This window comes from Ammodytes marinus (genome assembly GCF_949987685.1).
Source record: "Ammodytes marinus genome assembly, chromosome: 2".
NCBI classification, from domain to species: Eukaryota; Metazoa; Chordata; class Actinopteri; order Uranoscopiformes; family Ammodytidae; genus Ammodytes; species Ammodytes marinus.
In genome coordinates this window covers 15,467,109-15,537,996 of record NC_137231.1, presented here as the reverse complement: position 1 = coordinate 15,537,996, position 70,888 = coordinate 15,467,109, and the positions used below count along the sequence as shown (strand labels likewise).

Here is a 70,888-nt window from a genome sequence, read left to right as displayed (position 1 = left end):
AAGGAGGCACTGACTTGGTGTTTCCAGCCCTCTTGCCAACTGTCCTGGGCAGCGTAGTGTGAAGGTAAATTGGCATCATATGCATCCACGCTCAGAAAGATCAGAAAGATCAGAGCCGGCCCGAGACATAAGCGAACTAAGCGGTCGCTTAGGGCCCCCCGACCGCCAGGGGGGCCCTCTAAAAAAAAAATAAATAAAAAAAAATTTTTTTTTTTTTTTTTAGTTTGTGTGTTTGATATTAACATCATATTGTGCAAATGTAAGTTATCATACAAAAAAAGGAATAAAATGTTTTGGTCTAGATAATCAATAGCCTAAAAATTTAATCAGTTCATCTGGGAGGTAATCCGAAATTATCTGATCATGTCACGTTCACATCCATGCACAGTGTGTATTGAGTTTATTTAAAAACAAATGGAAATGGGGCTGCCCTCAGTTGCCCATGCACTGTCTATAGCCTATTTCAGCCTTGTCTGTGGAAAAAAAGATACAGTAGCTGGACAACAGAGTTCTTCTGCTGCGTTCCTCTCACTGCATTTAAAATGCATTTATTATATTACAGAGAAATATGTCCCGTAAAAGAAAAAGAGCTCCAATCCCAACCCAGAGGACCCTCCATAATATCTTATTTTATATTAATATTTTTATGGAAAATCCATGTGTCCTTCTTCAATAGCTTCTAATTCATCTGACCCAGTGTCTCCAAATTATTTGTTCACACAAAATTTCTCAGATTCAGCCTCTTAATTTTCCTCTGAAAGTGCACCAGATTCATGCATTTCACTTTAAAAAAGTTAAAAAAAATCTCCTTGGGGGGCATACCCACGGACCCCCCTAGGAGGGTCTGAATCTCGGCTGTCTAATATTTTCGCACAGCTGCACAGTGGAGGCACTAGCGGAAAACACTGGGTGTGTGAATGATATTTAACAAAGATCTATAGTTTCAGCAGCGCTAACATTGGAGAGGGGGCCCCTAATCATATTTCGCTTAGGGCCCCCTGAAGGCTTGGGCCGACTCTGAGAAAGATTATAAGGCTACAACCTGATTGACCTAGATTAAATGTGATCATTTAGAATGAATGATCTTGTGCATGTTAGAAAGAAGTCCAGGGATTTCGACAGAGACTTTTGCTTGATATTTGAGTGATTATTAGTGATTATGAGTTGAGTAGCAGGATATTGTGAGTCAGGATACTGCTGAACCAGGAAGTGATGTGCCCCTAGAGTCCTACATATTACTCATACATAGGACACGTCCTTTATATGATCTTCAGTATTGAAAATAAATAAACAATGGTAATTCCCCTAAACTCAACTATACTCTCTTTACCTGCTGTAGTAGGCTACCTATAGCTTGGTGCCATGCATTATTAGGCTTTTATTAGAGTTGTTTCTGCTTTGTCTTCTGAGCCACATTTTCTCTATAGTTTCTTCATATGTTACATGATTGTATTTACAACATGTTGGCATTTTCAATTGCATCTGAGCTTGCCGTTGCCCACCGAAATAAGGCTGATCTCTATGGGCCAGAACCAACATGTCTCAAACAGATGCTATTTGACCTCTGATCATGATCCCATCGGGTTCATTTTGGCCACTTTTTCCAATTTGTGCTTATCTGGTCCATGCACATTTGTACACCTTTGAGAAAGCCAGGATTTGTGTGATTCGCTGTGACGACTGAGGGGCCAGGTGTCACTTCGTTGTCATTGTGGACAGAGATCAGAGAGACAATGACAATAACCACGACAACAAATTCATCCCCTCGGTCTCTCCCTGCATCCGCCTCAGCTCTCTCCATCAAGGGGTCAAGATACTGGGTTGAAGGGGTGGTGCCATCATTAAGTCCTGGGACAGCATCCACCCTACTTGGGCCACACGTTGAGCCGTCCTCCGAGTGTCCGGAGCGGCGTCACTTGGTGGCTATGAATAGACACTGGCGTATGCTCCGCGCTGTCAGCTGGGCATTGGCACGTGTGTGGCTCATGTCAGCACGGCTGCAGCGTAATGCTCCCGATTGCCGTCACTGCACATTTGGGTCGCCATGGAAACAGGGAACGAGCTACACACAGAGCTATACCTCTGCCCTGACATCCATTGGTTGGTTGTGTGTTTTTCAAGACAAACTCTGATCTCTTCCCATCTCTCTGTATTTTCCCCCTGTCTCTATATCTTGCACTTTTTTTCTTTCTTTCTTTCTTTTCCCCCCTTTTTTCTCTCAGTCTCTCTTTTCTTTCTTTGGTTCTCTTTCTCTTGTTTACGTGACTTATGATGCTGATTGGGGGAACTGGAGGTTTGTATTCAGGAGCTGTTATCAGTTTTTGTCATTGTCATTCATGTTGCTCTAATGAAAAAACAACAGGTATAAATCCATGAACTGGTTATATGTAGGCTATATCCATGTAGCGTCTGAGCATTCACTTCTCCTTTCGGACACTGTGTGCTTTTCTTGTGGTGTCTTCGATGGTTTCCTCTCCGGTGAGTCAGAGGCCAAAACAGGAGCATCTTAAGTACATGGGGACTGTCACGTATCTCTTCTCCCAGAGCCAAACTTCTCCCTCGTTTCCTCTCCTTCCAGCCACACACTGGCATGCGGCGTGGGAGAGACTGGCCTTAATGGATGGGGTGTTTGGGTCACCGAGGTTTTGAAAGAGGTTTTTGACCATTTTCCCAGGGAAAAATAAATGAGCAGATTGCAGTGTTTGCACTTCTGCTCCATTTACCACTTTGCGTTAAATCACATATCATTGACTGTGTCCTGCTGGCAAGCAGGCGGAAGACCAGATGGACAAAAGGGGACAGGTAATAAGTTAATACAACAAAACTGGAAAGACAGGAGATACTATGCAGCTGCACCCTCTGCCCAGTATCGTGGTTTGTACAATTTTAATCTCCCCAAAGAGTGTGTATAACACGGATCCCTGCTTTCAGAGTTCAGCTGGTTTGTATCAAAACACTGTTAATCCTCTTGTTCTTACATCGTTCTCCTGTTTTTCCTGAGCATGTTCCTCGTGATTTAATTAATATTTCATGATTTGAGTGTACCATCTCAAGCACACTCAAGCATAATAAAGGGTTGTATTATCGGGCCAAATAGAAGCGTTAGCTTTATCTCTTTAAACTATATTGTTGTTTACTGTAATAGATGAAGCATAGTACAAATGTTCAATATAACAATCTGAACCAGAGGCAAGCTTACACTTGGACTCCCTTTCAGCCTTGCTTTCTCACAGAAAATGTGTAAGTACTGATACATGATACTATTATGACTCACACTTTTCAAAGGGGTCCTTTTGCATATACTGTGTTGTACACGTGTAATGTTGTGTGTGTATTTGTGTTACAAGTCGTTAATGTTGAATGACAGAACAGCTGGAGAATGTGTTGGGTAAAGGCGGTCAGTAGGGCACTACTAGCTCAACCTTTCCTGAAGATTTGCGGGTTTGAACTTTCTAAGAACAACATTTATCTTATCTTACCATTTGGATCCCATTGAATATATAGAATAAAAGTGAATCTTTATTTGAGTTTGTTGGCAGTTTACAGCTCCGCATTTGTAGTGGTAGACAAGAAAGCATGACGAGCCAGGAACAAATGTAGAGTATTATAAATCATGTACAAAATAGACTGGCAATGTCTGGGACACTGCCAGGTGTGATAAATTAGTAAGTGTGTGGTAAGTGACATCACCCCTGGGCATTGGCACGTGTCACTTACACAATGATATATGAAAAGCATTGCACTTTAACGAGAGCTTCCCTGACCAGGAAAAAGTTCAAAGTGTCTCTGAAGAATGTACTGGATATATAACAGCGGATACATTTCAATTCACTGAAATGCCTTGTCCTTGCACTGTACAGTCATAGGCTATAGACTTTGCTGAACATGTCAGAACAAACGCTGCTTTGATTAATGAACACCGTTGAAACTACCCCCCCCCCCCCCCCCCCCACGCCCCCTGCCTCTACTACTGACACACACGTGCACACACACGCGACACATGCATGCCAGGGCTGAACTGAAGACCCTCTGTTGATACACGGCAGGTGCTACATGAGACGGTCCTTTTCTTTGGTGGTGCTGTAAGGCTAACGTTAAAACAATGGACCTTCCTTTAACCTGCATTAACGTAAAAGAAATACATAGAAGTGAAATGCTGTTATTAACCACGTACAATTGTATCTCTTAGTCTCTGAGAAGTTTTTTCACATGGCTGGTGAACATTGTGCCTCTGAATGCTGAGATATTTTGAAATGACAATTTGTTTTGCATCTGGTTTCCATTGGTGCCCCAGATAACCTCTGTCTGACGTCTGCAGCCTTCGTTAACCTGGTCTTACTCCACGGCTGCCAATTAGGAAGGGTGTGTGTGTGTGTGTGTGTGTGTGTGTGTGTGTGTGTGTGCGTGCAGTGAGCCAAATGCCAAGTTGGTCTGCTCATAAAGCCTTCAAAATCTCTCTCTTGCTTCATCTGTCTGACATCCATAAAGGAACAAAGAACACACATTACCCCGTGTTTGATGGAAATGTTTATGTGTTTTGAATTCATGTTGTGCCCTGAAGACAACCATTCATCTATTTCATATTACGTAACCCTATTAGCGATCTCACTGACAGAGCAAAATGATATGAGTTGCCGGGATAATTCTGTTATTATTGCTGTTACTCTATTCTGAGAATCAATAACTCTCTCACCCACACTAGAGGTAATGAGAGTGGTGTTTATGTGTGAGGAAAAAGAATAGTTGCGAATTAAAAGCAATCATCGATTAGTTTAAAACCACTGAATTGTGTTATATCGGGCATATTTGATAATTATATATTAAATATACTGTATATCACATTTTATTTTCCTAAGTGTAATAAGCAATTCAAAGCATGCTGGTCTAGTTTTGTCTAACAATAAAACATATTATTTCTCCTTCGCTGAAAAAAATGGTCTGAGATGTTATCCCAGGTCCTTGTTACAGTCATTATCACTGGTCAAAGTAAATGTTTGACAAAACTTAACCAAGCCTTAACACAGATAAACATTAAAAGTATGCACAAACTGACAGGACTGACTTTGTTTGGAAGACTGTCTGGGAAATGAATCCATCATCATCAGATTGGTGCCATCTGCACTTATGGCCACACACACACACACACACACACACAGAGGCATCAACACACACACACACACACACACACACACACACACACACACACACACACACACACACACACACACACACACACACACACACACACACACACACACACACACACTCTCCAACGTCAGCACATCAACGTCAGACAATCCAAACAGTGCCCAGTGCTAGGCAACCATGCCATCCCACCATCCCAGTGCAGATGGCAGGATCTGATCATGTTTATTTTACTCTAATTTAATGCACTTAAGTCCCATTGCCTACCCATGCCTTCTAAATGACGTTGGGGTTATGCAAGGTATGTGCGTGTGTGTGTGTGTGTGTGTATGTGTGTGTGTGTGTGTGTGTGTGTGTGTGTGTGTGTGTGTGTGTGTGTGTGTGTGTTGTGTGTGTGTGTGTGTGTGTGTGTGTTTGCAGAGGTCAGGACAGACCTATTAATCGTTGTTGTACAATGGACTAGAGGCCTAAATGGACAGTGTCCACTTAACTCTGTATTGACATGGCTGCACTCTGAGGTACCTTTTGTGATTTGTGTCTGTTGCTGTGGTTTAAGCGCCTGCTATAGGGCTCGATTTGTGCTCGCAGAACAAACGTTATAGTATACCCGTAAGTGTCTAAGGCAACCGGAACGCAGTCACTGGGAATGTGTCAGCATCAACAATAGTTGTTTATCAGCCTAAACACACAATCTAAAGAGAATGTGTGGTGTATTTCCCTAGAGAACAAGGCTCATTAAGCTATTTCATAACTTTTCATTTAGAGACAAACAGTTATTATCTAATCAGTGTCAACATGGTGGATGGTAGACACTTTCAACTTGTTGTCCTAGTGGTTTCCAGTGTAGATTTGGAACACAGTGAGTCAGTCAGCACTGTATGTTGTTGAGACATTTTTCCCCTAATCAGAGGCCCACGTATGGCAGGAAGGGTGGACTGTCCTGACATGACATGACATCTGTGGATGTGGCTTCCCATGGTACAGACTAAAGGTGTACAAATATGTGGCTGTGTGGAGGTGGAGGGTTGGCATCATGGCTTAACTTTAATCTAGTTTGAGGCAATACTTGAAACAGATCTATCCATCCCTGTTACAATTATATTCCCCCACTGTTGTCATTGGTGCATGTTTGCAGACTGGATCAGCTGTCCAAGTTTCCAGGACACTTCAGTCACTCCACATTCCAATTATCATAATCACCTCCATAACCAAATCCCATGTACTTACACACCCTTTCTCTCTTCCACTTAACCTGTTTCACCTGTCACCATACCTGGAGTATTTGTGCATGTTCTGTGAGGCAAACCACTTGGCAATGTCAGTCAAATACACTAATTACAGTGCATAAGAACAAAATAATTAATTTACTCATCAGTAACACCTCAAAATGCTACACAAATGCAACATATATGAATTCACAATGGCAAAATAATAAATGTATTGTGTAAGCTTTACAATGACAATTTTCTATTTCACTATCAACTAAATAAAAATGATAGTATGAAAACAATAACACAACACAGTGAATCGTTTAGCAGCCAACAAACAAGATCTTTTGCTAAGGAGTTGCTAAAAAAAAATAAGATAACTTGTGGATTATGTTGGTCCATAGCTTCTGGGTAATGTTGTTACATAGCTTCTGAATATCTAAGAAGCATCTTTTTGCTTTCAAGGTGATGATATGTCAATGTTGTGCTCACACCATTTTAAAAATCAGTTATTGCTGGTTTAAATCAGAAAATATCTCGCACAGAATCTCAACTTTTGGTTTCTTTTTTTTACCAATGCCAATATATTATACAGAAACAAACCAGCAAATGCTATCCACTGATCTATTGCAGGTGTTATCTGACCTTCGGTTTACCTCCATACTTACATGTGTGCATCTGTCAGTCAGCAGTAGAGCAGTTTTTCAGGTCTGTCAGTTTCTGTCTGTTTAAGATGGAAGATCTATTTATACAACACTTCTGTGAGAGCTGGTTTCCTAGTTACTTCGTCAAAGAGCCGGTCTGTCTATGGCAGGAGGCTTGGAGGGGCTTTGGGCTCTCCACCTCCCCTGATGAGCCTCTATCCCAGCAGGCTTAGCGACACAGGCCCAGGCAGCTGCCACTTGGCTGGATGGGCACGGGATAAATGGCTTTTTCTCCACCAGTAAAATGAGGAAACACACAAACAAACAAACAAGCCTGCAAAATATTCAAGCTGTGGTAGGATACTCACACAAACACACATACAGGAAGGTAGGGATGCAATCCACACCCAGTAGCACAAAGGGTCAAATCTGGTCCTGATGGAGAAACTTGTTGTGTGTTCTTTGAAAATCTGGGCTTGGTTGATACCTACGTACAGTTTGGGTTGCATGTGCACTGAACAAACTTGTCTTGTTGGCTATTCACTTTGATTAATGAGAATGTGACACTTTGACACATGCCTTCAGTAATTGGACAGCTGAATACAAAGCCGATGCCACCTTATTCATTTTATGGTCTTTGTTTTGTCTCTGTGGTTGCTTTGCCTCCGTGCCTGCGATAGCCGAAGAACGGAGGCATTATGTTTTCGGGTTGTCCACCGGGGCTCTTTTTGTGGGCGCAATATCTCATGAACGCTTTGAGGGATTTTATTCAAACTTTGCTCAAATGTCCACTCTGACTTAAGGATGAACTGATTAGATTTTGGATGTCATAGGTCAAAGGTCACTGTGACCTCATCATTCATGAACGCAATATCTCTAGAATGCTTTAAGGGCTTTTCGTCAAATTTGAAACAAACTCACAGTTTGATGGAGGATAAACTTTTTTTTTTTTTTTTTTTTTAAGATATTTTTTCGGCATTTTTATGCTTTATTGATAGTGCAGAGAGACAGAGGTGAAATGGGGCAGAGAGGGGAGTGACATGCAGAGAACGACCGCGGGTGGGAATCGAACCCGGGTCTGCTGCTGGGCCCGGCCCGGGAGGGGGACGCCTTACCAACTGAGCTAAAGGCACCCCCCTGATGGAGGATAAACTTAATACATTTTGAAAGTCAAAGGTCAACGTTATTATGATCTTGCGTATTGTTAACGCAATATCTCATGAACGCATTGAGGGATTTTCAAAAATGTCGACTCAAAGATGAACTGATTAGATTTTGGAGGTTAAGGTTACTGTTACCTTACATATTGTGAGGTTGCAGTGACCACCATAATGTATCTTCTTAGGAGCTTGACCTTCTTGAAAGCATTGCCTATACCACCACCGTACTTTCACCGTTCAGCAATTGTATGCCTTGTGGACGCATATAACCCCTCAGGCGGTTGTTCTAGTTGTTAAAGTGACATACAGTATCAGACCACTGGGGGCCTTTTTCTATGAAAGGTTTTTGTCTTGTCACTTTTATTAATAAAAGAAGCATCTACCGGGTAATATGAGTAGGAGAATGGCACTCTGATACCATTATTACTTGACACATATGCATTACAGACCACATAGATTCACATTCATATCTGACAACAGTTAAATTTGAGGTCTGATCCCACGACACTGTTTGCTCAGCTGTGTCTAACGCCTAAGAGCTGACTATTGACAAGTATTGTAGCAGTACACAGTGTGAGTGGCCCTGGGGCTGTGTATGAGATTAGAGCCTGGAACGGAACTATTGACTTAGTTTTAACAAGGAGTAAATGACTGGTTGTTTGTCTGTTTTTTGGAGAAATAGTGATAGCATATATTCTCAATTTTTCTTCTCAGCTCTGTAGCTCCTCTACTCGTTCAATCCTTTGCTTTTTTAATGTTTGACTTTTGACCAACCTTTCCCTCCCTCCACACTGTTACAGTTTATTATGTAATCTTTGTGCCCATGTCATTTCCGTCCTCATATTGACAGCATAGGCCTCCACTGACCCTCTCCAGTCAGTGAAGTAAGCCACCCCAACTGGGAAGCATGACACAACTTGACTTACATTAGACTTTGACAAGTATTGATTGCATAAAGACTGTGTGCTTTCATGTCAATGTTGTGCATGTTGCATCACATTTTACCCAGCCATCAGCTGTCATTTGGTAACTACCTAACTTAAGTTACATAACCTGTCATGTGTGGGTTCAAAAACAGTCTTGTCAGTTGATGTTATGTGGTCAGTGTTGACTGCAAACCAGAAAAGAGTAGAACTCTGGGATTAAATACACGCTTAGCCCCTGACTGACAAACAGCACACAATTCCCTGCTGACCTGATTCTTCTTAACTTGTCACGATAAGGTGGGCGGTGTTTAAAATGATACCTTGTTGTATATAATGAACAAAAAAATAAAAAATCATGTGACACGTGATTTAAAAAAAGACAAAATTATCTAACAATATAGCTGAAAATGCAAGATTTGTTTTCAGTCAAGCCATTTTGTCTTGATTCAGTTTCACATAGTAATTCAGTTACTATGGGTAACTGTTTAATAGCATGAAGTGGGTTGTTTTCATTTTCGATAAGGCCTTTCTAGTTATTTGGGTAATTCTCTCGGAAAAAGAAAGACCTTCTGTTCCTACTGTTACTTACAGTACAAGAGCCACTCTGTTAACAAATATTGAAATGCCTGTTGACTATTGAAAAATAAAATGTCACCAGAAAGGAAGGGTAACAAATACATCATGGACAATAGAGCTTATAAAAGGAAATTATCATTTTAAAAATAAATGCAAAAAAAAGTAGAACATTTGATTATACAAAGTCTGTCAGATGGTACAAATGAGAAATTAGCTGATACAAATGAAAACAAAAAATGTTATGACCACCCTCTGTGTCCAAGTTGAGTGAGTGGCCTGTGTCCTGAGGTCTGCACACAGTTTCGTATCTCAATGTGGCACTATAAACTGTAACTCCACTCTGCCCTCTAGTGAACTCTGTTTGTAAACACAGTCATTGCCCTGCTCAAAAATTATTAACCCACAGCCCCATCTATTGGTGCCTTTGTGAAGTGCAACATTTAAAACCGAAACCACAGCAGTTTTCTTAAAAAGTTTACTTATGCAATCTTTAAAACAATAATACATTTTTATATAATATTGATTTACTTTTTAAAGCTAAATTCACATACATGTAAACAGTTGTACATAAAATATTTGAATAATCTTTTAACATTATTTCTGTCTTTTTTGTTATAAACTATTCACTTTCTGACCTTTGTAGATAAGAGACAACATTCCAATGAAACTTCCACTTCTCCCAAAAAACACAATTCAAAATTCCTAGCAGAATCTCAACCTGACCCTAACCTCATTCATTTGAGTTTAGGTCATCATATGTTTCCAGAAACACTCGCAATATATATATATATTCCAAATTCACATTCATTAACATGCCTCATTGAAAGCAAAGTCTTATGTCTGTGAGTAGCGGATAATCTCGCTGAGGTCATAGCCTGTCACTGCAAAGGCATACCCATCCCCGTCACAGAACTTGGCGCCACAGATTTGTGTGTCCGTCACACACTCGTTATGCAAATGAGCAACCTGAGCGGAAATGAGGAAAAAGGCACAGTCAGGGAGTGTAGGGAAAAAATGCTCCAATATCAGTTAAAGATTGAGGGGGGAAACCAGCAATAATTCTGGACTTAAAAAACATTTGTTTTGTGTTTTTAAGAGCAGTTACCTCTACACTGTTGGACTCTGGGGTCATTGACATGAGCCACACCCTGACTAGGGAGTCCTCAGCAGCAGACAGAAGCTAAAGGACACAACAAAAAAATGCATAGGTATAAGATAAGGCCAAGAAACACCTGAACATGCTTTGCTTAATAATATTACCAACTTTTTTTTTTTTTTTGTATACAAACTCACCAGGCCAGAAAAGGGAGCAATATCAAGTGAGTATATCCAGCGGGCGTGGGCGTTGACCTCGGCGTGCAGAATTCCCGTCACCGCTTCGTAGAAACGGATCTGGCCTGTGCCGTAACCTGCCACCACTGTTCCTTTCCACAACTTGACAGATGAACAGGTCATACTGAGAGCAGGAAGGAGGAGGGGGGAGGATCATTGCCGTCCAAGGGAATTAAAATGGAAAACACAATGGACATTAGATTAGAGCGAGAAGGGGGAAATGGAAGGGGGTAGAAAGGATCATACAAGAAGGCTAGACAAGCACAACAATGTATGAAGAGAGGACAGGTAAGAGAAGCAGACGGGTTTAAGGTTAGTGAAGGGGATTCTACCATAGGCCACTCTGTCACTTTTAGTTGGATGCTCAATTTCACCTTGTGTAACCTAACCAAACATGTCAAAACTATAATACAATCAACCTCTTACTCAAAGCCGGGGACCTTGTTGAGCAGCTGAAATTCCTCCCCAGACTTCCACACACACAGAGTGCCCCCATCGTCTGCAGTGACCAGATCAGCGATGCACTCCTGAGAGAAGGAGGAGGTTAAACAGCGACAGAGTGGAAGGGATTATGTAAAATAATAGAACAGCTGGAAAAGTATTTTGGTAGTCTGTCATTCATGGAAACATTGGAGCTTTTCGGTATCATCGAAGGTACAAGTGGACAGAAAATAGACGGGCATACACACACACACACACACACACACACACACACACACACACACACACAAGCCACACCTGGCTGCCAGAGCACTCCGAGGCCATGTCAGTGATGGACTCCTGGTGCTCCTCCAGGACCTCTGACAGGGTAATATTACTGCCTTTACTAGGGACATCAAATACCAGAACTGCACCGGTAGAAACACCTAGAGAGAGAGAGAGAGAGAGAGAGAGAGAGAGAGAGAGAGATACAGTACACAGTAAAGTACAGAGTTTTTCCCCAGTTCTTTGAAAATAAGCATGAATACAGCATATTTTTACTCAGAACTTACCCACACATATGAAATTCTCCGGTACTGCCGATATCCCTCGAGCAAACACGGCCTGAGCTGGGACAAATTGAAAATACATTGTGTAAGTGCATTTGATTTTGTAATGTCTTTAGAGGATAGGTCCCCTGCATTAACACATTTGAAGGAACACCAAAGTACATTTGTATCATTATTAAGTTATATCATATCACAAGTTTTTGTTCAAATAGATTAAACAGGTAATTATTTGAGTGCCTACATGCGTAACGGATAGATAGATAATGTATTCATTCCCTTGGCAAAATGTAGGTATCCAGTTGCTCACATAGTCAAACGGAAAGTACCATCGGCAGACAAATCAACAGTTTATATGCAAGCTTACCTGTAGGTGTTTCCGGAGTTTCCAGTGCATGCCAGTACACCATGATGGAGCCATCAGATTCATAGATCTAAAACAATGGATTTAAGTGAGAGTAAATGGCATCAAAAACACTAACCAATACTTCTGTTTTGGTTCATATGTCAAAAAAAATACTCTCATCTCACACTCTAGACTGGACCCCTGCACCATTGATATATACCGCCACAATAGGTATAAGTACAGTAATAGTAGTAACAGTTGTGTAAGTAACAGAAATAGCACTGAATTCTCCAAATGTGATGAATGCCAATGACGGCAGAGAAGAGCAGACACTCACCTGGATGCCTTTCTGGGAGGTCACCACCAGCAGATCACGAGACGGCAGAACACAAAACGCAGCCTGTTAAAATACAAACACAGGATTTCTTTATTTGTATTACAGCTAAATGCATACAGCAGGCAAATGAAAAAGCAAGACACCATTTACCTAAGCTACCGAGTGTAGAATGTAGGTGACCATTTTTTTAAGTAAACTTTCTTAACTGTTGGTATTAACTGGTATTTTTGTATTTATTGTTTTAGCATTGCAGTCCAGCACAATTCGACTGATAATTAGACAATGACAATGACTTTGTGCTTACTTTCAACTGTGTTCCAATAACCATACTACAATGCCATTTAGTTTGGCGGAAAAATTATTTAGGATTTCTCAGTACATGATGGGAAATTCAGTATGCCAAAAAATACCAGGGTGTCCTTCTACATTCGTTCATATTTTGCAGAATGCAAAATGCAAACCAGCATGCTTTGTTGGCTGTTCTGGCCCACAATCCTAATACTGCATGTATTTTGCATTCAAAAATTATGTTTAATACAACTTGTTCAATCTTGCTGGAGACATGTGAAAGTTTCCCAAGGACCACACCTTATTGATATCCTGTCCCAGCTGCTTTCACAGTCATACTACACACACACTACAGAGGTTGTTGCACCATGGCCTGACCTGCATGATGAGCGACGTGCTGGTGGCGACATTTGGCTCCTTGGACTGCAGCTGGCGGTGGGAATAGTTGAGGCCGTCCCATGATGCGCTGACCATGTTGACCACGTTAGCATGGACCACGGTGAAGTAGGTGAGGCGCCGCGGGGCGATGCGCTGCACGCTCAGGTTGTTGTACAGCGCCGAAGCGCTGTTTTTGATCTGGATGCTCTTATCTTTGTGATACATTGTCAAGAGGGCTTCTTTTACCAGCACAGTTTGTTAAAACTGCAGTGTTGTCAGGAGAAGAGACTGAAACGTCATCACATTGAGAGGGTAGTTAGTTTGAAGTGCAAAGTTATGTTAGCTATTTTATTAACCCTTAAACAGGCAACAGTGGAAAATGAGTTTCTAAAAATATTTTCATGTTATCACTCATCTCTTCAAGACCAAAGAAAAATATTTCCACATCAAATTTTTTTATACTTTGTATATTTTGGGTTTTACGAGTTGTATCTCCCAGGATACGTTGCCCTATTAAGGTATAAAAAAAGCCGAAATGGTAAAAATATAAATTTTTAATTTGATGAACAGAAATGATAAATTGTTGTTTATCTTGTCCATTTAAATTACAAATACTACTTTTTAAGTACATTTTATTCAGTTTTACCAATCTAGTTTCATCAAATTGGATCAGCCACATCCAGATGGGCAGGCTTGAGACGGTCCATAGTGACCCGCTGTAGCTTATCCCCCATGTGCACCACAAAGTTCTTGGTCCCCGCCTCCAGGACACAGAAGGGCCCATCGTAGGGGAGTCTTCAGGGGGACCTGAGTGAAGGGGCTGGAGTTGCCCAGGGCAAAAGTCCAATGTGACGCGCCCATCCACAGAACCGCAGCGTCCTGAAGGAACTTTCCTGGGACCACCAGTGGCTGTCTGTAAACCAATTCAGCAGATGAAAACTGCAGGTCCTCCTTAGGGGCAGAGAGCCAAACAAGCCAACAACCACAGGAGGCAGTCAACCCAGTTGCGACCCTTTAGCCATGCAGCTCGGATGTGAACTGTGGGCCTCTGTACAAGGTGAGGTCAGCCGGCATACCAAAACGGGCTACCTATGACCTGAGGAACGCCCAGTCCACCTCAGTGAATGCAGAGGAATGGCTTCCGGCTACCTGGTGGTGCTGTCCACCAAGGTGAGGAGGTCAGTGAACCTACGGGAGGAAGGCAGGGGGCCCACCAGGTCCTTTTTGACCTGGTCGAAATGCCTCTCGGGGACCAGAATCGGCGCCAAGGGGACTTTGGTATCATGTGTACCTTGAACACGCTGACAGGCCAAACTGAAGCTAGCCCAGGTCTTTACATCACTCCTGAGGCGGGGCCAGACAAATGTAACACCCACCAGCTTAGTATACGGCTTGTGGTCCACGAAGGCAGTGAAATGGAGGCCGTCCAACAGGAACGTAGGGACTTTATGGTGCCGTGTGCATGAACCTGGCACGGTGTCCTACTTGTGTACCAGTTTAATGGCTCCCTTTGTGGAAAGCAGTGCCCAAGGAAAGCAATGGATGACAGGCCAAACTGTAGCAGGATTGACTATTAGTCACTGCACCCTGATCCTTTCAAACAGCTGCCACAGGTGCGTCAGAGGCTCCTCTGAAGCCGATGCAGGCATGATGCTACACTGTGCGCCTACAACGACCAGCAGCCACCAGCTGGAAATTATATATTTAATTAACAGCAGCTTACTTTCCCTGCCAGTGGCTTTGGCCATCCCTGGGCAGTTAAGTTTGTGGTTTGTGCCTGGAAGGCACTCCCCGCCCCCAACGGTTAGGGATAGGGCCTTCCAGGCAGCACTGCCCTAAGTATACATAAATATAGAAAGATCATTTTAAAAGTGAAATACAGTAATAATGTTGTAATGGGCACAACTGTTCATGATAATATATGGTTCTGCAGTCATTATCAACATGCTTTCAAGTTTTAAATAAAATTCAGAATAATGAACATTGACCAAATTTCTACCCCCTAAGCAGGCAACGTATCTCTGGGGATACATACATTTCAAATTCTGCTAAAAAACCCACAAACACAGATGGATTATTTTTTTCTTCATCAGCATGTTAAGACAAATGTCCTAATTCAATATATGAATTTAGATTGTTATTTTAACAAAAATAAGTATGTCTAATATATGATTACTTACACCCTGGGAAGCTGGCGCTTCACCACTGGCGTCCATGTTGATTTCTGATCAGGCTGACTAAACAATGAAAGATAACTTGAACCAAATCATGTCACCTAGATGGTAATAACAGACAAGTCTTTTGATAAATGCTAACTAGATTAGTGAAAACCTTCCAGCAAGCCCCCTACAGGATGTTAAAGAGTATGTATCTCCCAGTGCACGTTGCCTGTTTTAGGGTTAAACACACATCCCGTTATCTGGCAGCAAATGTCAACGCTGAATACGTACCGTTAGCAGCAAGCTAGGTTAGCAAGAGAAGCCTGGAAGCGTAAAAGAAAACAGGACACCGTTGCTTCTGTTCGACAAACTGCTCACGCGTTTGCTTAACAATTCATAACATTAGCTTCAGCCGCCGTTTGTGCTGTTGTGGTCGATCATTACACATACAGTCAACTTGAATGAAGCACTTTTCTAGCCTTCATTAGCAACAGGATTACCTCCGCGTCCTCCGCAGCCATAGAGACAACGCAATATTTGCGTACTGCGTCATCCTTGCGTGCTCGGTTGCCGAGCAACCATAGACTCTAGGAGGCAGGGGATACAAAGAAGAGTGCAAGGTAAGGTTGTAAACAGATTTGACTTTCCTCCGCAACAACAGCTATTATTCCTGAGAAGTAACCTACACACGGCGAAGTTGTGGACGACTATTGATATGAATAGCCATTTTAACCGTGTATAATTACCTGAAATTGAACAATATCCCTATGATTGCCCTTTGGTTTCAAAACAGTTAGGCTTTAACAAAACACTGGCTGACCTAGCTCCAGTGTGTCCCTCAAAAAACACTAAAGTTACGGTCTTGTAATAATTAAGGGCATTACGGTGTTACACTGGTACTTCCCATGGAGAAATAAAAAAAAGTGTCAAGATTAATTTCATCCACTAATATTTAGCACATGTCCATTCGGACTGATGTTTGGTTTGTTTTCCCCCATGTGTATCTATTATTTGTGTAACATATTTGAATACAGTGTCTGAGCCAAGATGCCTCGCTCTGCACCCAAGTCTCAAGCTGACAAGCGTGGACACAGGTCATCTGTCCAGGTGTCCCCACCTCCCACGAATGAGCTAGAAGCGGAAGACATTATCCCTGGTCGTCTCACCAAGGCCCAATGGACGCAGATGTTGATCCAGGAGGAGGGGGAGGACACCGTGGGGGAGATCATGGAGGAACTGTTGAGCAAGGTCATGGAAGGCTGTTTCAAGGTGTACATTGAAAGACAGGTAAAAACTGATGAGTATTATACTGAGTGACACTTATTTATTTGTCTTACTTTCATCCATTTAAACCAGTGGTGTCAAACATACGGCCCGCGGGCCGGATGCGGCCCGCGAGATGATTTAATCCGGCCCGCGACTTGTAGAGCACACATTTATGAGCATTTCAAAAAAAAAAGTAAGTCTCTAGCCCATTCCTGTGAGGAGATATGAATTTTTAAAGAAATAACCAAAATGCTCACTCCAGCCGCTAGGGGGCAGCCTAAATAAAAAAAAAGCACATTTTAGCAACGTGGGAAATGGTAAATGGCAATCTTGCTTCACCGCTATTAATGTTTCCTCCAGTGCTTTATGGCAAAGTAAAAACCAAAAAAATAAAAAATAAATAAAACAATTTTTATTTTTAGTGCTGAACAATTAATGTACTAGCAAGCGCGATGTGTCCGCGGCTCTGCACGTGCGAAACGAGCAGGAGCATGCTAGTGTAGGCCTACAAGATTTATTTCCTAATTTTCCATGCTGCTTTATTTTTATGTTTTAAATTGGGAAAAACGAATTCCAAAACAACCAATAACCTCTGTATTTAAAAATAAATCAAAACAGTAGAAGTTGCACTTTTATTAAATTTTATTTTGTACTGTCTGCATGTTTGCACAAAATGTGTCCCTGTACATATAGTAAACAAAATTGGACAACTGTAACGTCAGTGCCTGTTGTATTTGTGTATTCAAATAAACAGTTGTTTATTTCATTAGTGCGTATTGGCATCTTTGAGCAAAATACCCCCCAAATTTTTGCTGCGGCGCTGCGCGCCGCACCTCCTATTCCCATGGCCAGCAGCAACCTTTACTAAGACATTTCCTGGGGGGTACAGAGATCCCTTGTGATCCGTGATAATGTAGGTTACAAATGTAGACTGAGTGATAAAGCATATTACTGAAAAACAAAGCTAGAGATTTGGAGTTGATGTACGTTATTTTGCCATTATTGTACTGGTCCGGCCCACTTGAGATCAGAGAGGCTGTATGTGGCCCTCGAACCAAAATGAGTTTGACACCCCTGATTTAAACCATACATAATACATGCATATTTAACATGATGTTGCCTGGCTTTGCCCTGAAGCTAGCACCTTTCTCCGCATTCTGGGCCAAGAGTTACATCACAAAGATTCTAGAGCAGCAAATCCTGTGTCCGGATGAAGGGGAAGGACCAGCAGAAGCGTCAAGAACAGAAGACACGGAGCCTATGCCAGCGACTTTAGATACCTGGGCTCAAGGATGCGTGCCTGTTGTTATTGGTACCCCTCGAGCTCACTCCACATCACCCCAGGTACTCTCCATACGTCTCCTATACACATCAAATGTAATTTTCAACCGAATGGCAATGTGTGATCAAGGTTTACAGTATATCTGAATCTCTATACTTTTTTCTAACAGAGCCGCTCCCCAAAGCGATCTGAAAAGGAAAGAGGTGCGAGGAGGCCTGTCAGTGAGGAGCCCTACAAAGGGCTTAGTCCTCGGCCACCGCCCAAAGTTGATCGCAAGAAGAAGCAGCAGCAGCGTGTTAATTTACCTCTCAAGCCCGTTCCAGGAATATTACTACCTCCCATGTCCTTTTCATTGGAGAAAAAGGATGTTGACGGTAAATATAGGACACATTCTGATTCGAACCATTCGACCGGATCATCATATCAGCGTAAGGACCGCCAACCCATACCCAAGATTGATCCCTCCCGCCTGCCTCGACACTGCATTGTTCCACAGTATGAGATTGTGGATGACGACTGCACAAAACACAACTCCAAGAAACCAAGTAGTAGAGTATCCAAACTAGAGCCAAAGCATAACAAGCAGCAAAGTGAGTGGATATCAACCTCCCTCAAGCCACTACGCAGCTCGGAGGAACAGAATACTCCAGGGAAGTTTCAGAATAGGAATGAAGCAGATATTTGGCTGAAGAAATTGTCTCCTTCTAGACCAATGCAGGAAAGGCTGGTGTTCTCTGGGCCCCTGAGGCTGGACACAATGGATTTGGCCAAGGGTGTTTCTCTCCGCGATCCGCAGGCTGTGGATATTAGTCTTTTCAAATGTAATAACCCTCCTCCTGCCCAGTCTACCAAGCTGCGGCTGATACGAAGTGATGCAGCAGTGCCTCTGCTATCAGTTGATCAAGTTACCGCTGGTCCACCACCTAAGGTAACCCCATTGGTGCAGTCCAAAAACTGTTGACAGCTGATAATAAAATTGCACTGTACAACTATCTTGATGTAGTTTCCGCTGTGGGCCTTATAGCTTTAAAAGGTGATTATACATGTTTTGAAAAGATTCTGACTCAAGCCAATTTTCTCTCCCTGTATGTGTTAGCTCCTCCCTTAGTGGTGAGATACACTTTATGTTTATATGGTACCAATGTATGCATCATTGTGTTTTGTTTAATATTAATATGTATTTACTTTAAAAAAAATGTTTTCTATTAATGCCTCTCACAATATGTCAAAGATAGAGTTATAGAGGTACACCTCGTAAATAAAATACGTAAAAAATAGTAAATTAGATTATTGGATAAGATAGGGTGGTTTTTTTTTCAGGTGTTTTTTTTTGTTTATTTTTTTTTAGTTTCATGGCCAAACATTTCATATGCTGAGATCAACTGTAAGACTGTGAGACTGTTATATTTTCATCACTCAGGAACTGTTATCTCAAGCACTCAAAACGATCAATTCAATAACCGGTCATATGGGATCCGTATTTAGCCTACACTATATTTGTCTGCACATATAACTATGTCGAAGTGTTTCCATGTATCATTTACCAATCATTCATTTAAACGTTGCCTCTATTTATACCCAGTACAGTTCATTAGGCACACCTTTAGCAGAAACTAATTAGTATATTGCAACAGTCCACCTGTTTTAGAAAGGCGTTGTTGTTTGAGGCTGTATTTTGTGTGGCTGTTGATTTGTATAGTAATATGAAGGTTATAGGGACAGCTATTTTTTTATTTTATTCTCATGTCCAACCAATTGCTAGACTAAATCACAGCAATGCTTTTCTGTGTAATGCAAACCATTTGATTTGAGCAGCATCACCGACCACAACCCTCCATGGCCATAACATTCATGCAACTCTTCTCTCAAACACTTACCTTTGCAAAGATGGGATTCAAGTGCAAATACTTTACTGGCAACTGAGTGTGTGCACATACTGGTCCTGATATGCACATCGTTCATCTGCAGCTGCTTCAAACATATGCCATACATATTTATTGTTTGGAAAGGAAATCCAAAAAAATAAAACCGTTAAATACAATCATATGACTTTTTCTTGATTTTTTAAACGTGTGTTTATTTCATGTTTTGTTTTTTTACTTTTTTTTTATAACCAATGAATGCATATGTCATTGGCTCTGGAGCCGATAGGAGTCGCGCGCACCATACGGGAGAGTGCTTGTGCAACCACTCTTGTTGAAACCGACGTGACGCGACGCGTGGCAAGCAGCGAGCCAATCACAATTCAGCGTCGCAGCTCCTCCACCAATCACGGACATATTTTGCTTGGTAGCACGTTTGTCTGACCCTTGCACATGTGAGATTGCGATGATGGGAAAGTGGTGTTGAACATAAACTTATCACCACCTTGTAAAGCAGACCAAACATGAAGATGGAGACAGTTGCGGAGGATCCAGCAGAGGTAAGTCTGGCCACATGTACTTTGATTTTAGCTGCTTGGTGGTTTACTATCAAGGGACAGTTTTTCCACTGGTGCTCGGGTTGTTGGTTGCATGCTATGCATACAATTTTCCAGTTAACTCGGTAATACTTCTTTAGAGGTGTCTTTATTGTTGCCGACAACATTTAGAATCACAGCTTAACTGTCATTAGAAACTGAATGTGTGTTCTAGCAATGACTTAGATCATCAACAACACATGAAATAATGGGCCATTTGGTGCCAACTAGGAAGATGCTGGTGTTGGATGTAGCATAGGCTCTTTGGCTTGAAAGAAAACCAAATAATCCCAAACACTGGCCACTACTCAAACTCAATCTATAATTATATTAAAATATATAATATATATATGTTTTATATTTGTAAATCTTCTGATAGAATCATTTGACCGACGCTGTAATAACACCAGTCTTTAGTCTGCCGAGCTTTTTATATAATATCCTTATCCTTCTCATGTCATTCTATTCTATTTAAATATAAAATACACGAGCTGCTGTTGCTGCTAGCTACTTCATGTTGTGTTGTTATTTTGCAGAGGATTCCTGATATGGAAAATGACGCTCCTGTTAAAGCCAAGAGGAGCAAACCAGAGGAGCCTGGGGAGGATGATGATGATGAGATGGTCTATCACCCGGTCAAGCTGTCCCGAAGTGATCTGTACAGACCTCCCTCAGCACAGGAGCTGAACCAGCTGAAAGAGGCAGAGAGCCTGTTTCACTGCAGCCTGCTCAAAATGCAGGTAGGACCTCCGACTTACTGACACGAGAAGAAGAGTAGAAAGAAGTTGGGAATGGGGTTTTGTCTTCATTCAAACAAACAATGTTATCCCATATAAACAATGACTACACACTGCTTTCACACACTCCTAGTAAAATGTCTATAATCTGTGTCACCAAACACAGATGGAGGAGCTGCTCAAAGAGGTCGCTCTGAGTGAGCGCAGGAAAAAGCAGATAGACCCTTTCGTTCAGACGGTCACCGAGCTGCTCCAGTCCGTGCCAGATTCACCAGAGGTTGAGGTACGTGGTGCTTGTAACTGTAGGAAAAAGCTCCATGACTTCAATCAATCAGTCAGTCAATGCATTTATATAGCACTTTTCACACAAGTCAAATGTGGTTCAAAGTGCTTTACATTGATTGCACCGAGAAAGAAAGCAAAAATGTATGTGGAGACCAATGCACACTAGGCAATACAATATGAATAGTTAAAATGGTAAAATAATAATAAACTTGATATAAATAAAATATCAACCACAAAAAACTAGACATCTTGGTCATTTGAGTCATGCAGAGAAGCATGTAACCACATTTTACCCGGGCTATGTGTTTTCAGGTAAATGACCTGTCATGGCTTCCTAGTGGAGTGAAGGTCCCTTTCCTCCTGGTGCCCAAAACGACAAAGGGCAAGTTCCACATGGCACCTCCCGCTTCCATCGATCTGATCGGCAGCTACCCGCTGGGCACCTGCAGCAAACCACGCATCATGGTGGACCTGGCTGTCACCATCCCAGCCGTAAGTTACCTGCACATGCCCCCCACCACCGCCCCCATTTTGAATTTCATCTCATCAATTCCGCTGTTGCCATTAAATGAATGAGAAGAGACATTAGATGTTAGGCGACACTGCAACTAATCTCTCTGTTATTAGGACATCCTCCACCCAAAGGATGTGGTGAACCAGAGGTATCCCAGGAAAAGGGCTCTCTACCTGGCAGGTCTGGCCCACCATCTCATGTCCTCCTCTGACATTGTAACACAGCGCTATTCTTGTCTCCATGGGAATCGACTCCGGCCTGTCCTGCTGCTGACCCCTTCAGGTATTTGACTTTTCCAAATCCATATATTGTACAAAAATTTTACTTCACTTTTCATTGTATGGATTCTACCAGCAATTCCTTTTCTTTGCATGTGCATGTTAAACTGTGTAAGATGTTTTTTGGGGGGTTTGCTATGATTGTGAAAAAACAAAATGTGCTTTTTTTTTTTTTTTTAGGTAAAGACTCTTCCAGCTTCACCCTACGTGTCCATGTCTGCCCTCCTCCTGGATTCTTCAAGCCAAGCCGTTTCCACCCCCAGAGGAATAACATCCGGACGGATTGGTACACCGAGTTGCAGAGCCCGCTGTCTGGTAGGATTTGCTTTATTTTTACGGCTTGTTCCTCTCATTTTATCCATCGCAATTACCTTGTCACTTTCCATCACAGCTTCTTCCTCAGACAACGATCTGTTCGGCGCCACATTGTTTCTAAGCAGCAGTTGGAATCTAAATATTTCTTTCATCAATACCAATTTTATTTTCGTGTTTGTTTGTTTTTGTTACAGAGACCAGCGAACCTCCCACTCCACATTACAATAGCTCTCTCCTGGGGGATTTGCTCCCCAGGGCTCACCTCCAGTTTCTCTCCGCTGTCAGTTCCCAGTGCTCGGCTTTTGCTGACGGCACGGCTTTGCTCAAAGTCTGGCTTCGTCAAAGAGAGCTCGACCAGGTAGGATGCTTGCAGCGGTGTTTTTAAAATGTGTTGCACAGAGCAGTCTTCTTCTGGCAATTTGTTTTATTTTGTATTGCTTTCTCAATCTCTTATAGGGCACCGGCTGTTTTAATGGCTTCTTGGCTTCAATGCTGTTGGCGTACCTGCTGGCCACTCACAGAATCAGCAACACCATGACAGCCTATCAGCTGCTTCGAAACAGCTTGAACTTCCTGGGTAAGAAAAAAATAAAGTTTTGAGGGTAACATGTAATACGGCAGTTGTACTTAGTTATTGACTTATCACTGTTTTTGAATATGCATCTCGTTCTCATCCACAGCAACTACTGACCTGACAATGAATGGCATTAGCCTGGCCAAAGATCCTGACTCTACAGCTGTGAGTGTTCTAGCACAGATTTGAAACAAAAACCTTTGCATGATGTACCTCCCTAAATGGATCATTATTGTCCTTTTTTCTTTTTTCTTCTCCAGCCAGCTCTGGCGGATTTCCACAACGCTTTCCAGGTTGTGTTTGTCGACCCCTCAGGACATCTCAACATGTGTGCCGACATGACCGCTTGTACCTACAAACAGGTAACTAATTACTCCAAATAACAAATTGGTATTTTAAACAAGATCAGTTTTTCACTGGTGGCATAAAGCAACAAGTTTCTGATCACTTTCAAATGTTATTCTCAGCTGCAGCACGAGGCATCTGTGTCCATGCAGTTCTGGGACGACCCCACAGTGGACGGGTTCCGCAGCCTCCTCATGACACCCAAGCCCATGATAAGGACCAGCGACCACGTCTTCCAGTATGGCTTTGATGATAGCAGGAATTCTCCCAACATTCTATTTGATCCACCGTCAACTTTCTTTTTCTAAATTTTTGCTTTTTCCATCTCCCACTCCATAGGTTATGTGAGCTGGTGAAGCTCCAGTCCAGCTGTAAGAAACTGAATCTGCTCAGTGAGCTGATGGACCACAGTGGGAACTATGTCCACACTGCACTGCCGTTCATTCTGACACTGCTTGAGCGAGGACTGGGCCAAAGACTCCAACTCCTCACCCACTCCCTCTCTCCTGACCCTGAGGTGGGAAAGATTCACATTTTGGGGGGGTTACAGTCATCTGTGTCTGTCTTACCTAACTTCTGCAGAACATAACCACTGTTGTTCTATTGCATTTTTTTAAATAATTAGTCTAAGCTTCTATTATCAGAGACTTTGTTGAATCAGAGCTATTACTATGACTAAAGCGGTACTTGTTTGACTCTAAACTGTTTAAAAGTGTCTTCCAAAGGAGTCAGAAACAAACTCTTGTAAATCCCATTTACAATGTTTAGTTCATTGTAGTCGCTTAACCTACATTTTTGTTTGGTTACAGTGGTCTGTGGAGAGCGACGCCCCAAAACACAAAGCCCAACCTCCTCTCTCCTTCGGTTTGCTGTTAAAGCCGGAGCTGGCAGATTCTGTCCTGGAAAGAGGCCCAGCTGCAGACAGCCCCAAGGTAACCACGCCTGACTGAGTGCACTTCTATATAATCAATGTAACAATCAACTTAACGTATATTGCATTTTTGATTAAGGAAGAATAATGGGTTTTACAAGTGCACATTTTCAGAGGCTCACTAATTATTTTCTCATATAAAAAGGAAAATAACTGTTTGGTATACTAATTTGACTACAATTGTGGTTGTAAAAAAATTTCAGGAATGTAAGGCAATTTAAATATCTTACCATATATAGCATTTCTGAACATAGCTTTCATTACTTTAATGGCTTGCACTACTTTTTATGAAGCCTCTTTGTCTCTCGCGCTTGTTAAGAGACAAACCCATCGCACGGCATTGTAGGATTAATTCGATTTTTTCTGTTGCTTCTATTGAGGACAATGTTTCTTTATCATGTATTTGTTACCATGCAGGATTCACTATTAATAAGAATTGCGTTGTTCTACTAGGCGAATGACTTCCGTCAGCTGTGGGGATCTCGCTCCGAGCTGCGCCGCTTCCAAGACGGTGCCATAACTGAGGCTGTGCTCTGGGATGGAACGAGCACGTGCCAAAAACGACTGGTTCCCAAACAGATCATCACACATCTGCTACAGCTGTATGTATTTAATCTTGGCATGGCATACAGAGTGACACAACATCTTACATCACATTAATACTGGAGATAATACAGAATATTTAGTATGCTATCAAGACAAAAGGAACACATTTTCTTCATTGTTTTTTTTCCCTGCATGATTTTTATCCATCTCAATTTGTAGACCATTGTAAATAGATCTATTCAAACTAGACATGATTTGAAATAATAATGAACAAAAAATAATAATAACCTGTTAAGGTTAATCTGCAGCTCAGCTCACAGCAACTTGAGGCCAAAATAATAACTTTTTGTTGACAGAAAAAGTTGTTTAGTTTCTAGCATTAACAGCAGCATATACAAAATGTAAACAGTGTGAGAGTACACTGACCTACAGTAACATCATTTAGGGAATCACAAAGGGCCATGCAAAGTTATGTATTTCTGTTGACAAAGATCATCATGTCATCATGCTCTGGGCTCAGTCTGGTACGCATTGTGGCGAACGTTTGTCCAGCTTCTGATAATAACGACGGGAGTGACACCCCGGGGACACACAAATAGCGTCTCGCCAGTGTGGCCAGTTTGGGGAACCTGGGTCCATTCAACCTCCACCAGTCAAGAGGGTTTATGTCCAACGAGGTCGCAATGTCCCTCAAGTAGTAATCTACCTGCGCCTCGGAGTCGGTGGCGTAGCAGGAGCTGTAGTTGTCTCCTAGAAGCAACATCATGGTGTTTTTGGTGTCACTTCTCACCTGGGAGGGCACAGCTGCCTGGCTCACTTCAGGTGTGACCAGGATATCCTGCGGTTCATCCTTTGTGCCTGCAGTATTGGTCCTCTCGTCTAATTTTGAAACCAGCTCGTGCAGTTTAACCTTGGCAGCCAGTCTCCCCGACGGCGTCATGAAGCTGAGGTGTTTGTGACGAGGGTCCAGCATGGAGGCGATCAGAGCTGGTTTGGACGCCAAGTCATTGGAGTCGACCTGCAGTAAAGAGAAATATAACATTAAAAAAGAATTATATTAAGAGGATAGATTGTTTTTTTTTACCACGTTAATGATATCTTGTCAAAATCATCACCAAATATATTTTAAAGCACAGGCCATTAGTTTATGCCTACCTCCATGTGGTCTCTGAGGGACTTCTGAACCTTCAGTTTGAACTCTGACACTTGTTCAACATCATTCTCCTTTGGCACGAGGTGGGTCTGGATGAGGCTGAACGTGATTGGGTAGATGTTTGAAATGGAGACCTCGGTTTCAGCGGATATGACTGTTGTTGCCCATTTCAGCGTTGCCAGCACAGGTGTGAAATTTTCAATTATTTGCCAGCAATCATCTTCCATCTCAAGGCTCTGCGCTTCCTTTCTGTTGGTGATTGTGCGATCAGAGAGCACGGCTTTAATCGCCCACCGTTGCTCCAGTAACAGTTCAAACATATCGCAGATGGTGTCCCATCGAGCTTTGCTGGACTGGATCAGCTTGCTCTGTGGCAGGCACATCGTAACCTGCTTCTGCTCCAAGGCCTCTCCTGCCAGCGCGTCACAATTGAAGTGCTTGACTAGTTTGCCTGCAGCAGCAATGATGCGGACAAGATCTTCACTCAGCCCATCTATGACAGCGAGTTGCAGTGTAGTGGCAAAACAAGTGGCGTAGTCCCAGGTGACATGGGCACAGGCAGGAGTGGACAACATGTCCTCTGTGTTGTTATGCACACATGCAGTCACTTTCCTAGCAATACACCAGGTCTGCACAGTGTTAAGAAGCTTCTCCGTGACGCTGTCTGTAGTAGTGTGGCTGTCCGATGGTAGCTTGTGTGTCTGCAGGACAGCTGACCTGCTATGCCAGTCCTCTGTAATGAATGAACAGAACACCGTAATGTACCTCTGAAATGGCAGAGCCGTCCAGAAGTCAGCAGTGAGAGCCACATAGGCCACTCTGTTCAGCTGCGCTGCAAGCTCCTCCGACTTCTCATGGTAATGGCCTTCAATAATGCGTGTAACATCACCAGCGGAGGGCATTTTAAAATTCTGCACAGTGTATGCAAGTAGCTCACGAAAACCATCACCCTTGACCATACTGATGGGCAGCATGTCTTTCTCTATCATTCTGGCGATAAGGTCCGTCACCTCTGCATTTGTTGCCGGTGACAGACCTTCATTGGGCATACTGTCCTGATGCTTGGTTTTAATATGGTACATCATGCTGGTTGTGCTACTCCGGTATTTCAGCTTTGTGTGGCACAGCGTGCATTGAACGTCGTCGTCCACTCTGATGAAAATGTCCCAAACAGAGCTCCGCTTCAGGCGCTTCCTCTCTCCATACTCACGCTCGGGAGGGATTGTGCTGGCGTTGTGTGTCATGACGGCAACCGGTATGATCTCCACGTTTGCGGCAATCTCCTCCTCGAGGGGCTGAATGTTGGTAATAACCGGTTTCTCGTCCTCTTCCACCGTGGTAGGATGCGTCTTCATGTGGTTCATCATGGAGCTAGTGGCTCCGCTGCAGTACTTGAGCCTGGCGTTACATTTCATGCAGCGGACGTAGTTCCCAATCTGCTCGAAGCAGTCCCACACAGAGCTCCTTCTCCTCCCCGTGCGCTTCATGTCGCGTGCAAATTGCTGGTTGTCTGAACCGATTGTTTCTAATCTTGTTTTCGTTAGCAAGCTAGCTATTGTTAGCACCGAGGGGCTTCGCTTGAAATGGTTCTCTTTAGGGGTAATGAAAGACCAATCTTTGTCCCGTTTCACTTCGGCATGTGAGCAAACAGTAAATTACAGTTAGGTGGGTGTGATGCTGTTGAATCCTCGTGTCCAAAAACAGAAAAAAACAAACATGTGTTCACGGTCCTCCACCAGGCATGCTGATGTCCCCGAAACTTGTGTGCGATATGTGGGGGCGACTGTGGATGACGTCATCAAAACGGGAAGTGAGGTAATGTGTTTTTTTTTTTGTGTTTTTTTACAATTACAGACTATCAAAGCATTGAAAACATATCTGTTACACTTCAACATACCAGGTACCCTGGATATAAAGGATAACTTATTTTGTGTAAAATTAAAATATGTAACCAATGAAAGCAAATAGAAAATGGTATTTAGAAAAATAATAATATTAACAAATACAAAATGTAAATGATTGATAGCAAAGTCTGTTTTTTAAGGGTTGTGTGATTCTTGTTGTATGGAAACCTTAAACACTATTTATGTAATCTTATACATAAATATGTTTGTAATGCTTTTTCCTATCCATTGAATACACTTTTGAATTTATGAGAAAAATGTATCTATATTGTGTTGTGTATTGCCTGCATTTTTGTCATGTTTATATTATTGCTTATATTCATCACTATATAAGTACCCAGAATAATGTGTGTGTGCACAGCATGTGTTTGACTTGTGTTGTGCTTTTTACAGGTGCCAAGTACAGGAGAGGAGGAGAGTTTACTGGTGGTTCAGTCCTATGATGACCTGAGTAGGAAACTGTGGAGGCTGGAAGGTCTGCCTCTCTCCATCACAGCAGTGCAAGGAGCCCACCCTGCACTCAGATACACACAGGTAAAGCCTCTTGTTTCTTAACAGAACACCGTTCTCATTAAAGCAGAAGTGGTAAAATGGAAGTCATTGTGCATCATTTTAAACAACACTGTAATGCAACACTGAGCCTTCATTTACAATATTAATTGCTTTGGTGGTTGTTGTTAATTTGGATTTATGAACATTTTAACATTTTCCGCTGTGTTTTGCAGGTCTTTCCCCCTGTGCCACTGAAGCTGGACTACGCCTTCTTTGAGCGAGAAAAGACTGCCAAAGCATTGGTGCCAAAGGAAGGCAAAGCCTGCCCTCCTTATGTCACTCCTATTGCAGGTTAGTGTTTCACCCTCCAGCAACTAATCAAGAAGCTGTTAACTCTGGTTAAATAAGTTGAAAACTGCATCTGGACATGAGTCTGCCGTAGAAATGGTTTTAATGCGTTTTCCCTGTATTTTCACATTGCTAAAACTAAGAATTACTGTTACAATCCACATATTCAAAGCAGGAAAGTCACGGCCACTTAGCCACAGATACATAGCTATAACACCAATGTATTGCTAACCATGTTCTTGCAGTGATCTGTCACATGGAGGGGAGTGGAAAGTGGCCTCATGACCGCCTTGCTATTCGCCATATCCGCGCTGCCTTCCACATCCGCCTGGGAGAATTACTCAAGAAGAACCATTACTATACGTGCAGGCCCTGCCCCACACACCTCGATGTCTGGAAGGTATATTCATTTTCACTTTTGTGTACATGTTCCACACTTAACTTTGAACTTTAAAGTCATCTTTTTTACAATCTAATTGTAAGTTTGTGGTATAACCAGGCCACGTTGTTGGCACAGTTAAACATTTTGTTAATCGCAGATGATCATTATTCTGTTAATTCCTGCTGATTGATGTCCCTCTGTGTCATGTATCCAGGACGGCCTGCTGTTCCGCATCCAGGTGGCGTACCATCGTGAGCCCCAGGTGCTGCGGGAGAGTGTGAATGCAGAGGGTCTGCTGATTATGAGGGACAACGAGGAGGCTCAAGCTATGGAGTTGGCCACCATTCACAAGCCTCTACTCACCAGCACACTGCATGGGTAAACTTGAAACAGAAACATAAAGTAGTATACGTCGGTTTTGTGTGAAAGCAGGGTTGAATGGTTCCTTTTTGTTCCCTCAGTCTTTTAAACCCTATACATTTGCCAAATTAAATGTTAAAGACATTTTATTTTTGGACAATATGTTTCCACTTTCTTCAGCTTTTGTCCTACTTTACTGTTCTTCCTGTTACCTTTTTTTTCTCTTTCCTGTTTCTGCATACTCTTGCCCTGCAAAACACCATTCCTTCAACTTGTGTATTATTATTATTTGGATCCATCAATTCGTGTAATGTTGTCGTTGGCAGGCTCCAGCAGCAGCACCCGTGTTTCGGTGCAGTGTGTCGCCTGGCCAAACGCTGGCTTGGGGCTCAGCTCTTCAGTGAAGACTTAACGGAGGACACTGCGGACCTCCTGGTGGCATCGCTTTTCTTGCAGCCCGCACCTTTCACTCCTCCCGGGTAACTACCGCTTCTACTTTTTAATAATCTGTCTCATTTGATGTATGTATTTTTGTTTTGTTTTGATCGTTTTTTTCCCACTTCCCTTTGTTCGTTCAGTAGGTCATGTGAATGATTTTCTTCTTTGTTTTTCTTCAGTTCTCCCCAGGTCGGCTTCCTTCGTTTCCTTCATCTGCTCAGCTCCTTTGACTGGAGGAACAGCCCGCTGGTAGTCAACCTCAACAACCAGCTCACAGGCGAGCACTCTCGGACACACGCATACACAACTTGTCCCTTTTCTGTCCCACTGACCCCCTTTCTTTCTTTTTACACACCAGCCGTACTTAAACATCCTGCTCGTATGAATGGCTATTTCACTGGCAGGTTTAACATTTGCTTTCCTCTCTGTCACATGCAGCCACCGAATACACAGAGATCAAGAATGACTTCATGGCCTCCAGGGAATCTCTGCCCGTCATGTTTATAGCTACGCCTAAAGACAAAAAGGTGTCTATGTGGACCAAAAGAGCACCTAGTGTACAGGTCAGTGGACACACAATTACGCAAATCACACAATGATACATGTTAATAAATGAGCACTCAACACCGTATTTAAAAATATATAATATTTTCTTGGTCAGCAAAAGTACAAAGTGGATTATTATATAAATATGTTATTGAATACATAATAAGTGTACATATTTTTTGGTTAGAATTGTAACAGACAGTGAAAATCACAAACAGCGGTGTAGGAAAGAGTTGCACGTTCTTGGTAGGGAGCAGTCACATAGTTTCCCGATCCTGGAGCCTTTCCTTAGTGCACACTGTTCTCCTGGATCACACTGAAAAGATGTGAAACCACATTAAAGTTAGGTATTGATTCATTGATTCCTAGAGTAATAGTAAATGTATCTGAAAACATAACAAACATATGCTGTGGCTATACAAATATGAATTTGATTGATTTTTGAAATTGATTTAAATCCAGATAGACTGAGCTGTTACCTACCATAGGCAGATAGCCATGTTTTTTTCTTAGAGCTGGAAATTGATTGTTCTGAAGTCTTTCCAAAACTCCATGTAAATCATTGATCTGAAAATGCAGAATTGTTATGTATTAACCATTAATAAAAAAAATAATACCACCAGAACTTAAACGATAGACAACTTTCTTAAGAATTTCCACCCGACTGGAATGTTTTTTGATTTACATCAATACTTATATCAACAACCCTTCAAAACGTCCCAATAGCACTGCTAATCATTACGAGGGAGATATCAAGTGTAGCTCACCAGTTGCTTTTCATTGCTGTCCTCTGGCATGGCAAAATGAGTTAAATACTTAGTTTTGTAGTCCTCTGTTTGGATGAGACCGTGGCTGTTAAAGAGTCCAGTGGCACACAGTAGCGTACACAAGAGGTGCACACACCAGTCTCCCATGGTGCGTAGCTGACCCAGATTAGCTTCCTGTGCTCACTCCCCCTACGAGCCCGACATGAACACTGAGGCTCTCCCAGCCTCCTGCTTTATAACGCTAGCAGTGAGCTGGAACTTTGTGCACTGTGATGTCCTCACAGAGACGTCATTGTGTGCTCAATTTTCACCATCCCTAAATCACAAGGTTTAGAATATATTCCATTTTACCATGTATGATAGCACAGGTTGCATAATTTATTTCATCAATTAAAAAAATAAGCCTCACTTGGACATATTTCCAGAATTGAAAGTGTTTTTTAATGATGCACTATGTAACTTTGGGTGTGTCAGAGAAGTGAACATTTGCTAAGGTATATTCTCATAACTGGATAAAGAAACTTTCCTCACAGGAAAATTGGATCCCTAGAACACTGTTTGAAGTTAGAAAGGTTCCTGAAAAGTTATTGTTTCACTGTTGTTGTTTTTGTTTACAGCAGAAGGGCCCACAGTTTGGTTTACAATCATAATCTAGGCATCGTTTTGGTTGCAGGTCCTCAAAATATTTTTTTTATGTTGCTAGAATAATTCAATACCAAATAATACATGTTGAGTAAATCAAGTACATGCTCTGCAAATGTAGAACAAAACACCCTCCCTTGAAATTGCATAGTGCACCTTTTTAAAACACACAAACAATAGCTGAGGTGAGTCAATAAACGATCCTGGTTCAATGGCTTGTTTTTTAGATGCCTCTGAATGACCACTAGGGGGCAGATGGTGACAGCTTGAAGAGTTAATGTTTGAGTTTCTGTTTGACTTAGGTAATTCTATTAACAAAATACCTATGTGACCACAACCGCAGGTCAATTAGCTGTGCTTGTGTAATGATTTATAGCTAACCGCTTCATCTGTCCTATAAACAAAAACAGAACTACTTCAACTACTTTGCTTGGAGAATCGTAATCCATCATAAGGTCAAAAACACCAAAATAAATGGGTTTGTGTTGGAAGAAAGTCACTTCAACTATTTAATTTCCTTTTTAAAAAAAATCCCAAAATACTTAAAATTTGCACTTAATAATAGTGCAACTGGGAAGTTAATGTGGTGGACTCTCATAAATGGTATTTATGGGATGGGATAACTTATAATTACAAAACAGCTGTGTGTGGTTGCAAGTATTGAGTTTAGTTTAGGAAACTTCAAGTCAATCTCAAGTAATTTCTATCATTACTCCATGTGTTTGGATGCAGTTGTATAGCTAAGTGAACCTTAGCCCTAATGCAAAAAACACAAGGGTCTGCTGTGTTCATCACACAGATCATGTTAATGCTCTTTAAACAATTGCTGGATATTGCCCTCTACAATCAGTGTTCATATATTTTTATTGCCTTTTCGTGTCAGCAATTGTTCTTATTTTATGAGGTCTGGGATAGCTATACAAAACAAAAACAATGGTCTGTATGTTATGTGACGTCTCCAAATGTTGTCAGCCTCAGAATGTCCGAAGCTAGCGTGTTTCTTAACCATCAAATGTTATAACATGGCTGTGTTTGTCAACAGATGCTGCAGCGCGTGGTGATGGTGGCTGCAGAGAGCCTGAAGGTACTGGAACATCAGCTAATGGACGGTGGCCAGATACAAGATGTCAGGGTTGGTATAAGTGCTTAAAAAGCTCTGGTTTACTCACCTCTTTATAAAGTTAAGTTAAGTAGTTAGGTTAAGTTTATTTATCAATTTACACAAGGTAACGAAACCCATCCTTTGCATATCCCCTCCCAAGTTACAACCCCAAAAATGGTGATGATATGACATTTCAACCTTACTCCTCCTGTGTTTGTTGCAGGTGGTCATGCGCCCTCCTCTGGATGCCTACGATGTGTTGATCCACCTCAACCCCAAACAGGTGCCCCTGCTCAGCCAGGCGGTAGACCCTCCGGCTGTCACCTTCGTCAGGGGAGTCCGGACCGGCAGCGCACACCCATCTGGAGGGGCCATGCCCGTTGTGGACTACAACCCCGTGGCCCTCTACCTGACAGAGCTCAGGGTGAGTCTTTGTCTGTCAGGATTTGCAAAAAAGAAAAGGAAGGTGTGGTGTTAATAACGCCTTGTTGACACAAGATTTTTAGGAAAGTGGTGTAGCAGGATTTGCACATGCAAGCTTCAGCTAGGCTGTTAAGGCCATAGTAATATACCAATGCAATATTCAGCAGCTTCCTGACAATAAAAAACAAATTACAAAGAAGAGAGATACCTAGTGAAGCTGTACTCACATTATCGCAAAACGACGACATCCAGACCGGAGGGGTCTACTACAAAGTGAGATTGACGGGTTAGCCAGGTATATGGAGCCTAAGACCAGAGTTGTCAATGTCACATAGGTGGCTCTCTGGCTAGATCACCATGGTAACTCATTCTGCCCTTACCCTAACATTTGGAAGTACAGTGGAGCCAACCATTTTCATAATAAGCTAAATAGAGGATCATCTTAGAGGACATGTTACACTTGCATATCTGTTCAGCCTTACGTTGGAAATGAACCAAACAAAGCTGTCCAAATACACAGGGCAAACTGTAGCATTGTGTTTTTTTTTTTTTTTTGCCATGGGAACATACTCATATTCAGTTGATGCAGAAATTATAAAACTGAATCCAGCAGAATCCATTTGCTAAGTTGTTGTTGCTCCTTGTAGTATTCCCTGGCCAATTTCACTCACTGGCTGTATAAAGAAGCATTCTATAAAATCACAGGTTGAATAGATAGTTTACAAACTGTATTATGGGGTGTAAAACCATTGCATTAGATTGACCCACATACTGGCGTCTCAGGGGAACAATATGGTGATGTTAATAGAAAGCCTGCCACAGCATCATTGTTTAAACTAAATATGCTGCTTCAATTTCAAATGCTCTGTGGGTGTTGGGTTTGATATGTCTACACACTTACTGCATCACCTAACATAATTTATTTTCAGGATGCTTTCGGGGACCTAGCCCTCTTCTTCTGTGATCCCTATGGTGGAACCGTGGTCGCAGTCGTATGGAAGCCGAAAGCCTTCAGCCCCATATCCTTTAAGGTAAGACTCATGCCCTCTATCTAAAGCTATTTTATAACAGAATTTTATTTTTTGCTGTATCATGCCTCTGAATCCACCCTCCTCATTTCACTAACATGTCAACATGCACCACTCTGACCTGACGTTTTCCTTTGTCCTTCATTGCACTTCACAGACGTCGCAGGTGTCTGCTCGCATTGTGGAGGTGACCGGGGAGGAAGCAAATACTGTTCCAAATGTCGAAGCAATACTGGAAGACTTCCGGATCATGGGAAAGGGCTTGGTCAAATCAGTGGAAGCCAGGACAGAAAAATGGTCTTTGTAGACAATGCACATGTACACATATTCAACAGGTGTTACATTTGAGCATTGGACATTTGTAACCATAGAAAAAGTATATTGACACCTGTATTGTTTTGTTTTTATGGCTGACTTATCAAAACAGAACAATGGAAACATGAAAGGAATATGAGACATCTTGTTAACAATAATACATGTTAGAAATGTTGCTGTTAAAAAAAACCTGCTGCATGTTTGTATTGGTGAAGCTGTATCATGTCCAATAAATGCACATCTACTCTTTTGATTTACTTTTTATTATTTTGCCTGACTGCTTTTTTAGTATGAGATGAATGAATGTTAATAGGGACTTTAAGCAGCGGTGTTTTAGGGACGGCTACGGCGCCAGGGAAAGATTCCAACGGGCTCCACTATCACCTAGCAACACTTAGACCGGCTACTTGCTGCAGTTGGTGTAGCGCTCACAATGTCAAAAACCCATTCTGCCGTTGTAAACAGACGGACTACGGCTTTGACTCGATCTGACTACAGCGATAGGAGGTGATGACTTAAATTCTCGAATGCTCAAAATTCTACTCGACCGCCGTAGCCGTCCTCTCAACCGTCGTTGCTTAAAGTCCCTATTGATCCCTCGTGGGGGAATTCAGTTTACTGAAATTAGTACAAAGAAAGAAAATGATAGAGGTTTATAAAACTAAAATAAGAATAGAAGTAAACATACAAGCTATTTAACAGCAACTATGGTCAAAATTGCAAGGCCACATGCAGGGACAGTGCTGTGATGTCATTATTAGCAGGAAAGTCAGCTTGCTGGTGTTAACAACATACACCCATAATATAATGTATGATATGAAGTTATGGGACAGATCAAAAATATAATGAAAAATACAGTATAACATTTACATAAAATAATACAGTATTGGATATAGGTAGCCTATAAAGTACATGGTGACATGTTAACATAGTGTATCAGAACCAAATCTAGTATGAATCAAGTCAATTATAGTATAATATATACAATAAGTATAGTATACAACGGAATAAATATGTCATTTATCAAATAATGTCATAGGCTGTGGTCTCCACTGTTGTTGGAAAGTCTGATGACAGTTAATACCAACGGAATAACCATCTGCAAAAGCTAATTTTCATCTCTGCCACTTCCTTTGAGCTGTCCAGTCCCAAGCCTGACCACAGAGCTGGCCTTCCCTACCAGCTTGTTAAAGGCCTACTTCACCGGTTTGAATATGAAGGTGTATTGAATTCTGAGATCCTATGTAGTATAAATGTGCGAATTTTTTTTAAATCGGTTCATCCTAGCCTGAGAAAAGGCAGAAAGAGTGTTTTTTTAACCCTATATTTCTCTTTCTCGTGACATCACAGAAAGAGAAATATAGGGTTAAAAAAACACGTACTTTGTAAATATTACTGTGATGTCACAGTAAAAGACATCACAGTAATATTTACAAAGTAAGGTTTTTTTTAACCCTATATTTCTCTTTCTGTGATGTCACGAGAAAGAGAAATATAGGGTTAAAAAAACACTCTTTCTGCCTTTTCTCAGGCTAGGATGAACCGATTTAAAAAAAATTCGCACATTTATACTACATAGGATCTCAGAATTCAATACACCTTCACATTCAAACCGGTGAAGTAGGCCTTTAAGTCTGCTGGCCTGGCCACTGGCTACTACACACTGGTAAAAGATCTGCAGCAGCCTGCCTCATTTATTCAGAACCTGCTAGTAGTGAGGGTGAAAACCCCACTGCATATACAGTGGAGGAAATAAGTATTTGATCCCTCACCGATGTTGTAAGTTTGCCCACTTACAAAGAAGTACATTATTTTGCATTTCATTGAGTGAAATAAGTATTTGATCCAGTACCAACCATAAATAATTCTGGCTCCCACAGAGTCCTTGTGCTTTAAAAAAGTACTCCTAATCTCAACTAGTTTCCTGTATAAAACAAAACACACCTGTCTCAACTTGCTACCTGTATAAAATACACCTGGCCACAGAGTCAATAAATCAAACTCCAACATCTCCATCATGGGCAAGACCAAAGAGCTGTCCAAGGACATCAGGGACAAGATTGTAAACCTGCACAAGGCCGGAATGGGCTACAAGACCATTGGCGAGAAGCTGGGTGAGAAGGAGACAACTGTTGGTGCGATTATTCGAAAATGAAAGAAACAAAAAACTACCATCAATCTCCCTTGGTTTGGGGCTCCATGCAAGATCTCACCTTGTGGGGTATCAATGATCATGAGAAAGGTGAAGGATCAGCCCAGATCTACACAGGAGGAGCTTGTTTATGATCCCAAGGCAGCTGGGACCACAGTCACAAAGAAAACCATTGGTAACACACTATGCCGTAATGTATTGAAATCCTGTAGTGACCGTATGGTCCCTCTGCTCAAGAAGGGACATGTACAGAACTGTCTGAAGTTTGCCAATGAACACCTCAACGACTCAGAGAATGCTTGGGAGAAGGTGATGTGGTCAGATTAGAACAAAATCAAGTTCTTTGGTATCATATTAGCTAAGACTCGCCATGCTTGTAGGAAGAAGAATTCTGACTAGGACCCCAAGAACACCATCCCCACAGTCAAGCATGGAGGTTGAAGCATTATGCTTTGGGGGTGTTTCTCTTCTAAGGGGACAGGTGGACTTCACTGCATCAAAGGAAATATGGATGGGGCCATGTACCATGAAATACTAGGTGACAACCTCTTTCTCTCAGCCAGGTCACTCAATGAAATGCAAAATAATTTATATATTTTTTAATGTGATTTTCTGGATTTTCTTTTTGATGTTCTGTATATCACTGTTGAAATAAACCTAGCATTAAAATGATAGACCGTTCATTTCATTGTAAGTGGGCACACTTACAAAATGAGGGATCAAATACTAATTTCCTCCACTGTAGAGGGCTATACTGTATTCACACCACTGCTAGAGAAAGCTATCACAATGGCAGATCAAGTTCAACATATGATTCACCACCAGCTTAAGCCGGAAAAAAGGAGCATGCCCTGATGGTAAGAGCCCAGGCATGTTCGAGAGGTGAATGATTAATATTTGTATTCACATTTGTAAAACCCATCTTTGTGGCCAGCTATTCAATGAGCTGGGCCCCTGCTAAATTGACCATGTTATTCCAGAAAGGTAACCCGCATTAATTGTGATAATTACTGGGGGATAAGTGTGATCAACAGTGCAGTAAAGTTAGATGCCCATGTGCTGAACAATAGAGTGGTGGCCTGGTATAAGCCATTTGAGCAGGCAGGAGCCGCCCAACCCTAAAGAGGATGCATTTAACACGTGGGAATTAAGCTCATGATGGAATATTGTGTAAAGGAAGAAGGTTCAACTGTACATTGCCTTTATAGACTTATAGACAACAGCCTAAAAGACAGCATCCCAAAACAAATAATGCTCAACATGTGTCAAAAAGATTGGGGTGTGGAGTTACTATGATTTTGGCCTTGATGTCAATGTTAAGTGTGACAACAGGTATCATGGGCTCTGCCACAATAACATCCTCCATAGGGGTGAGGCAATCGTCCCCCACATCCTGCTTCCTGTTTGTGGTGTGTGTTGACATGCCTATCAGAAAGATTTAAGAACCATGTGGAGATGATGGATTCCTGAACTAAGTCCATGTTTTGAGGATAATTTATGGCACTGAGAAAGAATCTAAATTATTTGGAGAAATCCATCAAATCCAATAACTATGGTGCCTCATTTTGTGTCAAACCAAAAGTGTATGAGGCCGCTTTCTCATCAGATATTTTGTATGGGTGTGTATGTGTGTGGCTTGGTTAAAATTGCTCTTTAAGTCAGTTGAATATGTTTTCCTTCAGTGCAAGCCTTAGTGAGAGAAAAAGTAAGCTAGGTGTTTTACCAAGATGAAACAGTGTCATGGCATGTTGTTGAGCATGATGATCCCTTGTGGCATGCTCTTGAAAAAAGGAAGACAGAGAACCAACTGAACTTGGTCATGTATTCACATGTTTTTGAGATAATGGGGAAACAAGGCCATATTGAGAGTGACTGAAGGGAGATGACTGAGAAAATACGGTCTAAAGATTCCAGAGTATTTAAGGCAAGGCAAGGCAAGGCAAGGCAAGTTTATTTATATAGCACAATTCAGACACAAGGCCACTCAAAGTGCTTTACAGGGGCAAGATTAGTAATGATATTTACATGCAGGAGGTCATTAAACATGTCAGATCTGTGTGGTTGTTTTGGGGTCAACTATAGGGGACATGATAGCCTTAACTGGATTATATATAGATGGACAAAGGTCATGAACATAAACTGGGGGACACCACACGTTTTGAGTAATGTACCCATCGTCAAATTAACATAGATATTAGAATATGGTAATGTAAACTGTTTTCAGCCAATTCGAATGGACCAGGTCTTGATTATTGGACTTTAAGAAGGGATGCACAGGGAGGGTCTTTCCTGGTGGGGTCTTGTGTATATTTCATAATCGAATGCTCATTAAGATTTCTTGTCAGGGAATTTGGAAAGTGGACGATGGCCATGTCCGGACTGATGCAAGGCTTGAGAAAAATGCTGTTTCAATAAAGAATCCTCTAAAACCCACCTGCCTTGTCTCAGCGGATTCATTGTATCAACCAGACTTCACTTTTGATGGAAGAAGCCCACAAAGATACTTCACCTACCAAGCCAACAACCCAGATAAACTCATCCATCCACTGTATAGTCAGCAATACACTGTACATTGAAGACCATTGAAGAATAAGCTAAAAGAATTGTAGAGACGTAATTTGCTTGTCTTGCGCTTTTGGAGCACCAGCCGGTTTCCATGAACTGACTGATGGGATTGTGTGTTATTAAAGGTGCAGTGTGTAATATGACATCATCAAGAAAGTTCTAGAAAATTCTAGAAAGTTCTAGAATGCAACGCTCCCTGGGTAACCCCACCCCTTTTGAATAATAACAGAAGCTACAGTGGCCTTCAAGGACAAGAACAATTCTAAATTATAAACAATGCACCTGATGACATTCCAACTATGACGCTTCCAACATGGCGGCGCCAAGGCCTTGGTCCAAGGTATGGAGAAATATGGACATATATGAGACCCTTTCTAAGGGAAACAATAATAATTCTAAAAACATTTTTCAGCTATTATGCACTAAATTAAACGTACTTATGGATATTATAATTATTAAAGTCTACAAGGAAATAAAACCCAAAATTCTACACACTGCATTTTTTTGGTTGAAAAAGTACATCCCTTTCTTTGTGGTGATGGGATCCTAAGAACCTAAAGGACAAGTTAATGTCAGTCCCCTTTTTTCTATAGGCTGACATCTATTTGAATTTTTTTTTATTATGCAAGTTTGCCACAGAGCTGTTGTACAGACAAACTTTGGTGACACAACTGTGTGTTTCACTGTGCGGATGATGTTGTCTTTGTTGCATTAATTTCGAGGGGAGTAATTTATGATCTTCCATCAGTTGTTTTCGTGATAAGAGATGATTATCTCGCTTATCGTAGCAATGATTTAAGGCTGTGGTTGTGAGTCCCTGTCACAGTGTTCCTACAAATGAGAAACAGTGTAACAATTTCAGAAGCAGTCAACAAGAATGGCGGCCTGGAGGGTTTAGTTTAATTTAGTTTATTTTGTCATTTTCCAATTTAAAGAACATACATGTGGTCAAAACACATTAACAATTCTGAAAACACAAGGGTATGGAAAAAGGTTGGATAACACATCTTGTTTGAAGTGGGACAGATCCCAAGTCTCTGGCCACAGTACAATGTAATGTTCTATTTTTATTGTGTACTACTCTTAGCACTGTCCCTGCGATGCCTTTTTTACCTCTTCAATGACTTTTTACATTTACCATCCATTTAAACTTTGAGCAGATGAAAGAGGAGATTGAAATCATCAAACAATTATACAAGGAACAGAACAAAGAATAAACCAAAAGAATTAGAACAATGTGGTCGACTGTTGTCTATGTGGTCAATCCATTGTAATCCTAATTCTTTCAAGCTTGCTATTAGGGGTTCCATGGGATCATGATAGGTTGCGAGCGAATGGGGAATTATATGAATGTACTGTTCAAATATTCCCTTACGATTTTGATTTTCTCTTATATCATTTCAAACTCAATACACAATAAAAACAGAAATTGAGATTCTACAAGAAGTGTTGTCACTAACTTTTCTGTGATCTGAAATGTTGCTTTGTGTCCACGAATATCTTATTTTCTTTTCTTTCAAATGCTGTTTTGAGAAGTGTTGTTTGTGTTTTGACACTGTCCTATATGCCAGGTAATTATGTCTTAAATATTGATCAATCTGCAGGTCAGGTGCAGGTCATGGTACCATAAGTAATATTGTACTTTAAGAAGCCTACACGTGACAGTCTGGTGTTTCTCCTATGAAAAGTTACACAGCACCTTACACAAATTGCATTGCTTTTCTGCATCAATCGCAATTGATTAAGATCAGTCACAGAAATAGAGTTTGTAGTGTGTTAACTTCAGTTCGAGATGAATTGTTACAAATATTTACACAAAACTGTAGCATAGACCTGCAAATAAGCAATTTTTGTATTCATATTTTGCTCAATACAGTAGAAGAAAAATATTTACCATTCATTTTGATCAACCATTATTTTAAATACTAATAAAAAACAAAAAATAAAAGGGAATTACACCTGACATTAACTTGTCCTTTAGGTTCCTATGGTTCCCATCACCACAAAGAAAGGGATGTACTTTTTCAAACAAAAAATGTCAACTAAAAATCATGATTTTTAGAATGAGAATAAACAGTAAGATATTTTAAATGTGTCCTTCCACCTTATGTACAGTACAAAAGCCTTCAACTCATACTGACTGACCGAACAGAACCTTCACTTATTTAGCAGAAACATACAACATATTCATTTCAAAATCATGTCTGTCTGTCTGTGTGTGTGTGTGTGTGTGTGTGTGTGTGTGTGTGTGTGTGTGTGTGTAAAAGTAGTGTCTCAATACCAAAACTAAATTTGATATAAAGTGTGTGGGGGGAGGGGATCTTTGTTACATGTAAATTCAAAAAAAACTTCAGTTCCAAGTAAACCCATGTGGGCAGTAGAAATCTGTACCAATCTTAGTTTTTCCACTTTATTTCAAATGTTGTTTTTGTATTGAGACACTATGTTTGCTTAAGTATTATGACTGACGTTTTGATTTCACAATCTCCAGTCTATGTCTGTGCTTGCCCTTTCAGTTGATGGGTATTATGTTATGGAAATACAAATGACCTGTGTGGTAATCGTTTTGGTAGTTGAAGGTGTACTGGGTTATGTTGCGTGAAAATGTCTCCCTCATTCTCTGTAAGGTTTAGCTAAGATTTCAGCTGAGCAGCTTCTAACCTGATACTGAATGGACAATAGAATGTGAGCTGCAGGCGAGGGTTTTCACTGTTACAATATTCCTGCTATCCTATAAGTAAAAATTATGTATACAAAAAGTGGGTAACACTTTACAATAAGGGTACATTAATTAACTGTAAGTTAATGTTTATTTAATGCTATTTATGGTTAGTTAATGCTTATAAACCATAAGCTTTGTGAACTAATTCTTGGATAAGCATTAACTAAGCATAACTGTTAATTAATGCTGAATGCGTATTAAACATTTACAAAATAGTTAACAGTTAGTTGATACTTGGTTTATATTTTGAATGCATCGGTTTTTTTTTATACCATATGTCATGCAGCATTCAATTTAACCCTCCTGTTATGTTCATTTGTCAGGAACAGCAATGGTGTTCCGGGTCAATTTGACCCGGTGCATGTTTAAATCTCCAAAAGATGTCCTGAACCAAAAAAAATCCTAACAAGCAGTGTGCACATGTCATTACCAACTCCATTACTAACTATTCTATCAATATTTAGTGCAAGTGGTGTTCCTTACCTCTAACAGGTAATGGTTCAATAAGGATAATTCACTCGTTTTTCATTAAAAAAATACATGTTCAAACTTTTTTTGTAATGTTTCACCACTTTGTTACTTTTGAAACACTGGAGAAAATGTGAAAAGTCTCCAGAGACATTGTGGCTTGAAATATAGCCCTGCCTGTCTCTGCATCCCACATACTGGCTGTAGATTCATCCTCCGACCCCAGCCAGGATGAGGAGCCCCAAATACGCATCTAAATGTGTTTTGTCCAGCTCCTTCCACTTTTCCCCAAAAGCACACCTCCCTTCTAGATTAGTCATTTCCAGAATGATTTTCTGTATTGAATCTGGCATGACCAGCTCAAAAGCTGACTTGATGTCAGTCACACGAGTCAGTGCCATCCTAGTGGGCCCTGGCACTGTCTCTAAGGTGAAACTCGAAAAATTAGAATATGCAAAAGTTCATTTATTTCAGTAATTTGACACAAAAGGTGAAACTAATATAGTATATAGAACCATTACATGAAAGGTGAGATATTCAAAGCCTTTATTTGTTATAATTTAGATTATTATGGTTTACACAGCTTATGAAAACCCCAAATTTAAAATCTCAGAAAATGTTAATATTACATGAAATCAATAAAAAAAAGGATTTTTAATACAGAAATATCAGCCCTCTATAAATTAGAATCATTCATGTGTACTCAGTACTTGGTTTGGGTCCATTTTGCATGACTTCTTGCCTCAATTCCAATTAATTGTCCATGATATTCTAATTATATGAGTTTCACCTGTATGCTTTCTGCAGACAGGTTTGCCTGACGCATATTTGGGGATGAATTTCACAATTTGTTGACATGAATGTCTTGCTTGGAGGAATAGGAATAGCAATTCCCTCATCTGGTTCAAAATCATTAGAATCAGAATTTAGCTCAAGATACATCCTCCTCTATTTCACTAGCATGATCAATGATGACTTCCAGAGCCTCCTGGACTGTCATCCTTTTGCTTCTGCTGCTCATTTTGTAAAGGTCTGCCTGACAGAGTGTAATGTTGGTAAGACTCCCATGCAGATAATCTTTTTTATGTTTTGCCCGTCCCCTGTTGAGTTTCCACTGAATGTGGGTGGAGTTTTCCCAAGGGAGCATAAATGGTTCCCGTCTATCTATGGTCAAAAGTCATAACACTTGCAACTGTGTGTGTGTGTGTTTGTGTGTGTGTGTGTGTGTGTGTGTGTGTGTGTGTGTGTGTGTGTGTGTGTGTGTGTGTGTGTGTGTGCGCCTGCATGGGCGTGTGTATGTGTATGTGTGTGTGTGTGTGTGTGTGTGAGATTTGGGTGAAATATGTCTCACAGTTGTAAAGAAAGAAATAGTCTTACATTTCTGACACCCTTTTACCTCCAGTTTTACTGCCGGGTCAAATTGACCCGAACAGTATCTATGTGATATGAACATGCAGGGGGTGGTTGCAAATGTGTGAGATGAAATATTTTCATATTATGTGTTGATTACACTAATTAAGGCAAGCAGAAGAGGTTTCATACTGAAAAAATAATTTTGACTATTTTTCCTAGCTCTTCAAACTTTGAAACGGGTCAATTTGACTCGGAACATAACAGGAGGGTTAAACAAGTAATACATTACAAATAGCAACAATAAAGGATGAGATGATCCACAGCACAGCATAGATCTGCAGAATATATATCACATCGTCACTGACATACAGTAGTTAGAATAATGGCATGTGCTGGGCTGATGATGAATCGCTCTACATGGTTAACAAGACAACCTATAAAGAATGGAGATGCCAAGCTAGCTGACACATCCAGCTGTGTCATAGGAAGTGTATGTTGTTTGTCTGTCTGCAGCTGTTGACAGAGAAAGCATTCACTTTTGATTACCGCCCAGCGTAATTATAGAGAAAGTGGAAATTCACTAGAGAATGAGCTTCATGCACCGGGCGCAGTATAGGAACACACACATGTTGCGCTATAAATCAAATCATCCGATCTTGACAAGGTGATGATCCATGACATACTTGTCGCACGTATCCCTCCATCACAGCCAGATCCCTGTCTGGATTAAACCAATGATGCTATGTCTCAATGAACTTACACAACCATTGCTGGTGATTCACAAGAATTTACCGGGAACCTCACAATCTGACGGGAAATCATTATACCACATGAAACAAGATGCCACGCTCTGATGTCAGCACTTTGAGTATTAGTCAGTGAGAGTGATCAAGAAAACTCTTAAGCAACACTACTACCTCAGGGTTTGCGTAACTCTTGACCCACAGTGAAGTTTATGAATCCTTTACTTTCAGTGTATAGCATAACATCATGTACATATGTCTGGCCTGAGGCAGTGTGCCGACCTTTTCTGTCTGACAGATATCAATCTCCCTTAACCTGTCTGCCCCTGTTGTTTCCTCCAAAAACTGATGGAAAGCAACCGCCACACTGGCACTCCTACAAGAGACCAGCACATCTGGCAGACACATGTTACATATGTCCACAGACATTAAAAAACGATGATCAGTGCAATTTCCTAAGGACCTCAGGCTTACGGGGGAAATAAACTGTTTGTGTCAAACAGCAAAGCCTCATGGTTAGGACGTGTTATTGCACAAAATGGACAGAGATTTATGTTGGTTTTATAGCTTTCTCCTTAATGTTTGTGGCTTCCACCACTCTTTTCCCTTTCTCATTTACTCTCCTGCTTTGGAGCCAAACTGTCCCAGGGAAAGTTGTTTTAAACCATATGGCTCAAAAAATGCATCTTGTCTGGCCTTTTAAATGGGATTCCTTCTGGAGCCAGGAAGTAGTAATATGTGCAAACAACACAACTGCATGTTTACTTTTTAGAAGATGACATCCATGTGTACAAGAGATACAGGGGTTTAGGCCCTGAGGTGTATAAGAGCCACAACACAGTCAATACAATCCAGTACAACTGTACACAAATAATGCTTTTATAAAGTACCAAACAAATGGACAAGGACAGGGCTCAAACCAAAGAACAAGATTCATACAGGTAGGAAATTATTCTACACGTACATGTTTATTCAACTCTTCTGGCCTTCCCTTTTTTATGGCGTCTGCATTATAACAGTTTGCAATTAACAGTTGCAAAACATTCGTCATAGAGTTGACGCCAGCGCTGTGACAGACATGACTCAGATTGCCTCGGGGTCCCTTCAGTGACGAAATGTGTCACTGACACATTATTTTCTGAACCATTATTTCAGCTGTGTTCTCAGTGAGAAGCATTCCGCATGCCAGTGAAGTGGAATATTTTAACAACAGGGATACATTTATGTATCCTAGTATAGGCAAAGCCTGTTCTAGATTTCTTCAGCAGGCAATCTGTTCAGATATGTGCACACAAATTGTTTTGCGGATTAATGGCAAGGTGATCCATGTTGATAATGTACTCTGATGTTACAGCAAAACAGGCACAGGCCTCAGAGAACAAAAGAACTCCAAACAGCGAAGAAATGGTACACTGATTCCTACCGATAGAGGCATGTCTGTGGGCTTTTATAACCTGGGAATGTTCTCACACCTCCATTGAAACTTGACAAAGAAGGTACATTTAGTTTCAGACAGGGGACAAAAGAACAGGTCAGAGAAAATAGGTGAAGAGGACAGAAAGGGGAAACAAAATAGATGTGTGCAAGCGGATGGGATTGAGCCAGTGTGTGTGTGTGTATGCGTGTGTGCTTGAGTGTGTGTGTGTGTGTGTGTGTGTGTGTGTGTGTGTGTGTGTTTTATATCGACAGTTATGAGGACCAAGCACAACAATGGGGGAAAATCCATAATGGGGAGTTTTTTTGTTAAATTACGTAAAATCCTCTAAACATGCAAAGCATATTTTAATTCAAACTTATAGTGTAACGGCTGGTTAAGGGAGGACACAGGCGCAGAGACAGTACCAGTTTAAGAGGGTTTATTTAGAAGGAATCTGGGGTTTTGGGCCGGGCTCTGGAGTGGCTGACAAGCATGGGGGTCCAGGGGAAGTGCCAATGGGAGAATCCGGGGAGACGAGTAGAGGCAGGCAAGAGCAGGCAGGCAGAGGGATCCAGGGAGGGAGAGCTGGCTGACGAGGGCTGGAGCTGGTGGCAGGAGTCAGGCTGGGAGACTGTGACAAAAAAGAACAGAATTTAGCAACAAGCTAAATGCAGGCAGAACTACAAAAGGTCTAGGTGGCTGGAGAGTTACTGACTGGGTAACAGAGTTTACAATCTGGCAGTGTCTGGAAGGTAGGGCCGGGTATATGAAGAGCAGTTGATTGTTGATTGATGGCAGCTGTGAATGCTAGTAACTGACTCCAGCACACCTGACTCCAACCCTGCAATTACACCAGAACACACCCTGCATTCCAATAGTAGTTGCACTTCCCCTTGTTCATTTACCCTCAGCCCTTGGCATGACGTAACAGCATACGTTGCACGGAGGGAACTTGGAGAGCGGAGGGAGACTGGGCGGGGGAGGAGCGGAGGATTTAAATGGAACCCACTTGCCCACTTGCCCTTGTAGTCGCAATGGACCGTCAGTTACATAGGTAAATCTGAATGCAAATAATACAGAATTATAACATTCTGCTAAGGTAGCCTATGTTGCAGAAAGCCATTTCCATAGCATAACAAACATTGAATTTCGACACGGTAACTCAGATTATCAAGATATTGTTACTTACACATGTAAATAGTTTGCTCCGACATATTTTCTTATTTATGTTACTTTCAACCAAAAACATTTGTTTTAAATAGTCCTCTAATTGGCAGCCATCGGTGTTATAGCAGCAATGTGTAAACTGCAATACATTCACTGGATTGTTCGTATGGAAATAGGATAGCCTAATTGAGGCGTTTTGGAATATATTTATATATATAGCCTATATTTGTCCTGCGGGTGGCCGCGATGTCCCTAAAAGCATACAGTCTACCGGAAAATAAAAGGAGAAGAAGAAGAAGACGAACTGCAATGCACTGTGGGTGATATCCACCTCGGAGTGACCATCCATGTTGACTTGATCACTCAGCCCTCCGAGGGTCTATCTCACGAAGTTCACTTCAGTTTCCAGACTATTGGAACGACACTTAAGATGGCAGCGGGGATTCCCCCGAGGGCAAGTGCCTAGGGCAAGTGAACGAGGGCCTGTTGAACGGGTATTGGAACGTACCCACAGACAAGGGTAAAGGGGAAAAAACAACACAAGGGCCTGAGGCCCAAGCAGGATCATGACATTTAGGAACGTAAAGAAAAGTTTAAACTTTTAAATTAAACAAAAGTGAAAATTGGACTATGCTTAGGTAAGCTGTACGCTAAAATATCAAGTTGCAGGTTTTTAATAGAGTGTGTGTGTGTGTGTGTGTGTGTGTGTGTGTGTGTGTGTGCGCGTGTGTGTGTGTGTGTGTGTGTGTGTGTGTGTCTCAGTCTCTCACCTTGAATGAGCCCACAGGTACAGCAATACAGCAACGTACAGTGTGTGTGTGTGTGTGTGTGTGTGTGTGTGTGTGTGTGTGTGCGCACGTGTGTGTATTTGTGTGTTTAAGAGAGAGTGAGAGGAAGGACAAGTGAGAAAACCAGAATGTGAATCACACACACACAATGTGACGGGCAGGGAGGCGTGGTGGTGGCAGAGGGTGGGGCCCAACTCAGGCTTGGCTTGGTTTCAGTCAAGGCCAAACCCATCATGGCTCTATAAGAGGAGCTGGTCCTCAGAGCTCTAAAGCCACTCAGAAAAAACCTTACCTTCCTACAGTACCTTTTATTTTCCCAGTCTCATCAGCCTCCAGCAAGAAAACATGGGCAGACATAAGTTCTATTTGGACAAACTGTCCCGGTTCTTCCAGATCCGCAACCTGCTGCTTCGCCAGGCCCTGGCAGAGTGTCTTGGCACCCTCATCCTTGTGGTAAGTTTGTGTGTGTGATCTGTAACTAACTGTTTGTGTAACTGTGTGTGCATGTGCATGGGACTTACATGGAATCATCTCATGCTGAAGTAGCTAATTTGTTTTAAAGATGATGCCCAGCTTTAAATTTAAATTCCACAACATTCATACTTTGAAGTAAGTATACCATATGCTTATGAGCGTTTAACTCTGTCCCCTATCAGAGGGTTTTCTTTCCTTTAAATACCCCTACTATTAATTTTTTCCATTTTCTTTTGATGTTGCGTGCGATCAATTACACTCTTCATGGCATGGCGTTTGTTTTCAATAATTTTCAGTGGTGACATGTTTAAATAGCAGTACATGACACATACACATAATTATTTACGAGCCATAAATAGACCTCAAAGCCAACAAAATGACACTCTTTGCATTCAACAAAGCTAGTTGTAGGGGGCGCCTTTAGCTCAGTTGGTAAGACGTCCCCCCCATGGGCCTCGGCCAGCAGCGGACCCGGGTTCGATTCCAGCCCGCGGTCGTTCTCTGCATGTCACTCCCCTCCCTGCCCCATTTCAACTCTGTCTCTACACTATCAATAAAAGCATAAAAATGACAAAAATATCTTAAAAAAAAAAAAAAAGCTAGTTGTTATTTTCTAGCTTTGTAGGGTTACTCATTGGCAAACTGAGAAACTCAAAACTAATAGGTAAGGCAAAGGTTGTTCAGGACTGGATGCGCTGTTGACCAAATCTTGTGTAGGATTTCAATACAATATTTGCTTGAAGACAGGATCCTGGAGCCAACACCACATGACATCCTATTACTTGTTTTACCAGTACTTATTACATATTAGCAGAGGTATATGCATACAAAAACACATTATGGTGATGGTGCCAAAATGGTGACACATTTTAGCCATATTTTGCCTGATAGGAGTGTCACAGTTAACACTGGTACAACCAGCTCAAGGCTCTTTGAGTGGTCACAGTAACAGGCAAGTTAATTCATCCCTCTGTAATTAACAAAGCAGGTTATGGCGGCGTACGGGCATGCAACCTATAATTGGAGTAGACATTTTGCTCTGATACATACAAGTCAAGGGTTAATACAGAAAACATTGTTTTGAGGCTGAGTACATTTCCATCAAACGGAGCAATTTGAATTTCAGTTTGGTCAGAATTTGAAGTGGTTTGGATATTAAAATATAAACAACTTAATTGTGCTAACGTGAATATCTGGTGGGGAAACAATTTATACCTAAGAGGCAAGGAATGAAAATGTAGAAAATATGTATTAGTCATAGGATATAGCATATGTTAGGTAGGAGAGAGAGGTGTGGTGCAGTCCTTTTAAACGTGACACATGTGGATGGCAGCACAGGGAGAGTCAGTGGGAGAACAATAGACATTGCTAACATAATCTTACTCCCTACATCGAAGTATAGAAGTCTCTCTCTCTCTCTCTCTCTCTCTCTCTCTCTCTCACTCTGTCACTATCTTTCTTTACCAACTGTCAATACATTTTCATTACTACGAGACAAATTAAACAAAGAAAACTGTTAATTAATGTCCAGTTACTAGGATTACAAAATATGACGAATATAACGTGCGAGTGATGGTGTGTGTAATGGGTACAGTATGTGGGTGTGTGTGTATATCTCTTTGTACGTATTGATTTGGGAATTCCTTTAACTTGTCAGACCTGTCACCACAACCTGGCAATTTGTAAGGATCATTGAACCGGATATGTCATATTTCTGGACATGCTCAGGTCATCAAAAATAACTGTCAAGAGTCAAAATAACTGTCAAAATATGACCTAGAGGCAAATAATGTCCTTGGTCATCCTTCCCGTATACCCACTTTGTTAACCCATCACTGCAGTCTCAAAACACTTACTGCATTTTTCCACTTCGAACCACGGTTCCCCAACTTTGACCTTGCGAATCCACAGGGGGGTTTTCTGAAGCTCTAATCCTAGCTTTGAAAGGAGCCCACAGATAGTGATTGAAACACTGGTTCCAGGCCAGCAGGTTATTTGAATTCAGCTCCTAAACATTTGCCAAACATGTGTTAGTGTGAGTAGGCAGACTGCTGTAGGGTCTTTTTTCTTTATAAGCTGCTACCCAACTGTGCTCAAAGCCTGGAGTAGCTTCAGGATTGCATGACCAACTGAATCAGCCAGTTGAAAGCTGGTTGAGGGAATTGGTGGGGCGCAGTTAACTACAACATTATAAAAACAACATAGCAAGTGGCTGGAATCATCCAGGAGACTTAACACTGGTGAATATGTGCACCTTAAAGCAATGAATAGCACTCACTGCTAACCCATAACCTAGATTCAGTGTTGGATTTAAACAAGACCTTTCTGGTGGAACGTGATCTCAGAAGGAAGGTTGGCAAGCAAAAGGCACATCGTTTGCAATCTGATGCCTCTGACATTAAGACAAAACTCTGTGTCGAAAGTGAGAAGTCCTGAGCTTTTGGATTTGTATTGTCACATCACATGAGCCCATCATGGCATAACATCAGAGAGACACTCGCACACTCCCACACATCCCTGTGAAAAATATCACAGGGATGATTTTTGTAATATCTTTTTCCAGTAGCCTCATCAGTGCTGGAAAAAGAGTTTAGACTGAGCCCAATGATGATGAACTACCCTCAGGCGCCAGTGCCTCCGAGTGTGGTTCCCTCAAGCTAACCTCAACATCTGAGTCCTGTGGTTTGAATGAGAAGCACTCTCATTGGGGGGCTTAAAGAGCAGCAGCTTATGGATGGAACACACATATTTCCTTCATTAAGTGCATACAAAGGAAGACACACACACACACACAGTGTGCAGAGAATAACCAGCATGGCACCTGCTTGGCAGTACTCCGCCTACATCTTAAATCAACCCATTATATAAATCCTTCGTCTGTCACGTTGCCCACTAACACATGTGTTTTCCCCTTTACCCTCAGCCAAAGTGGGAACCGAACTTATCCAACCCCCCTCCCCCCACACACACCCCCTCCTTCCACTCAATGTCAACACAGTGACCTTGCTGTACATACAGTATCCTGTACCGCTGTGTGCCATTATGAACACAATAGAGCCTCTAATTCTAAACTTTTAATGGGTCTTTGTTTAGTTGGTTTCACTGATAATCATCACCTTGTCTCCTTTCATGCATGGCTTGACCTTGACTGTCTGACCAAGCACTAAATGTGCAGAATTCAGATATTTAGAAACTTAATACAGTCGGTTTAGGGTGTGCAAAACTTTGTTTTGGAAAATGATGAAGCCCTAACCCGCAGTCTTTTCTTCTTCTTGGAAAACATAGTATAAAAGCAACTCTGTTAGAATGCATTAGGTTAAATTTGATTAGGTCCATATAATTATAATCATATAAATCTCACACACAGCCCATGTTCATCATGAGATTCCATGTAGTGTCTGCAATAGAAACAACTGATAGATAGGCCGTTATGTGCACCCGCATGTGAACCTGCTTTTCTACTCTCCGTCTCCAGATGTTTGGCTGTGGTGCTGTAGCCCAGCTGGTGTTGAGCGGCGGTTCCCATGGCATGTTCCTAACCGTCAACTTTGCCTTCGGCTTCGCTGCCACCTTAGGCATCCTGGTCTGCGGCCAGGTTTCAGGTACGCAAAGTATTTTTATGGAAAATGTCACTTTCCAAACTAGTTTTGTCTGGTTTTATTCTGCTTTGTAACTTATTTTGATAAATCTGACGTCTGAGACTGTATTTAGAACATTTAGTCTATATTTAGCTAATATTGTTGCACTATATTCATGATGGATAATATGTACTGACATACTGTCACCATATACCTTTGCAGGCGGCCATCTGAACCCTGCAGTGACCTTTGCCCTGTGTCTGCTTGGAAGAGAGCGCTGGAGAAAGTTCCCCATGTTCTTCCTCTTTCAGACAATCGGTGCCTTTTTTGGAGCTGCCATCATTTTTGGCATGTACTACGGTAAGGGAACTATCATGTTACAAAACACATTCATTTTTAAGTTCTGACAAAGTCGAAGTGCATCATTTGAACAATAAAAATGTCTGCCACATTTTGTTGTTTGTATACCCTTAGATGCCCTGTGGGACCATCCTGGAGGTTTCAATGTGACTGGTCCTGGGGCCACTGCTGGCATCTTTGCTACCTACCCTGGAAAACATCTCACCCTTGTCAATGGCTTCTTTGATCAGGTACTCCTTTGATGTTTGGAAACAGCTATCATATGCTTAATGGCATTTTTACACATACACATGATACAATAACAAGGTTTCCAATTCACGTTTCTTCTCTGTACCAACAGATCATTGGCACAGCAGCGCTGATCGTTTGCATTCTGGCTATTGTGGATCCACACAACAACTCCATCCCCCAAGGACTGGAGGCCTTCACTGTGGGATTTGTGGTTCTGGTCATTGGACTGTCCATGGGCTTCAACTCTGGCTATGCTGTCAATCCTGCCAGAGATCTCGGACCACGTTTATTCACAGCCGTAGCTGGGTGGGGCAGCGAAGTTTTCACGTAAGCGCACATATTCTAAATATCTTCCTCATTAGCTGTTCATGTCAATCTTTAGGTGCTCACTATCTATTTACTCTCATTCCAGTGAGACGGTTAAATCCTGTTTTGTCTAACTGACTTTTTTTTGTCTCTCCACAGGGTTAGAAACGGCTGGTTTCTGGTGCCGGTTTGTGCCCCATTCCTTGGCACCATAATCGGTGTGATTATCTACCAGATGATGGTTGGCTTCCATGTGGAGGGCGAAGCACGTGACAATAAGAGCAGAGAGCAGGAGGAGGAGAATGTCCGACTCACAAATGTCACCACCAATGACCACTCAAAAGAGGTGTCCAAAGAAATGCACTGAGTGTGTTAGAGACAGTCAGCTACATACTGTGAGATGTGCAGATCTGTAAATAGCGACACACACCAGCATTTGTCCTTTTTTTCAAACCGTCTTGATGGCTGTAGGAATATCTCCCAAGATAGCTGTGTGTTTGTGAAAACAGGCCCCTCTCTTAACATTATCATATAATTGTTTTATATTGTAGAGGAAGATTCTGTAGAGGAGGGAAACACAACTTCGGAAACCCAGAATTACATTAATTCTTTAAAGAGATGAGCATTTAGATCTTATTGTCTATAACACTCCAGTTTGATCAGTATTGTATGTTTTAAAACAATGTAGTTTTATAAAGTAGTTGTATAGATGTTATTTAGAAAGATGCCGGTCTTTCCTAACCAATTCTTAAGCATTTTTGTCCTGAACCTTTCACTGTTAACATCTGAATTTAGGGAAATTAGAAAAGTCACGGAAAATCTGCTCAAGCATGATATTTTACATTTTAGGGGCAGTAAGTAAAACGAACTACGTAAACTGCTTGTACGTCAACTTTGTTGTTCAAGGCTGACAGATGGTGGTAAAGTAACATCATTTCCATAACATCCCTCAGTTTACCTATGCCGCTTTAGAGCAGCTGTATAATAAAGCTGCTGTATTTCTTTTTAAATAAAAACACCATTTGCCCTGTAGAAGTCCGAGCCAACAACCCTGAAACATGATGACAATTATATTTGCGATATGTCGTCAATTAACAAAATTGACCTTTTCTACCTTTGTAATGAACTCAATGTTATCAGCAGCTATAGTAGTTTTAATACTAATGAAAAAATCGGATGTCTATGTACAGCACTCTTTTAACCTATTAAACTGTCTTGTGTTTGTTATGTTCATTCATGTCTGCTGACGTGTTTGCACCTTTTGGATTGTGAGCACCTTGTTATGTTGTATGTAGGTGGTTGAAGGGGAAATGCTTTTGTACTGATACAATAAAGTTCAGTTTTTTATTGTTGACTGAATGTGGATCATGTTAGGCTCTTCTTACTGTTCATTCTTGTTTCTCACCTATGCATCTCATGTGGAGGGGGGAACTGTAATCAGATTGAAGCTACAGTAGAACACAATCTCAACTGGACACATACTACTGAGTTACACCTCTCTGTAAATAAGTTTTCAAACTTCAGTCACAACAATGTTATCCAGAAGAACTGCACATTTATAACCCTGAACTGAATAATCGGGGGAACTATAAGAAATGGGGGAAATATATAACATTTCTCAATGCACATCAAGGCAAGAACAGAGCTAAATATTTGGGAGAGCAGCAACTGCAATATCTGTAACTATATGTATGTGATTCTTAGAAGTTAGCCAGAAAGAGCTACAACACTACACACAGTGGTCCGTCCATTTACTCAGCGGTGCTCTTCAATAGGGATGTTATGTTCCCAAAAGGAGACTTGCTCCATCATTATGCACTGCACAGCAGTATTTTAAACTGCTATTTCAAGGCTACTCTTCATTTGAGTGCATACCTCGGTATATACAGACCAAAAAGGGGCCAACATCCTTTGGTGCATAAATCAAATCAAAGCAGCCCTGGTCTTCCACACTCATTGTGATATAAACTGTTGGCCTACACTTGCCATTTATCAACAAAAGAATGGAGACGTGTAAGTGTTTTTGCTCTTTATACAGCTGCATACGCCCACTCAATGTTTAATGTCTGAACAGAGAGTTTCAGGAGTGTCACACTAAGGGCAAATCAGTTCTTGCAGAGTTTGGATTCAGGAAGGCCAATATGAATCAGTTGCCAAATTACTTCCAACAGGTCTTGGCAGGTCACTTTGCGTGTGTAGAAGAGATTATATCGATTAAACATGACATTGTTGTAAGGATTACACACATTTAATTTAGATGACAAAGTATACTATATCGAATCACAATAACAAACTCTGTAATTGCCCTCAACGGTTTCTGCCTGTAAACATGCATTTGTAAACATAAAGTGCAGTGTTAAACTGTAATGTATTTCTAATAGATTTTTAATTGTGGAAAAAAACTATTTGGGGATGTACTAGAAATGCCCCATTTTGTCTGTGCTGCATGCACGGCCTAGATGTCATGGGCAGACAGTGTGTCGATAGTAGAATCGAGGAGGACCACACCAGTAAATGTCACCAACTAATCAGACCTAGTCACATCTGCAGTTATGTTTAAAGTCCCAATGAGGAACTTTTCAGTATTTTTAAAACAGTCTCATTTTTCCTCTGATGATCATAAATTACCTGTAACAGCGAACGAGACCATCAGTGCAAATAATGCTGTTTTTATATAGTTTTTATAAGAGCTTTATGACAGCTGGCGTCTAGAAATACTACCGCTTTTGTCCAAAAGGGCCGCTAGTTAACAAAATTCCTCGTAGCACCTTTAAATGCTTTTATATATGTTGCTTCTGCAACTGACTTTAGCATAGCACTTTTCCCAAATCACGTTGTTCATTCAAAAGGTTAACTGCAGTTAGAGCGGTTTGCCTTGGTAATTAGCTTGGATGTAGTAGTGACTGTAGCCTGGAAATCCAGACCCTGATATCTTGAACGATAGAGGGTCTGGCCACGATCAATAGTAATTTCCAACTCAAGGGGCGGCTCCTACTCGTGCATATCAAATGCCACTGCACACAGTTGGATAGCACTACAACCAATCAGAGCGATGCACAAGGTGACGTATTAAGTCCCGTTCGTTGCGAACAGCTGTTAAACTGTTAAATTCAACTTTTGCCGTGGTCCATATTAGATAGAACCAATTGAAACGTGAGTCGGGATTTCTCGACTTTTTGAACAAGCTTCAATGGAGAGTGTCCAGACCAACAGGCGCAGCAAATTTTATTTGCCAGCGCCTAGTGGCAGGTCTGGGAATGCCAGGCTATAGTGACTGCAGATTTCACACACTCCTTTCTCTTAATGAAACACAACTGAACCAGGAGATTTTGTCACAGGACTGAACAGATATCACAAAGCCCATTTCTAGTCTTAACTCAATTTTGCCTTTGCAGGTCTCATCCAGTGTGACCATCTGCTCTTCTTATGATAAGACCTTGAAGTTACTGTTTTTTGCAAGATTTGATGCAATTTCATTGAGATTTTTTTTGACTAATTATTTGACTGAAAAATGTAGTTTATTTCATAAATAGTTGGTCATAGTTTAAAAATGTGTCACTTTTATTTAAAAACAAACAAACATTTGGTTATAGTTGAAATGTGACACATGTAACATTGAATGGCATAGTTTGACATTTTGGGAAATACATTCCAGATGTCAACGGAACATCATGGAGCATCAGCTGCAGGAGTATTTTAAACCGTTTGTTACAATAGTTGATTAAATAAACGTGTCAAGTGTCTGCATGTGACTGCATTGAATCTGCAAACTACCATAACACAATGAACAGGGCCCAATGGTTCCGTGAAATGAAAGAAATGCTATCAAATATATCAAGATACGCTCAGAAAGCTTGAAAGATCAATCTGCAGGTATGGCTTGAAACGTGCAAAACATCCCAGTATCATCCTTAAGAGCTGATCCAAACAACACTCTCCAATCATATGTCTGTGGACATGTGTTTTCTATCCTGAGTTCCAGCAGGCACCCTGAGGCTCCAGGGGAATTCCACTATTAGATTCAGTATGATGTACTATGGCAGATATTTCTGTTAAATATTGATCACTGGCATAGGTGCATACTAATGATTTATACTGCAAACACTTGACTGGTAGTAAAATCTGTGATAAATCCTTAGCTAAAATGTTGCAAGAAAATCACCAAAGGTAAGCCAACTAGTGGTAAGGCTACTAATCAGGCCAAAGAAAACACAAAAGGCATCACTGCTTGTTTCAACTGGTCCTCAGCTTAAACAGCAAAACAACAATGTGAAAGTTTCTGTTAATCACAGAGGCAAGGCACATACAGTAAGCTTCTAACATATTGAAGCAACGGAAATACATAGATACCATAAAGAATGCTTTCATGCTTTATATCCTCAATATAGCATCTCACATACCAGGCATATTCCTTTTTTACGGGATCTGGTCCGGAGTATACTTGTAAAATCTCTATTAGATCCCCAAGGCCAGGTTGCTCATGCCAGACTCTCATCAAAGCCTTTTCACCTGGCTAGCTTTCCGCATTGTATAACCCAAGAAAAAAGCAAGCTGATGGATGTGTGGGGAAACACCAGCATTCTTTTAACGTATTTACCATGTCTGCTTCACAAAGAAATACAAGAAGTAAAGAAAGAAAGAAAGAAAGATTATATATAAGAGGTGAAGTGCCGCGGTAATAACTTTCCCCTAGTGTTTTACAGAGCAGTAAAATGTATGTGTTGTATGGAGTGTGTGGTTGAGACTGGGGTACTGAGGGCCTGTTATTCGTATACTGTATTTGTATGAAACACCTGAGGGAAGACATGTGCAGGCCATCTGCAGTGAATCCAAATGTTCTTACGTCGACAAGATCAATGCACCCACTTCAATAACAACACATGATACACACAAAAAAAGCACAAAAGGATAAATACTATGTAGGGGAGAACGGGGTAATCTGAGCCACTTTTTACATTTGCTCCCCTCTAAGCAAGCTAAAATGATTTATCACTCAAATTTACACATTTCCCATTAATTCAGGATGTTTCCTAGAAATGGGCATTAGCAGAATTTTTTCAAGACAAAGGGCAGTGAAAATATGATTGTTTTAAAAAAAGTTGTCATGTGGCTCACTTTACCCCAGCTGTGGGGTAAACTGAGCCAGACCAGGACAATCAAGGGGGTAAAGTGAACCAGCTGGGGGTAAACCACTTTCCACTCTGAAACTACCATAACAACACATATTGTAACAGTTATAATCCTGAAAGCTAGCCACACATTCCAGAACTAATGTCGGACTAGTAAAATAATGATGGGGTTTGGTCAATTAAGCAAAGCTAATTTTCTAAACACTTGAAAGTAACTCTGAACAAAATCAAATACAACATATTATAATTCAAAAGGTTTTAATAAGATTCAAATGAAAGATAGAACCAGTTAGATTAGAACACAGTCTGGGGGTCAGAAAACAGGACCCTTAGAGCCAGCTTGTGTCTGGGGGTTAATACATAGGAAAATCAGAACCAGCGAGAACAGCCTGGGACTCAGAACACAGGAGAAGACCCAACTGGATTATAACATCAGCCTGTCATACTCTACAACTAGGCCTACTCTACATTCCAGCCCTGAAGGTTACAGGGAAAGATGAGAAGGTGCTCTTTCCGTGTGGTTGCCCCAGGTCGTCTTCCTGGTGTATTTCCTTGGCATGATGGCTTTTCTACAATGTGTATGACATGTAATATTACATTAAAATATGTTTAAGACTAAACTTAACTTGTGCCTCATGGTGGGGGAAAGTGAGACAGTGGCTCACTTTCCCCCACAGCATTTGGCTCACTTTCCCCCACCACCACAATTTGAGAAAAAACTACCTCTCTTAGCATTTCAGGCTAATCTTCAGTTATCAGCATCACATGGTTTCATATGTTGGTAGTTCATCAACAAGTATGATAGAAGTTTTTCTACGTGAATACATTTGCTTTGGCACAACAGTTGATTAAGTTGACAGCAAGAAAATTTACTTTTACATGCAAAATACCTATTTTGGTGAAAAAAACATGCTTACCACAGCACCATGAGGTCCTCTCTTTCAGGGCCACGGGGAAATGAGAGGGGCTTGAAAACGTATATCTCACATGACCAAAAATGTTTTCCGTTGCCTAGATACAGGGGGTGGCTCACATTACCCGATGCCTCAGATTCCCCCGTTCTCCCCTATTATTTAACATGTATCAATTCATTATCAAAATTAATCTTCATTTTTAGTACCTTATACTGTAGTTAGTTCATGTATAAGTGGTGGCAAAATTATAATATTAAATCCACACCAAGAGGGTTATGTTTTTGTATGATCAATTTACACATATCAAAAAAAGGTACCCACATCTCCAATATGAAGAACATGTAATTGTCGCTCGTAACTTCCGAATCGTGCAGAGCAGAATCACTAACCTTTGCTTTGATTGTTTGGTCCAATAGTGATCTATCTACACTGTTTCACAAATTCCTTCCAACACATTTCATCCAGTCTCATTTGACAAAGAGTGTATGGATCATGCATTCTTCCTTGCAGTTGGGATTTGATGTCACAAAAATATGTATAGCATTCCAACTTACAAAAAAAAAAGCTTGTTAATAGCTACATCCAATTTTCAGCAAGGAACATTATGTCAAAGGAGCATTGGCTGCGGTCTTAAGCATAATGGAGCAACCTGACCACACAACAAGATTGTCTTGCACAATGTCAAGCACAAACACACTTTGGGTGAAGAAAGATTGAACGAAAACTACAAACACATGCTCACGAGATGTAAGCAAGCATGTTTTGTTTCTGGAATTTTTGAGGTAGATTGAGGAGTGGCCATTGTGTATTGCTGAGATGGAAATAGAGGATTCTTTTAAATCTAGGTTCCTTAGAACACATGTGGTGGATTTTGTTGCTTTAGTTCCTTCCCTCTTGTCTTATTCTCTTTCAATGTCATCCACATCACTCACTTCACAATGCAAGGGGATTTTTTTTGTTCTCGCAAACCGATTGGTATCTATTTAGAAAAACACCATCTTCTTTTCTGAAAGGTGATATGAAGGTCAACACCACCCTCAAGCTTGATGTGGTTACTGTCTCATGTGGTAAAATAAAAATAAAAACTGCAAGGATAATTTGGGCGGATTGGAAGAAACCCATTGTTCAAAGCAGCGAGCAGTGAGCTTCTTTTCAAGAAATTGGTCTTTTCACTGCAAATGCAATGAGCATTTATGAGGCTTCAAAATTGACACTGTTTGTTTTAATATTATGAATGGCGATCCGTCCGTATATAATATTCAGCTACATCATACATGTCTCTGTGCAAATTTGTATTTCTAAAACATAAAAACAGGCAGAAACGTCCTCAAAGTGATTCAACCCAAAATGGCTTGTAAATGGACTGATCTGAAGAATCCATTGTAGACACATTGAGAAACCGAAAAATTATAAACTAGGTATTGAGATTGCTGAGTCAGTCTTCTCACGCACACACACACACACCCCTCTTATTCACACAGGTGTCACTCCCACCCTTTTTCTGCCTCACCTGCAAGAAGACACGTCCGTGCACACACCGTGCAGCCTGTCAGTACACGGACAGTGACACATATCCAGCTGTTTTGTCTCAAAACTCCAGCACTGACTTGTTTTGTGTTTCGGTGGTGTTCACATGATCCATATTGAGTGAGAACAGTATAGTCCTATGCAGTGCAGTGGGACAAAGGTTAACGTATTATTCCTAAACCAATTATCCAAGTAAATACTACTAAATAACAATAGTAAAGCTGAAAATCAGCATTTGACCCTCACAGTTATTGTTTTATTTCAAATATAATGTGCTGGAGCACATCCAAAGCAAACCAGAAAAAATTAGCTACTGCATTGTAACCCGTTTTGCAGCTCCTCAACGAAAAACAAATCAAAAGTAATTAAGGTATTATAAAACTAGTTTCCTAATGATATAGTTTTACATACAGGTTCAAAGCCAAACAAATGTAATCATTGTGGAAGCTCAAACTTTTCTTTGAAGAATTTTATTTTTTAAACGTTAGAAAGAAAGCAAATTAGCTGCTTTTTTCTCATCAAGCATGTGGATGTGGTTTGGGAGGGTGTGGTACGCCATGTCATTTTCAGCATGCTGTATGCTGTTCATTAAAACGTTGTGCCCACTCATTAGTATAAACACTACCAGCAGGGGAGGTAAGGTGTCAGCTTTAGGCTTGGTGTTACTTTGTCTGGATCAAAATCCCAGAAAAGCCCATTAAAAGCAGAGCATAAACGTGAAAAGAGAACTCATTGCAATGCACCGTTGACACTTTTACACACAACATTTTTCTTTCTGGGTTGTGTTTTTGTCCAAACTCGGAGCTGGTCATTATTGCTAAATTAAAGGAGAGATCAAATGGACCTGCCCAACAACAAGCAGCCCCTCTCCCCCAGTGAAACACCCTTAGGGTTTCTGTTTCCTCCTGCTGGGAAGTTTCCATGCCACAGGGAAGCCATGTTCTCTGAGCCCTCATCACCTCCATCATCAACTTAATGAATCTGTGATTACTGCCTCCCTACAGACTGTCTGAAGTGATTACTATAAACGGTGCTTTTGTCAGCATTCTCTCTCCCCCTCACAACAACATAAGATTGACACAATACATCATGCCACTATGTAGTCAGTATAAAAAACAGTGCAAGTCATTTGTACACATTCAATTTTATTCGCTAGTTGACAGTTTACAAAAAACAACAACAAACATTCAGCCCAAGTTGCTGGTCTTACCAGGTTACCACACATCCAAATGCAAAATGTCAATGATAGTTGACAAAACAATTTGCAATAAATCTGTTTATGGAGCTGTCACTAGTATCTTATGATCTTCACAGTCAACCTTCATGGATGATTTTCTGTTAACAAGGTCGAGAATGAACTGTCACGCTCCAGTCAATGTCGCGAGCACATTCTATAACTATCTAAAATAATAAATGCTTATAAACTGTTAGTTTCAATTCCTGCGTAATCTAGGTGAGGATTTTATCTTCTCAACACTGAATTGTGCTAAGTAGACAACTTTCATCATGCAGCACCATTTCTTGCAACACAACAAAGCTGCTACACAACTGTAATTATGTCATTAATTATTTTCTGAAAATTGGCTATTAATCCTAATATAAAGGGTGAGTCGCAAAAAACCCTAGGTGTGTCTTTGATATGTTGTTTGGCATAATGTTAAATGTGAAATCAGCACTTTGCTTACAGACAGTCACCTGGGCTGACTCCACAGCACAAAAGTGTGTCTGACATCAAAGTGGAAGAGGTTTCAGTTAAGGTCTATAGGCACAAAAAAGATTAGTTGCTTAAGTGTTTACTAAAAGGCTCAAGCTGTTGGCTGGCTTTTTGAGCCCTTGAATAGTACAAATACTGAGTCTACAAACAATTCGGAGTACTTAAACAAAACCGTAACATTCCTTTTCAAACAACACGCAACTCCTCAAGTCTCCAACACCAGAGATCGGGGTCTGTATCATTGGACATTTAAAGTCCAGCCCATACTCATACTTATCCTATTCTGGCAGCTTCACACCAGCTTTCATATTCCTGTGGCTGCTTAGCCTCACAGTTACGGTCTCATACTGATCTCTGAACTTCATTTCACGAAATATTATATTATTCTTCTGATGAGAACAGCCTGAAACATCCCACACCCTAACCCTAATCTGGCCATTCATTTTAGATAATGTTTCCTTTTCACAACTGGCTGCCCCTTTTTTAGACACATTCATAGGAATTCCATGCATAACACATACACATGCATACATGCACAAAAATCATGCAAGCTTGCAAAAAAGTAAAAAAAAAAAAAAAAACACCCACATGGAAATGGTACAACCTTCAGGCCTCGTACAGAGGGGTAACAGTGCCATCCTTCCACTCAATCAGGATTTCTCCTCGCTGTAGAGTGGGGGAGGAGTGGGGGAGGCGCATGGCGTGCTGTGTCAGCGGTGCTCTTTCACTGGGCACTGGAGAGCCGGGAACACTCCCCTCTGGCCTTGGAGCGTATGCCTTCAAAACACACACCACCTTCTTCCTCCTGACACAGCAAGACACCAAGTGACAAAGAGTTGGTTGGCGTGCAATATTTCTTTGTATCAGAGCTACTATCAAATGTTTATCCCAGCGTTCCTTCCATATACTCCTCTTATTGGTTTTTCGGACGCAACACCATGTCTTCATCCAATCTAGCCCTGACAAAGACCCTAGTTTGGGTTGAAACCGGTTGGCTTTGTATATTTAAAATTGTTATATGCCCTAACCACTAAAGGCTTTTTATAATTATCATTGGCTCTGTGCGAGTGTGCCTGAGGAAACCCTAGTGATTCCTTTTTTTCCTAGGTTTTGTTGTTGTTGTAATCACAACCTTTTTTACTGTTGATTTAAACACATTTCTATTTGGTGCTGGTCTTCAACTTGCAGGGCATTATATGCCACTCAGCTGCCCAAAGCAGATAATGAGGGACCTGTTATGTCTACTACGTATGCCCCTTGCCCAGTTTCTGTATTGCTGTACGTATGTTGTTATGTTTCAAATCAATTGATTTTGTCTGAAATGTCAAATATGTTGTCATAAGCCCATCACACATTACCAGAGAGAGAAATGCCAACATTCTCCAGACCATCGCTCAATAAATTCATATATATTGTATATCCAATCTACGATTACATAAAACAAGCAAATACTTGCCATAGAGAAGCTGTTACCAGTCAGTTGTTTTAGCAGCATGGAAAAGAGTGACTGATAAGCAAAAGTATAATAATCAATTCACCTTATGTTGGTCAACTCATTGATTCAACCACATACTATATATTCTCAACAGTAAATCAATAGAAATAGAAAAATGTTTACCCTTGTGTGTCTGTGTGTGTTTAGGCACTCACCTATTGGAGTAAACATTGAGGATAAGAATCACAGTCCCCAGCACCAGAGCCAAAGAGCTTAGTACCAGCATTGTTATCTTCCAGCCCATTCCTTTACACATGCATAAACAGACCAATCAACACATCAATAGTTTACTTCTTTCACAGCTTGGATTCTTTGTTCATGCGTTTGTATAATTTATGGTAACACTCTGGACCTGCAAATAAAGGCCCATTCAAACTCCTTCACAAACATTACAACACACCCGCTATAAACATGGCTGGCTCTCTGTTTCTTATATATCTATCCCCACCTAGTGGTGTAAAAGTATATACATTTAGAATGAATCGGAAACATTGCTAAATAGGCTTCCCTGTCCGCCTTACATACAGTATTGTGGAGTCAAACATTTCCACAGATAATATTGGACACATACAGAGGATACATTATATATTTTGTCGATTACAGTTGACCAAACTCACCATAGTCCATAGTGAAGAAAAGCATGGTGGGATCTTTAGGGGACTTTGTGCTAGGGAAAGAAAGAAGCCCATCTACTGCTGGATTTGTTTCTGTGACTTCAAAATGAATAGCAGAGAAAACCAAAAAAGTAATTTAGCATCAATGACAAAAATAGACTCATAATTTGGATGTTCCTTTGCTCTGAAGAAAAGATAAATCTCACTTCTTAGCTAGAGCACATTTTTGATATATACAGTGACGTTGTTTGGAGAAGGGGCTGGCTGTGTTCCAGGATGGGAAAAAATATTGATCGGTCAGTAGTGCACTTAACTAAATTGGATCCTCATGCTAGGCTGTAATCCAATCTGCAGGCCACAGCAGAACACAGCATGCAACTGATATCAGTAAGCACATGGACATACAAATATATACAGTACATCTCACAGAAAATACATGTTGTTTTGCTGATTTTAGCCTACAAGTTTGCACTTGGCACATGTTTACATTCAATGCCAATCATTTTCAAATTATGCCGGCGGGCGGCTGAACACACCACCGATCGAAAATGGTCTATCCTTAAAACAGCAAGAGATATTTTTATTTTTATTTCTAGTAATCTACTGCTACCCTATCAAAATTAAACAGATATTTAACATATATATATATACATATACAGTATGTACTGTATATATGATAGATAGATAGATAGATAGATAGATAGATAGATAGATAGATAGATAGATAGATAGATAGATAGATAAGATAGATAGATACTGTAAATAAATAAATAGATGGTATGAAAAAAGTCAAGTAATGATATTGTTCTGATTGATGGCAGCAGGTTGACAAAGGTGAGTAAACTACTGCTAGCAAGATACTCACATGGCTCAGCCTGTCTGTGTGGGTCTGAAACACTAGGAATGACCTCTGGTTCCAAGGATTTCCCCAGATGGTGGAGAGTGTGTTGTTGGTGTTGGTCATGTTTGCTGTCTCCCCCATTGCACAAGGTCTGGTTGCCAAGTGTCCGCCACCTGCTGCCCTGCTTGTTAAGAAGGTGAGCCAAAGAGATCCATCCAGCCACGCCACCGTTAGGACATTACATAGACTTACTGTTATAAGTTGCAATTATTCTATAACTTGCATTTCCTTTTGAGTGTTTACATCCATTTTAAAACTAAGGTACAATCAGGTGATATCATGTCACAAAAAGCAGGACCATCTGTTGCATCTCAAAAAAATTCTCACCTGCTTATGTTCCCTGGAAAGGAAGACCAAAGTGGATTGTGGTGTGGCACTGAGGTGCAGCCCGCTCCCAGTCAACCTGAGAACGCCTTTATTGGAGCAGGACCAAGCTTGGCTGCTTGCCTCTCTGTCCGTATCCTCCACAGCTGCCACCACTCCGTCATCAGTCTTCTCACTTTCAGGCCCAAAGACGCAGGGCTGCAGCTGGACACCTTCATACTGCTCACCTGAAGCGGTCAGACACTCTCCAGTGTGGTGGCTGCTTAGAGCCTGGCCCTCCGACACCCAACGCCATTCCTGTAACAAGGCCCAATCTGAGCTGCAGTCACCCAGAGACACTCGAGACCCCGAAGTCCCTTCTTGCACCTGCAGACATTTACCCAGCAGCTTGTTCTGAATCTTTAAGCCAGATGCATCTGTGCAGGGGGGGGGGGGGGGGGGGTAAAACAATATGTTGACCAAGCTTGAATCTCATTATTAGTAGCTGACAAACCTCTCAGTCCACTTTTGGTAGCTTATGGGAGCAAGCCATGTATTAAAAATATAAACAGTGTATGTTACGGGTAGCCTACCAGGTCATGGCGCAGCACATTGAATTAATAACATAACATCATGAAGTTAAATGTTATCACACAAATGTAGGACAAATCCATGCAAGTTGGGATATTATAAATACTTGTATTAGCCTACATGAAATAGTTAGGCTACATGATATTATATTCTACAAAACTAACCCAAAAAAATGCATAAGCCTATCTGTAAATTTACCTCACATCACTGAGGTAAGCTATTGGCGAGTTAACAGTGTGTATGCTATATAATAATATGCTAATTGTCTTAGACAGGTTATCCACTAGACATGATCCAAAATGCAAATAGGTCAAACCATAGACCTACTCCATAGGTAAAGAGATTACTATATGTATTTGCTTCCTGGCAACATGTTTCTTACAATATTAATTCAGAGGTTTTAAAAGTCAGTGTCTTTTAATGCCAGGCTGTACTCGGCATAAAGCAGAAGCAACAACAAGCGTTCCATCATGAATGTATACAACCTGAACTTTTTCAGAGGGTTTGAGGGGTCAGCTTGAACTGTACCCTTTTTAAGGCAGCTAACAGCTAGCTACATTATTATAGTGAAATGTGCAGGATAAATAATACATTCGGCTGAACAGCTAAAGCTTGTTATTCACTTAATTAACATGTAACAACTTTAACAAAGTTGCTACATTTTAAGTTAGTGTAGGTAAATGGTAGCAACCCAGCCCAACTTCTAAGTTGCTACTTACAGTCCATGTAACTTACGTCGTCAACAGTGGGAACGTGTCTTTCGGCCGACTAACAATATGTAGCCTAACAATTTTGAAGCTAAATTTACTTTACAGAAAACTCCGATAGCCAATCGATCACGTCGTAGCAGGCGTTTCACTTGCCTAGACGTTTTGTTTTCTCAAGACCGTTCAGCCACTGGCATGAAACGACCGATCTAACGAAAGTAGGCTAAAATGTGTTGGCTGACTTAATAAAAGTGGAACAAATATTAAGCTACAATTTTCCGTATGCCTACCTGTGAAAATGAAGAAGACAAGCAGATAGACGCAGAGCTGCCCTCGTCCCATAGCGACGATGGCGATGACAGGCACTGATAGTTTTGTGGTAGCCCTTGACAGCTACCACCAACCCTTAGGCTATTCACCAACAGAGGCAAGTGCAAGTGGGTGGGAACAATACTTCATGCAACCTCCCTCTATGCATGCATCCATCACTTGGTTTAGACAGTGGAACGGAAGATCCATGTCATGCACTCCTCCTAGCAACTCTTCGGGTTGGCACGCATAGTTCCCACCAAATGAACTAATAAAAATCCCGTGTTTTGCATATCCTGTTGGTGTGTTGTAATAGCCTACTCTCTGATAGGCTAAATCATTCCCCCCACCTCCACACTTATGAACACTCCTTGTTTTCCACTACAGCAGGCAATAAACTGTGTTTACAACTATGCTATAACTCCATGGACTACCAATGAGATTTAAAGAGCATAAATCTGTTATAAGGAGAAAACACTGTCCTCTCTGAATAGGAATGCCCACTCCTTACTGTGAGGAATGGGACAGCTTTTAGAGGCCTACAGTGCATGGTCACATGATGTTTTTCTCTGATGCGCCACTAAGTATGTGAAAGGTCTTCATCAAAATAAATGGAATGAGTGTTTTTTTTTCTAACAAAGTCATATTTTAAATTTCTTTAAGATACACATTTGAGGTTTTGTCCACCTCTGTAAACCATAGACTGTCCCTTGATTTCCACCTTGCGTGACACTAGGCTTTTAAATAGAAGAAAACATGTTGACTTTAAGGGCATACAATTCTTTGTTTCACATTGCCATGAATTAATAGAAAGCTATGTAAAAAATAAGGAACCATGCAACACGTTTCATTCATGAAAAAAACACAATTACATGAATTAGCACCTAGCACATATAGTGATCATGTTGGTGCTACAATATGAGTCACATTATATATTTCCATGTATAACATAACTGTAAGCAATGTTGGACAGTAGTAAATATAAGAAAACACATAGTATTACTTGTATAAACAGTAAGAACCTTACAGCATTATAAAATAAAAATTAAAAAAACTTGGTTTTCTCTTCAAATGTTGTGATCTGATCCAGTTCCACGGTGTCATGAAGAAGGGGGGAAAAGGGACCGATAGGATGGAGGTTCTTCTGTCTCTTGGAGCTGAGGTGGAACAGAAGGGACTAGATGCTGTCGCGCTAATGCCGTGGGATCTGGTGGCAGGTATCCATAGGCCCCGTAACCTGCAGGTACAGGATAAGGTGCAACAGGGAACGCAGGGGGAGGGAAGTCGCTGTAACTTGGGGCCCCAGCTGGGTAAGGCCCCGTGGCCCCAGCCGGGTAGGGCCCAGCAGCCTCACCAAGCTGAGGGGGAGCAAAGCTACGAGGAACTACCACAAGTGGAAACACCACTTCTGGGTCAAAGGCTAAAGCGATGTCCAAATACACCTGAGAAACAGAAACATATCACAAGGTAAAATGAGCAGAAATGATTGTAATAACACTGCCATTTATGGAACTTTTCATTCATATTGTGCTTTCTGACAGATTAGCATACTTCTGTGATTATGTTCTATTTTCATACAGCGTCTTAACTCTCCTATTGTATTCCGGTCAAATGTCATCGATTTACAAGTTTTCCCTGTGAAATGTAATTAATTTAATCTGATTGTCATGAGGTTCCATGACTTTGTTCACACTTGGCTACTGAACACACAAAATACATTTCCATTTAACTTTGGGTGTTTTATTTAACTACCGTAATTTTCAGACTATAAGCCGCAACTTTTTCCCCATTTTTCGACCCTGTTATTACACAGCACAGTATATGTTCTGTAGCTAGTCTACTATTGCACTAAATGGTAACACTTAAATACGTTGTGCAAATATGCAACTTGTTTGTTGAAATGTTAATAAATGGGAGCTTCCTCAAGCAGCCATCTCTTTCCCGACAATCCACTCTGTGCACAAACTCTAACGGTAATTAAACATTAAAACACCTGCGGCTTATAGTGCGGAAAATACGGTAGGGTACACACCCATGGTGTTCCCGGTAAAAAATAACCGACCATTGATATTAATGGGTGTGTGTGACTACAATTAAAATTGAGTTCAGGCACGACCTGTCACCCATTGTTACTGTATAATGTCTTCACTCAAAAACGATGTGTATGAGCTCAGGTCACTGAGGCCTACAGGTCATAAATAGCAAACAGAAGTTCATAACTTGTAATGATCCCAATAACGTAAGTTGGTAAAAAGATCTAAAACAACATTAGGAGATAATATATGTATTAATGTGGAATTATAATCAGCTAAAATGGGGCAGACATTTTTGACCGGGAACACAAAAGTAACATGAAACGAACATAACAGTCATAGCAGTAGGGTTAAACTGTAATTCTATAAGCGTATGCTGTTGTGTTGTTTTGTATTTCTAGATACTGTTAAAGTACGTGATTCAAGAAACGACTTGTGCTACAATTACATATCAGGCGCTACTTGTTAACAGAAGCAATGGATTCATTTCTGAGTTGATGTAACATCCCTATTACATTATAACATACCTTGAGGTAATAATCAATCGAGATGAATTCACAATTATGGAAGGTGGGCTCGACATCATAAGGAACCTGCACTTGACTGGAGACAGTTTTTTCTGAGTTTGTTGCGATAGGGTCCCCGACAATTTTGCACAGCTCTAAAGGTGCGAACACACTAGGCATTTTACACGCGTACAGACGCGTATGAAACCCGCCCCTTTTCCATAGGGAACCATTGGTTTACGCGCGTACATGGCGCGTAAATGCGTCACTCGCGCTAAAGCAACATTTTCACTCGCGCTAAAGCAACATTTTTACGCGCGTAGCTTTACGTGCGTAAATATTACGCGCGTATAGCTACGCGAGGAGTTCAAAAAATTGAACTTTTGTTGCTCCTACGCGAGACGATTAGCCGCGTTGGCCAATCAGCGTTGAGCTTGACCCTACGTCACATACATTGGCAGGGTCGGAGAACAGTGTACTGTACACAGAGGCTGATGCGAGACACCGAGGAGGAAATGTATTGCGGCGGCCGGTGCTGTATGAAGCCGCTCGGGGTTAGAATACGTGGGGAAAGTAAACCAGGAGAATGGACTTCCTGGTTAATTCAGTGAATATGTGTAGCTGTGCTTTAGCCGATAAACAAAGTTAGCGCCGTATAGCATTAGTTAACTCACCCTGTTGTGTGCGGGCGGCTAGCGCCTCATATTATGAACCCAAACATGACGACTGTCCGCGGGACTTTCACGACAAGTACACGAAGCACCGGTGTTGATCTACGCCAGCCACGGTCCCCTGTCACGGTCCCCTGTCACAGCCAGGTAGGGTAATTTTGGCTACTTGCCTTTATGTTGTGCCGCCGTGCACCGATGCTGCTGTAACTGTGTTTGTTATGTAGCTGCCGTGAA

General features: G+C 41.1%; 5 protein-coding genes across 6 annotated transcripts; 2 read left to right on the top strand and 3 right to left on the bottom strand.

Moving 5' to 3' along the window:
- Window positions 1–10,413: 10,413 nt before the first annotated feature.
- Window positions 10,414–15,986, bottom strand: wdr54 (WD repeat domain 54). Its single transcript, XM_080045363.1, has 10 exons — window positions 15,777–15,986; window positions 13,327–13,614; window positions 12,661–12,723; window positions 12,345–12,411; window positions 11,984–12,040; window positions 11,730–11,857; window positions 11,418–11,518; window positions 10,953–11,115; window positions 10,765–10,839; window positions 10,414–10,625 (listed from the first exon to the last, which is right to left on the bottom strand). Exons 2-10 carry the CDS (start codon window positions 13,549–13,551, stop codon window positions 10,494–10,496), a joined length of 1,011 nt encoding a protein of 336 aa, XP_079901489.1. The 5' UTR covers window positions 13,552–13,614; window positions 15,777–15,986; the 3' UTR covers window positions 10,414–10,493.
- Window positions 15,987–20,328: 4,342 nt separating this feature from the next.
- On the top strand, window positions 20,329–35,169 carry nol6 (nucleolar protein 6 (RNA-associated)). Its single transcript, XM_080038590.1, has 26 exons — window positions 20,329–20,455; window positions 21,028–21,231; window positions 21,395–21,511; window positions 21,826–22,005; window positions 22,141–22,309; window positions 22,486–22,620; window positions 22,815–22,978; window positions 23,077–23,197; window positions 23,301–23,359; window positions 23,455–23,556; window positions 23,662–23,777; window positions 23,879–24,056; window positions 24,349–24,471; window positions 24,924–25,072; window positions 27,909–27,984; window positions 28,467–28,607; window positions 28,799–28,916; window positions 29,159–29,313; window positions 29,510–29,673; window positions 29,982–30,134; window positions 30,273–30,370; window positions 30,532–30,656; window positions 33,091–33,180; window positions 33,374–33,574; window positions 34,503–34,604; window positions 34,759–35,169. Exons 1-26 carry the CDS (start codon window positions 20,420–20,422, stop codon window positions 34,906–34,908), a joined length of 3,426 nt encoding a protein of 1,141 aa, XP_079894716.1. The 5' UTR covers window positions 20,329–20,419; the 3' UTR covers window positions 34,909–35,169.
- LOC307258924 (E3 SUMO-protein ligase ZBED1-like) lies at window positions 25,164–27,902 on the bottom strand. Its single transcript, XM_080038607.1, has 2 exons — window positions 26,172–27,902; window positions 25,164–26,034 (listed from the first exon to the last, which is right to left on the bottom strand). Exons 1-2 carry the CDS (start codon window positions 27,654–27,656, stop codon window positions 25,486–25,488), a joined length of 2,034 nt encoding a protein of 677 aa, XP_079894733.1. The 5' UTR covers window positions 27,657–27,902; the 3' UTR covers window positions 25,164–25,485.
- A 13,374-nt stretch (window positions 35,170–48,543) lies between the features above and the next one.
- LOC307268296 (aquaporin-3-like) lies at window positions 48,544–54,603 on the top strand. The gene is made up of 6 exons (XM_080050873.1): window positions 48,544–48,744; window positions 52,241–52,367; window positions 52,566–52,703; window positions 52,818–52,933; window positions 53,044–53,261; window positions 53,400–54,603. The coding sequence occupies exons 1-6, from the start codon at window positions 48,637–48,639 to the stop codon at window positions 53,605–53,607; spliced, it is 915 nt and encodes a 304-aa protein (XP_079906999.1). The 5' UTR covers window positions 48,544–48,636; the 3' UTR covers window positions 53,608–54,603.
- Window positions 54,604–61,948: 7,345 nt separating this feature from the next.
- On the bottom strand, window positions 61,949–67,692 carry LOC307269278 (uncharacterized protein). Of its 2 annotated transcripts, none has more exons than XM_080052203.1 (6): window positions 67,426–67,692; window positions 65,862–66,274; window positions 65,499–65,658; window positions 64,637–64,732; window positions 64,175–64,265; window positions 61,949–63,329 (listed from the first exon to the last, which is right to left on the bottom strand). In XM_080052203.1, the coding sequence occupies exons 1-6, from the start codon at window positions 67,475–67,477 to the stop codon at window positions 63,131–63,133; spliced, it is 1,011 nt and encodes a 336-aa protein (XP_079908329.1). In that variant the 5' UTR covers window positions 67,478–67,692; the 3' UTR covers window positions 61,949–63,130. The 2 variants fall into 2 exon arrangements, with proteins under 2 accessions (XP_079908329.1, XP_079908330.1); XM_080052204.1 differs by having other exon boundaries at window positions 65,499–65,655.
- Between the last annotated feature and the right edge of the window lie 3,196 nt (window positions 67,693–70,888).

What these genes read in the sequence shown, in the direction of transcription:
- nol6 (XM_080038590.1), top strand. Translation starts at nt 20,420, where the DNA reads ATGAAGATGGAGACAGTTGCGGAGGATCCAGCAGAG. An exon ending in CCTGCTGCTGACCCCTTCAG is followed by an intron (nt 22,310 to 22,485) that starts GTATTTGACTTT and finishes TTTTTTTTTTAG; the next exon opens with GTAAAGACTCTTCCAGCTTC. An exon ending in CAGCTGCAGACAGCCCCAAG is followed by an intron (nt 24,472 to 24,923) that starts GTAACCACGCCT and finishes TTGTTCTACTAG; the next exon opens with GCGAATGACTTCCGTCAGCT.
- LOC307269278 (XM_080052203.1), bottom strand. Translation starts at nt 67,477, where the DNA reads ATGGGACGAGGGCAGCTCTGCGTCTATCTGCTTGTCTTCTTCATTTTC. An exon ending in ACACAGACAGGCTGAGCCAT is followed by an intron (nt 64,733 to 65,498) that starts GTGAGTATCTTG and finishes TTCATTTTGAAG; the next exon opens with TCACAGAAACAAATCCAGCA. An exon ending in CTCAATGTTTACTCCAATAG is followed by an intron (nt 63,330 to 64,174) that starts GTGAGTGCCTAA and finishes TTGCTGTGTCAG; the next exon opens with GAGGAAGAAGGTGGTGTGTG.
- LOC307258924 (XM_080038607.1), bottom strand. Translation starts at nt 27,656, where the DNA reads ATGAAGCGCACGGGGAGGAGAAGGAGCTCTGTGTGGGACTGCTTCGAG. An exon ending in CCCTCAGAGACCACATGGAG is followed by an intron (nt 26,035 to 26,171) that starts GTAGGCATAAAC and finishes TCTTTACTGCAG; the next exon opens with GTCGACTCCAATGACTTGGC.
- LOC307268296 (XM_080050873.1), top strand. Translation starts at nt 48,637, where the DNA reads ATGGGCAGACATAAGTTCTATTTGGACAAACTGTCCCGGTTCTTCCAG. An exon ending in TCAATGGCTTCTTTGATCAG is followed by an intron (nt 52,934 to 53,043) that starts GTACTCCTTTGA and finishes CTGTACCAACAG; the next exon opens with ATCATTGGCACAGCAGCGCT. An exon ending in TGGGGCAGCGAAGTTTTCAC is followed by an intron (nt 53,262 to 53,399) that starts GTAAGCGCACAT and finishes GTCTCTCCACAG; the next exon opens with GGTTAGAAACGGCTGGTTTC.
- wdr54 (XM_080045363.1), bottom strand. Translation starts at nt 13,551, where the DNA reads ATGTATCACAAAGATAAGAGCATCCAGATCAAAAACAGCGCTTCGGCG. An exon ending in AACTCCGGAAACACCTACAG is followed by an intron (nt 12,041 to 12,344) that starts GTAAGCTTGCAT and finishes AATTTGTCCCAG; the next exon opens with CTCAGGCCGTGTTTGCTCGA. An exon ending in GGAGAATTTCATATGTGTGG is followed by an intron (nt 11,858 to 11,983) that starts GTAAGTTCTGAG and finishes CTCTCTCTCTAG; the next exon opens with GTGTTTCTACCGGTGCAGTT.